We start from the raw sequence: 52,807 nt of genomic DNA, 5'->3' as shown, positions 1-52,807 counted from the left end.
TATCTCAACCTCCCCAAGATAATAGGGACGGTTACCACCCTAAAGATATGGCACTACACCAACGGTGGTTATTGGCTCGCCTCCATAAATACCCTGACACTCCTTCAGGTATCCCTAAGTCCAATACTCTCTAAGACCTGCTTACACTCTTGCTAACTTAGGCATCGGAGTGTCTTTGCAGGTACCACCCCCCATTCTCACGCGAGCACAAGTCGGACGGAGCCTCCCGAGTCGCGGACCTACCCGGAGTCCTCCTCCATCACACACTTGGGCCGCCTAACGCCATCCGCGTTATTAATCTCCGGTTACCCACCGTAACATAGCCCATATAAGATATAACTATAAACATCAGATAATAAAGCCACGGTTATACATAGCCATGTATTAATAATTCCATAATAACTAATAAGCATATCCCAAAATTCTATTTGTTTGGCACTTATGATGCTACCACAAAGGTTCTAATATTCTATGATGCTCGTGAACTTTTCTTTTTATTAACAACGGAGTTAAAGAAGCTCAAACGAAAGACAAAACTAAGAAGTAATTATCTTCGAATGGTACGTGCCAATTAGGCATGGCAATTTTTCTTTAACGAAGTGGATATTTGCAGGAAATTATCTGTCGAGAGACAAATTTGGAGGGCAAAATCCATTCGCGGGTGACGGGGACGGGAACCGTTTATTATACGGGATAGGGACGAGGATAAAGGTTCCTGCTCCGTGGAGATCTGCATATTTTTTGTTATGAGAAATTACTAAAATATCCTTCATATATATATGTATTAGTTTCATTCCACTTACATTAACCCTAGCCTCTATTTCATTTCTGCAGACATGAATTCTAACATCTTCTCTTTGAAATTCCACTAGACCACCATAATCTACAGCCACTACTCTAATCCACTGTCCACCTCTCTTCTTCCATTTCTCACTGCTGGCCACCGCCCCCAAATCCCCTCACCGTCGCACTCCCCCAGTCCCCCTAAACTCCCTCACCTTCGCAGATTCCCTCCCTCAAAACAAAGAACGTCGTTGCCGTCTTCACGCGTCAGGAGCGTCGCACCATCGCCTTCGTCGTCTCATCAAGAGAGTCGCGCCGTCGCCTTCTTCGTTGCGTCAGAAGCGTCGCACCGTCACCGCCTTTGTCGCAGCAGGAGCGAGCATCGCGCTGTCATCGTTCTTGTCACAGCAGGAGTGACACGCCGTCGCTGTCTTTGTGGCAGCAGGAGCAACGCCCCATCGATGTTTAGTGAGCATCGCCATTCTTCTTCGCTGTTTCTGCTATTCTTTTTTTTCTATTCATATGATTTTCGGTGAATTTTTTTCAATTTCTGTGTTCTACCTTAGAGTATTTGTTAATTTGATTTATGTGATATTTGTGATTTTCTGTCATTTCTGTAAATATTATTTCATATATGTGCCTCTGTCAGTGATTAATAGGAAAGATTTGGCATAATACTTTAGATTTTTGCAATTTTCATGAATACCTTCAATTTGATTTACCAATAATCAATTAATGTTATTTACTAATTTTGACTTAACACTGGCTCTATGATTTACCTTCAATTTCTGCTATGGTATTTGGTTTTATCAATTTTTTTCCTTTTTTATAAAAATTCACGAATATCTGTGGATACCCAAGTTCCCGGCAGATACAGGGTCCCCATTACCCGTCGTGGGGATGGGGCGGGAACGGGGACAGATAATAGAGGCGGAGGACGAGGGACGGGGGGCATGTCCTCGCCCCCATAGAGACCCGTTGCCATCCCTAGTGCCAATCGCATCAGAATGAAACAAAGCAAAATACATGAAGGTAAGGTAAAGAAAACATGACAACCAATCATCAAGCTATGCCCAAAGTTAGCAAGTCCATCCGCACACGAATTCGCCTCATAGTATTAGTGATTCAAATTTCAATTACATAATTTGTCACACCTATCCTTGATAGCCAAGACAATGGCCTTTAAAAAATGACATTCAATCCCTTCCTGAGAACACAGTTTCGTTGCAGCCAAAGAATCCACCTTAATATGAAGACTTTCTAATCCAAGACTTAAAGCTAGGTGAATACCCAGGAAGACACCCTAAAGCTCCACTGCTGTAATAGTTCCATAATCCAAATTGGCACTAAGACAAGTAATAAAATTTCCATTACTGTCCTTAATAATGCCTCCACAAGCAGCTCTCCCAATCTGCAGGACAGATCCATCAGTGTTTAATTTAAAGAAAGCCGGATTAGGCGGTATTCACTTAACCTGCTTATCAATGAAAGTATCCACTTTCTTCTTCACATTGCCGAAAACCAAGACTCCCTTGGTTCTTTGGGAGGCATAGTTTATCCCAACTAAGAAAATGTGGCTTTCGCTCCAAATCAGTACCACCCCACACAGTTTTTTACAAATACTATCAATTTTATCACAAATACTCATAGGAAGCTTCATTGTTTGCATAACATAAGAGGGAATAGTCGCTAAAACAGATTGGGCTAGCGTTAATCTACCAGACAGAGAAAGGCTCCGAGTTTTCCAAGAGTTCAATCAATTCGACATTCTATCAATGATAAATTGAAAATCTTCCTTCCGAGCTCTAGCATGAAGAAGAGGAACACCCAAATACATACCCAAGTTATTCATAAGTCTCATACCAAGAGCATCACTTAACCTACGTTTTCTTTTGAAACTCATATTTTTTGAAAAGAAAACACAAGACTTAGCAAAATTCACCTTTTGACCTGAACATCGGCAAAAAAGATCAAACATACCTCGCACGACTTCTACTTGATCCATAGTTGCTTTTCCAAAAAGAACAATGTCATCAGCAAAACAGAGATGAGAGAGTTTCGGACCTCCCATGCTAAGCTTAATAGGCTCCCAATTTCTATTATTCACTGCTACTGAGGTTATTTGAGACAGGCATTCTATGCATAAAACGAAAAGATATGGAGAAATTGGATCGCCCTGGTGGATTCCTCTACTCAGAGTGAAGGAGACTGAAAGTGACCCATTTCAAAGAACCTGCATATCCACTCACGAGTAACAGTGAAAGATCAAATCAGCTGAATTGTTGGGAATGTTGGCCTCCAGCAGAATATCTCTGATAAATTGCCATTTCAACCGATTGTATGCTTTTTCAAGATCGATTTTAATGGCCATGAATCCGCCCTCACCCTTTTTATTTCTCATAGTGTAGAGGACCTCTTGTGCCACCAAAATATTGTCCGCACTCTGTCTGCCTGGAACGAAACTGCATTGAGCAGGGCTAATAAGCTTGGGCATGAGTTCCTTCAGTTGTTGAGACACAATCTTGGTAATGAGTTTGTATGATACATTGCACAAACCAATTGGCCTGAAATGCCCTATGGTCTCAGGATTATCAATCTTTGGGATATGAAAAATATAAGTATTATTCACTACTTTAATTTGTTGATGATCTTGGAAGATCCTTTTAACCCAACTAATTAGAGAATCTTTAACAGAAGACCAATTACTTTAGTAAAACATTGGAGGCAAACCATCAAGACATGGAGCTTTCCAGGCCCCCATTGCAAAGAGGGAAGTTCTAATATCATCAACTGTCACCTTCTTAGTCAATATTGCTATATCCTCCTTAGAAATCGTTGGAAACAATGCCGGAACTTCTAATCTCTCATACCCGGAATCTTCCGTATAGAGGTTCTGAAAAAAATTAAGGCTATGATCTTGCAACTGTTGATCCTGCTCAATCCAGACTCCTGCTTGGTCTTTCATCATACTTACTCTATTTCGTCTCTTTCTTGAAGTGGCTGCACCATGAAAATAGGAGGTGTTCATGTCTTTATAATTTAACCACTTACATCATGAACATTTCTTCTAGTATATTTCTTCTTGAATGAGCAAATCTTCTAATTCCTTCCATAAACACGATTGAAGATCCTCAAGGAAAGGATTTGGCTCAAAAGAAAGATTTGCAGAAATACAATAAAGCCCGGCTAAAATGAAAGATTTTCCCTTTGCAATATTACCAAATACTTCATTATTCCAAATTATTGCAGCGGACATGAAAGATGAAATATTATCCTCTAGCAGGTTATCAGTACGCCAATTATTAATCAATAGTGCATGAAAATCCTTATGAACAAGCCAAGGAGCTAAGAAATAAAGGTTTAACAAAAGAATTACCATGATAATCCAAGTTAAGTGGGCAGGTGCTTCACCAGAGCCTGCGATAACCACAGAGACCATGAGTTATTTGCCACATACCTATCCAGTCTCCTCCGAATAGTCCCCCGCTGCCAAGTAAAGGGTTGCCCTTGGAACCCAATATCGTGCAACCCGGAATCAAGAAGACAAGCGGCAAAACGATGATGATCTCTGGATAAGTTGAAACCCCCAAATGTATGCACTCGTAAGCACACAATTAAAGTTGCCACCCACACACCAATCGCCCTGAATGAGACCTGCCAATCTTCGAATATTATACCAAAGATCAGCTCACAGAGCAATATAGGGAGATTCGTAGACAACAGTTAGAAACTAAGGAAGCTCGTTTTGACAAGCTACCCTCAGGTGGACAAATTGCCTATGCGATTCCAGAACCTCAATACACCAAAATGTATCATTCCACAACACCCAAATACCTCCAGAGAAGCCAACACCTTCCACTAGATGCCAAGAAGAGAAACCAAACTTTCGAGCAATGTTCGTTACCTTTGTTCCAGAGATATGAGTCTCCAGTAAATAGAGTATATTAGAGTGATAACGACCACATAAATCCTTAACCAACCTGGAAAAACATTTATATCCTACACCTTTGCAGTTCTACATTATTATATTCATAATAAACAACAACAACGGAAGAAGACAGGAAACACAATAAGAAAAGACTGAAACCAGCTATTACACAGGAGTGGGATCATCCACCCCCATACCTGCTGAAGCTTGCTCCACCAGGGAGAAACCGAAATAGAAACCACAGGAGAGTGTGCATCAACCATTGCTCCGGGGTCCGGTGGATTTGATGTTGTACCCATGTCTCCCATATTGCGATTTACTTTATTTGCAGGCCTGATATCCTCCTTCGAAGGAAGATATGCTTGAACATAGGGAAGCCCTTCCAAGCCCAGCTTGTCACCTCCAGTCATGAATTGTGCTTTGTGCCTTTTTAATCAAATTAATTGAGTGCCAGTAATCATCTTCCTTCCGATTTTTTGCCACAGGACTAGGAGAGGAGTCTACTTCTTTCCCCTTATTCACCATTGCTTCAAAACTTCGACTCCCTACTTTCTTCCTTTCCATTCGCGTTTTTTACACCCCCTTTGCTCTGGACAACAAACAGATTAGACTTTAGAATGGAAGGAGTCTTTCCAGTTTGGGTTTTCTTACTTCTTCCCTCCTGAGACGAAAGTTTCAATTTCTCCTCATTTCCTTCAAAATGTTTGGGCGTGTGAGTTGAGGCTATGTTGCTCAAATCAGGAGTTATTGAGTCTTTGGGTTCCTCATTGCCCAACAAGTTGAAACGTGAGCCTAGTTGAACTTGCACTTTGGGCCCTGGCCCACTTCCTTGCTTAGTGCGAGCTCCTCTACGTTGGTTCTTGCTCACAAGCATCCAAGGCTCAAAGAAGTGGTTTGATTTCTAACATTCTCATCAACCCTTACTGTGGACTTCGTTTGCACCTCTGTCACAATCCCCATTTCTTCGGGAACCACTTCTGAATTATCCGGAGCCATATTAGCTGCATCTAAACCTTTCCCATTTGCTTTAACCATCGGAACAGTCTCAGTCATTGCCGCTTGCGGCTGCATCTTGGTGTTTGTGACTCCTCCATCAGGACATTCCTCCTATGACCATGCCTTCCACACCCAAAACATATCAAATGCAAGCCCTTATACTATATCCTGAACTCTCGGCCTAATACTTCAATGACCGGAACAAGTTTACGCCGTAAGTCAATCTCAACACATAGCCGCACAAATTTTTTTCTCGAGTGAATTGACGTGGTTTGGTCAATTTTGAGCATAGAACCTATCTTTTCCCCTACTCTCCATAAGAACGGTTGAGTGCACAATTCCACAGGTAAATCTGGAATCCGCACCCACAATGCAATTATTTGAAAATCATTAGCACAAGGGTTAAAGAATGGCCTCTATCTTTGTACCAAGAGATAATGGCCAGTAGCTTGCCAAGGGACTTCGAACAGAGCGTGTCGATAATCTTCCTCGTCTAGGAACCGAACTAGGAAAAAAATTCCCAGTTAAGTCAATGATTTTGACTTCACCCTTCATGGCCCATACCCGTGGAATCCAGGCATCCATAGCGTGGAACCCCAAGCTTTTTCACAGAAGTTTGACAATTAAGGAAAACTTCCAAAGCTTGCACCGTGTGTCGTATTCTTCCAAGGACACTTCAACTACTGATTTTGGATTGAAGGGGGCTGCTTCCTCCTTGGTTAATTCCACAACCTCATCCAGAGAATAATCCTCAGCCACCAATTGAACAATCTCTACCGGAAATAAATCCATCTCGGCTCCCCCTAACATCAGACTATCCTTATAAGAACAGCTTCTTGTCGTTCCTGATGCTACCTCACCCGTCGGTACAAAATTCGATTGACTCCTCAGTGCAGGAGGGGGTTGGCTCTGCCGTTCACCAACATTATCCATCACCATCGTAGTGACACCTTTTTTGTTGCGTGGAACCTCCTCTGCATCTGGCAGGATTTCATCCCCATTGGGTTTAGCTTTCTTGACACTTCTCTATAGTTGGTCCTTTTCTTGAGAAGATTTTTCCTCTGCTGTCGCCTTAGGGTTTAGAGAGCATTCTATTTCTTCCAATCATGAACAACTTTTTCAAATAATTCGTCACACTGTTTTTCTTGTAATGTGTTTGAATATTATTTACTTGTGCTCGTGAACTATTCCTTCAGAAGCAGCTTTAAACTTATTTGTGTTGGTTGAATACCTATTTTGGCCTCTCATCATTTTTTTAAGGATTACAAGATTTTTAATTAAAAAAAATATTTTTTTAAGTTTTTAATATTTAATTTTATGAGATTGATTAATCTTTTGTCAACAATCTATCTTTTAAAATATACTTATGTGATACGTTATTCACTAATATATTCTCTATTTAATTTATATAAGTAAAATCAATTTAAAAATCATTAACATTTCTTAGTTTTACATAATAAATTTATGTAATATATTTGAAAAAGGTAAAAAAAAAACTAAATTACTTTTATAATTATTCTTAAAAGACAATAAAACTCCCAACAAAAAATAATTTATCAATCCTAATTGACTCTTAATAGATAAATCAACAGTTAACATATTATATAAATTTATTCTATTAATACAGAGCGAAAATATTAACAAAACAAATAATAATCTCATAAAAATAAAGATGAAAAACCATAAAACAAAAATTTATTAAACATACAGTCTTTTGAAATAATTATCAAGCCATTTAATTTTTTTTCTCCTTAATTGTATATTTAGCTTCAACCCAAAACAGGTTCCATTGCAAATAGGTGGAAATTAGAAATCTTCTTTCTAGTTATTAACACCCTAAAAAGAATGATCATTTTCAGATACATGCATCAAAGCATATTCACAAAAGACAAATTTTATGGTTTCTTTTGAGTTTGGTATCTTATGTGCCTGTTTTTTAAAAATAATTACTAAATATTTAAAAATTATTTATTTTTATATTTTTAAATTAAATATTAATTTTTAATTTTTTAATAAATTAAGCAATTACATGCAAGTATCATGGTAATTAACTCCAAAAAATATCTCTCGAATCTATAGCATTATTCTAAAATACGATATATTATTGAAATTGAAATGAAATATAAAATTTCGTGTATATAAGTATATTACTTAATTTCTCATCACTAAACAACTTTTAATAAGTTAAGAGTAAATTTTTTTATCAGATTACTTATTCAAAAAATTTAAATTAACAAAAAATACATAAATAATTATATATTTTAAATATCTTTTATGAAAAAATCTTTTTTAAATTTGTATGAATTTGTTTTTATAGATTTTTTTCTACTTTTACCTGCTTTATGTTTAATTTTTTTTTTGAATTAACAAAAATTAAACTCCATAGTTTAGGTTATAAAAATTTTGATATTATGGCATTTTTAAATCTTAAATTGATAATATTTTAACAGAAAAATATTCTTAAAAAATTAATAAGTTGCTAGTTTACCACAAGATATTAGAAGTAGAAACAAAAAATGAGAAAAAAAATGAGAAAAAAAAGAAATCAACAACCATTTTAAATATATACTAAAATCAATTATTAATATTAGTGATTAATATAAAATTACATTAAAATATAAAATATATATTAAAAATAAATTAAATTATTATATATATTTATATACAAATATATAATAACTAATTTTTTATGTGTAGATAACGTTTTTAAAAAATCAATTTTTTTACCAAACTCTTAGTAGATTATTATTGTATCATATACTTATACGTGGGGGTAAAAATAAAGTAATATTGGTATATTTTCAAAAACAAGACAATATCAATACAAATGTTTATTATAACTACCTATTATGAAATGAAATATAGTTATATCAATTTTCAAGTTCTTGCATTGATTTTGATGCAAAGTTACACTAATTAACAAGAAATGATGATATAATTGACATAATGGTCTTCATATTGGGACAAAGTATCCAATGCAAAATGTTTTTGTTGTTTTTTAGAAGTATTGGCACTAGATTTCAAAAGCTAGATTATTTTGGACAGAGAGTTGGTAAGAACAAGATTAGTAGAGCCAAGCTGTAAACCAATTTAGCCACAACCTGGCCTTTGTCACAGACACCCCCTTAAATTAGTGCGGCCCACCAAACAAATCCCTAGATTATTTAGCTCTAAAGCTAAGCATTAGTGGATTCCTAATCACTATCAATACTCATTTTTTTAATAATAAACTTTATTTTTCTCTCATTTTAATATGTGTTAATGACAATGGAGCTCATGTCTACTAAATTATAACCATGTAACCAAATTTAGGGGTATGATTATTGCTATCTCCAAGAAATAGATTATTTTAATTTTTTTTAATTGTTTAGTAAAGTATTTTTTTATTTTACATTTTTTAAGTAGGACAAAAAAATCATATAAAAAAATATTAAATAATAAAAAATCACACTTTATCAAATAATTTAAAAAAAAATTAAAAAATTCTACTTCCCTTCTCTCTCTAATGTCAACAATAATCCTTCCCCTCTTTAAGACTAACTTTATGTTTAGATTAGTCAAAAACAGGATTGCTATGTTAGGTGGTAAAAACAACTTTCTTTTACTTTTTTATTTTATTTTATCTTTGTTTTTAATATTTATCAAATTTAAAAATTATCTTATTATTATTTTGTCCTGTATATTGAGTCAATATATATTTCTTTATTGTTAGGTAAAATGTAAATTTCACATCTTATCTAATAATAAATAAAATAACGTGTCTGCTAACAAGCTATAATTCAAATAATAATCTCTTCATACTCATCTAAAAATCGTGGGTTCGAGTCTTATTTATATCTTTGAAATTTTAATATGGAAGAAAAGTTTAAATAGTAATAACTGAATTATATAAAATTATCATCTAACAAAATCAAAATTAAGATTTGGAAAAATATCTACACCCATCCACAAAATTTGTAGATAAAGAAAGGAACAACATGTTACATTACAAGTTGAGTATGTGACACAATTTGACAATTTCCCAAGTCTGTTTACATACAGAGAATGATGCATTACCGATGCCAAAACTTCACCAAACTGATTTAATAATATACACAGAAAACAGGAATAACTAAATGTATTCCAAAAAATGCCAAAAAAAAGGAATATTAAAAATACACATGAAGATGATAAGCTAAAAAATACTGGCATATATTAATTATGTTTTGTCTCTAGTAAAAAAATATGAAAAGAAGCAAAAAATATAATTATATATTTACTATGAGATTTTATCTTGATGATGATGATGAATGGGGTCATGAATTTGGTCGTCCATGGAAGAAACTGAAGTTCTCTTAATAAACTCCAAGCAATCAGCAATGGCTTCTGCATAGAAAGAATTGTTCCTCACATAAGATGGTGCCACGTGTCCCTTCATAACCACCAAGCTATCTCTGCTGCTATTACTGTTGTTCCTCTTGAATCCACCACTCCTTCTTCTTTGGAACACTTTCTTGAGAATCTTTAGAGCCTCAGAATATGAGAGTTTTGTCAACTTATCAAAGATTCTAAGGAAGAAGTTGAACCTCTTCCTTAGTCTTAGATAGTAAACTCTTCTTAGATTCAACCTAAACACTCTGCATTTTCCGTGGCATGATGACGTGGATGATGCTGACGACGAAGAAGAGGAGGAGGAAGAGGAAGATCCTCCTCTACCACTACTAACTCTGTTGTAATAACTCATGTGATGATGATGATGATCCATATGTTTTGGACTAATAATTATTATTAAGCACCAAAACTTGATGAGTTTATGTACAAATATATAGGGTTGAAGGGTGACTTTTTTTGAAGGAAGAAGCTTGGAAAGTTTGTGAATTTTGGACGGTTTGGTATGGTGTGATTATTTATATATATTGATATATGTCACCGGGATTAAACTTGAGAAACTTAGGTTTGTTATTTAAATAAATATATATACAAGGCACTAATATGAACATCAAGGTGTTGAATCATTGATTGGTGTGGTAGGGCCATTGTATGGGGACAAGGGGGAAAAATTAAAATAAATAAAAATTAAAAAGACCAAAATGCCATCTATTCTTTTTCAAAGTAGGTGACTAAAGCAAAGCAACATACATGAATATCATAATCAGGATCAAATTGGTGAGATTCCGGAATTGAGCTGCTAATTAAAAGAATATGTTATAATAATAATAATAATATGAGACTATTTACTTTAGCTTTTGTTAGTCTAACAAAGTTTGACTTTGGAATTGGCTTTTTATGATTGAAGGGCTGGCTTTTTTACATTATAGGAAAGATAACTGGCAAAAATATTATTTTGTTATTTTATAGATTTTTTTTAATTGTCCTGTTAAATTTATGCGTTTAGATAATTTTTTAAATAAAATAATTTAAAATATATCAATAGATAATTAATTATTTGTGTATAAATTTTTTTTATATTGATAATGCCATATATATATATATATAAAGTTGTTAATGAACATGTACGTGTGCTTTTAAATTTATAAATATAAATAAATATTATGAGTACTTTAGAAAATGTATGTGAGACTTGTGATGAGTTTCATTCTCTCTCTTTCTTTCTGCTTTCCATGAAGAAAATTTGTCTGATTACGGCTCAACTTTAATGATAGTAACGAACTTTGAGGACTAATGCTCACTAGGATTTATGATCTCTTTAATTACTACAGTTGTCTGTCTAAAAAATCCACTAATCTGCCAAAGGAGTAGCTGATCCACACAGTTTTCATTGAAAATTAGTGTTATCTTTATCACCCACCTTATAAATTATTGATTATACTTTGGAGCCCATGATTTTTAAGACACTATGACAACCAAAAATAAATAAATTAAATTGTGTATTGGCACTAAAGATTAATAACATATGTACTTCTATTGTTAGATAAATTGTAAAATTTATTTATATATATCTCAAATGGGTCGAAACACTCTACTATACAAATTGATATTGTATGGAGAGAGAATTAAATTTTTTTTATAATTATTTTTTTATTATTTTATTAATGTTCAAAATATGGGTCATAGTATTTTGAATTTCTCTTTCATCATATAAAAGAAAAGATATATAAACTTACATTTTTATCATATAATTCACCATCAAAAAATATATATCATCACTAGTTTCATAAATAAAAAATAATGGTATAAGTATAAATAATCCTTAATGAAAAAATATAATGGTCTATATATAGATTTCCCACAAGATGAGCTCGTCTAGTCTCTCTAATTCAGCGTTTTTAATTAGTTTAATTTTCTAGATGTAGCCGATTGTTGTCTTAACAAGTCAAACGGGTGACATAAACCAACATTATTGGTAAATGTTTCGACAAAATCATTAACATGTATCTTATCGCTCAGCCATATACATCGGTCGGATTTAAACTCTCGATATTTGATTAAACAAATAAATATTGATTTTGACCAATCTAATTTAATTAAATAAATATTTACGTGCAGTTATTTTTACCTAAAATTAATACTTAAAAATTCTTAAATAGTGATTTAATTAAATTTATCAAATCATCTGATAATTTTTAAATATCAATTTCATACGAAAATAACTGTTTGTAAGTTTTTATCATTTAATTATTGTTACTCCACTTTATCTGAACATCAACCAACCAATTATTAAACGGGAAACAAATAAGGAACCCTAATTAAACTTGTACAAGTTCATGAAACAGGGAAAGTAAACTAACTAAACTAAAAATTATGGAGGAGAGGTAGATGAACCAAAGTTATTGTGTGAGCATTGGTCATCAAATTTATGCATAAAAAGTGCCACATGTTTCGGACAAAAAATATTTTTGGTTGATGAATGTATATGCCGTTTATGGCAATGAAGAATACTTGGGCTCTCACCTGTCCTAACAACCTTAGCTTTGTGTAAAGTTGAATTTATGAATGAAATCAAATACTTCCACTTTTAGCCGCCAAAAGAAGTTGTTTCAAGTTTGTGTTATAACGGTTACCCATTAAACATCACATATTTTAATTCAAATTGACATGCAAACGTTTCAATATAGTGCCGACTTTTGAACTACCACCGGGCCTTGTATTTAATTTGTAACTTCAAACAATTAAACCTTAGAAGGTAAGAAATTAAGAATCACATATGTTCCATTAATGTGACGTGTATGTTTGATAGTTGATAACACTTGTTTGACACATTCATTTCTTGGAGCAAGTTGTGTTTTAACTAACAAACTAAAAAAGATAAAGATTTGGTGAAAACTCAGGTGAATTCGACTTCACGTGAAGTTGATATCTAATAACCATTAGATGAAAATTTACTCAAATTAGTCAAATCATCTAACGGCTCTCAGATATCAACTTCTCGTGAAGTCGACTGCACCTGAGTTTTTACCTAAAGATTTATCTATCATGAGTCTTAAAGACACATGTTAAAATTATAAAATAAAAAAGTTTTTATTAAAAATATAAAAAATTTAAATTTTTAATATATTTTATTTTATTAAATAAAAATATTTAAAATTTTTCATTGATAATAAATTTATTATATACCCTTAAAACATATATTAGTTAAACTCAAAAAATAAAACCACGATTTAAACATATTAAAAGACAATTATCTAATAATGTTTTTTAGAATTTGTAAAAAGAATCTAAATAAGAGTAATTAACCTATTATATATAGTTGATATTCAGATGCTATTATAATGGGCAACAATAAGTATCTATTTACAATTAAGTAAAAACTGTAATTTAATCATAATAATAAAATTAATTTAATATTAAACTAAATAAACATATAAGATTACAATTAAATATTATATATTAATCTATAATATCCTAAATATATTGTAACATATACTATATTGAATTTCAAATATTTAACTTATATGTTTTTATAAATGGCTTAAAAATAGCTCGTATATATCAACTATCAACTATTAACGTAAGAAATTATCTAAAATATTTGACATATTTTGAACTAAAAAGGAAAATATGTTTTTGAGGATAATACACTTCCTTTTCAGCTCTTCAGAATAGATATCATTTTCTTCGTCTTCTAAGTGACCATTAACGTCATCATCCTTGTCTTCTTCTTCATCTTTTTTATTTTTTTATATGTTTAAAAAAATTAAAACATATAAATTTTAATTTACAATACAAAAATTTTGATATACAATATAAAAAAATTTTAAATAACTATATATTTAAAATATTAACACTCAACTAATAAAATATACATAACACATAAAATTTAGTATATAATACAAATTTAATGCATAATATAAAAATTTTTGTTAAGGACTATATATCCAAAATGACATCTAATCAACAATATATATATATTACAGAAATTTTAGTATACATTCTGCACAAAAAAAAAAATCACATATTTAAAATATTGACTAACTCAATTAATAAATTATATTCACAATAAAAATTTATATATTATGTGCAAAAAATTTTATATTATAAATAAAATTTCTATGCTTTGTGTAAAATTTATGTGCTATATTAATAAATTTTTATAATGTGTAAATTTTTTTATATTATGTGTAAATATTTATGTGTTATGTCAATAAATTTATTTACTTTTTGATAAAAATTGGTGTGTTGAAAAAATTCGAAAAAAAAAAGAAGTAGTAATGCATGTACGCATTACTATTATTGGGTGTGCTTAGTTATGGATAATTATTATTATTGGGTCCAAAACACTAAAATGATTATTGTTGCATAGTTCCATTAAGTGCCAAAACACACGTATTTGTACTGTATGGAACACGAAAATAAACTACGTGAGTGCGGTGTTTTGACATTCTTAATAGCTAGTACTACTTAACTCTCGTGAAAGGAAAAAAAAAAAACCAAGAGAATTTGTTTTTCTTTTAAATAAATATTGGAGGTTATCTTGCTGACTAATGTAATTGTACTAGGCTTGTCCTATTATCTTATAAAACACGAAAGTATCACCATTATAATAGTTTAAATCCATTTAATAACAATAAACTTTTATTTAAGTACTTGTAAGAAATCCAACATATGAGTTTATTTCACGCACCGACGTTATCCCTTGTGTTTTGTTCAAATTATTATCATATTACGGATAAATAATAAACAATAACGTGGTAATCAGTGTAGGCATTAATTTATTTCACACATTATGATTGTAATATTCTTAATGGATAACATCACCATCAGTGAAGCTTCAAGAAAATAAAAAATAAATAAATAAAAGAATACTAAAAAACTATTAGAATTTATTGTTTCAGTGATTAGTTAGTCATGAATATTTAAAAATATGTAATAAAATATATTGTTGAATTATTAAATTAAAAAAATTGAGTTGATAGTTAAGTGATAGCTAAAAATAATAAATTTTGATAAAAATTATATATTGACCCCTAAATGAAAGTCAAGCAAATATTTGATGGAGTCATGGAGGCATAAAAAAGTCAATAAATAATAAGTGGCCGATTATTAGATTTCTAAAAACAAAATGAAAAACTGAAATTTGATGAGATAGCACTGGCCACAGAGCAAGCTCCCTTCTTTTTCTTCTTTCGATCTCCCCCACGATAAAAACTTTGACTAAACAACACTAAAACCTACTCTCATTTATCACAAGGTGACTGAAAAAGAAGAACCAGCATAATAACCATTTCAATATTTATATATGTGCGTGTGTAGCTTGATTTTAGTCATGTGTTCAACGATGATACTAAATGTTCAAGTCAAAAAGTAAACATAAATTCAAAATATGCACGCTTCAATGGTGACCATCAAAAGTACATTGATTTGTAAACATAATATATTTCTTTCATAAACAAAGTTCCTTTTGGGGAGGAAAATGGTATTTACATAGAACTATGGTATTAAATTTACTAGGAAAAAGCTAACTATGGTATTTAATTTACTAGGAAAAAGCTACTAAATTTCTCGTGAACTTTGATACAGTCAACAAGAAAATAGAAAACAAATAAAAAAGGAAAGTCAATGGGATAAAAGTGTGATTAATATAAACCTCTTAGATATAGAACCTTCCAATACATTTTGATGAAAATTTATTTTTATTTTAAAAAATGAAAACTAAAATCAAATTCTAAACTTTTTATGATTAAAAACCGGACACCATATCAAGATGTCATGAACTATTAGGTAAAGACACACTAAAGGCATCGTGTTTAAAACGAAAAAAGAAATGAACACAGACCCCAACCAAAAGTTGAACCAAACACACTGGTCTACTGATCTATGATTTTATTTCTATTACATTTCAGAAAAATTGCCAAATGATCAGTGCGGAAAGCAACTAAGCAAATGCAGTATATTCATCCCAAATGTTAAAATTAAATATCAACAGCTTAATTTACTCTCATCACCCAAGTTGCCAATATAATGACATGTTCTTCAGCAATTAGAGAATCCTAACTAACTAAACTCGTATTAACATGGTCGAACTGGAATTGCTAGAGAAGAATCATTAACAAGGACTTTTAAATATCCCAAACATAAATAAATATAAATATTATATGCTAAGCTAAGCTACAAATTGGGGTAAGTCTGAAGAGGCTGACCCTGAAGCCATTGCTCTAAATGGTTTCCCTGCAACTATCTAAGTAAATCAATGGTAAAGGAACCACTATTCTGATTGCTCAAATGGGACCCGAACAAACAACTGTCCATGCAGAGTTACCACCGCTGATGTCTGATGAGGATCAATTCTTGAGGGCAAACTTACAACCTGAATTCATTAAAATTCTTTAAACATGGATGACATAATGAAAAATTATTAAACCATAGAATCGCAAGACCCTCAGTAGGATGTATGTAGCAGAAAACTTTTTACTACAACAATTACAAAGCATCCAGTGGTACTTGTGTAAGAAATACTAAAAGAAAATGAGCATGGACCATTAATATAAATAATTTAATATTTTAAGCTTGAAAATATTAAACACCACCAGTAATAGATATCAATAAAATTACCAAGCCAAATACATCCTTATTGTTGAAAAAGGTGGAGAAATCTACCTTTTTGAAAGGTGTTACACCCCAAGGATTATTGAGATGCTCAGGCTCACCACTAATAACTAAGCGTCCTGCTGGGTCTGATTGAACACGCACCTGATAGCAGAATGTATATATGATTATCCTCACCATAGTTGGACTAGTGTAATTTATCATTTTATTTTTAAAATTAAAATTCCTAGTATATGCTATTACCTCTTCTCGAAGTAGACCAGGAACTAAAGCATATACCTCAAAGCAATCCTTCTGCCCACAAAAGTTTCCATTGCAATGAGGAAATTGCATATAAAAATTATATTCTACTTGAACACAAGATAAGCAACTTACAGTTTTTTGCACATTGATTTTTACCCAATCAGCAGGAGGTCCAATATCAATCACAGCTGTATCCAATCTACCAGCCACATATATCAACACAGGCAGGCAAGTCAGCGAGTGAACTAAAGTGCCAAGCATAGGCTGGCAGCATACTTCAACCATTAACCATACAAACAGATAAGTAGCAAGCCTAACACAAAGGATAAACAGAGCTGTAGAAAATGAAGTAAATGTGTCTTACTGTGGTTTAGACGGTTTACTACGTGCAGCTTTGACTGCATTGTCCATATACGATGGTTTCTTACGTTTAAGTAAATCTGAGCCAAAGTGAAGGGAATCAAATACTGAGAGAATCATTTAACAACTACAATCCTGTTAGGAATGGTAGCAATAGGATGAAGGGCCATACTGATGCTTTTAAGCTGCTCCTTTTCACGTTTTTGCATAGACACAGAATTCCTATCCTAAGAAAAACAAAAGTATTAAACAATTATACGGTGTAAAAAGTAAAAACAAGGACAAAGAGAAAATGCCAATTAATCACAACTTCAGAATTGTACCAGACCTTAATAATGGGATCACCGACTTCACCATTGCCTAGTAGACGTTGTGAGTGCCAACCCCGCATAGCGCGTGCTGCAGCATCTCTACGTGCTCTACCTGATGCTGAAGTCTGCATAGAATCATCATTGAAACATAGCACACAAATAACAACAGGGATAACAGATAATGATAGAGCGGCAGTTTAATTCCTCCCGCAAAGCAGCTTCTACATTACAATAAGGTAGAAATCAAACCATTTTAAACTATTGTTCAAACTTAATCACCATGACAGGGCACAATGGCATAGTTTGATCCATGTAGCCGACCCACCCTAGTGGGATAAGGCTTTGTTGTTGTTGTTGTTGTTCAAACTTAATCAAGTATTCACATTTAACAATGCTTGATGCCTTAAAATCCACGTGTAGGCATTACTTTCCTAGGGATGGGGAAGGGAGGTAAATATGTAGAAAACCATAGAGATGCAAAGTCGCACAGATGAAATATTCTTCTTGCTGGAAACATAATAGCCTTCTGAAATTGTGAGGAACCAGGGGGAGTTTAAGCTTGAACTGATAATTAGGTCAAACTTTCTCTTAGGAAAAGTAATTTTGAGAAAATCTAAATTAGAATTGCACCATGTTAAAGCCCCTAAAATTTCAGCAATATAATTTTCCAATAGTTCCCCCCCATCTTATGACAGCAAACTTGATGAAAAAGGTGCCATCAATCATCTATTGAAGTCAACAAAGCAAAAATTTCCATCAATAAATGTTCCTTGTACTAGTGGTGGAGCAGGAACAGAGCTTTAACATTTTGGAAGTTACTTTTTGAAAGAAAAACTGCATAATTACTTGGTATGGGAGTTAAGGGTTAAATCGGGAAAAAAAGTGGACACTAACTTCCCCATTCCTTTTATATTATAGTAGATATTATTGCTTATGCTATTAAATCAAACACAGAAATTACATCTTACCTGATTTTCGATATTCATAGGCTCTGGTTGTGAAGGAATTGGAACACTCAGCTCACCACCTTTTATCTTATGTCTTTCATAATCAAGAAGTGCCTGCAGTAGTACATCAGAAATATTAAAAACGAATAACACATTTGAAAAAGAGCATGCCTACATTTATATGCACAATATCTGGTAAATTTTTCAGAAATCTTGAAAATGGAATAGCTAATAACAAAATAAGCATATATGTCTAAGGTATTAAATAGATTATATAGAAATTCGGACAATGCCACTACTTAAGAGCCAAAATTTTCTCTAATAAGGCCATAACTTGAACACTTATCATCTTGACATCTTACAGATCATAAGGTATGCTAACATGAAAATTTCCAGGTAAGTGACATTATCTAAAATAAACCAAATGTTAATAATAGTAATGTCCACACAAATAGCCTAAACAGAAGCTTCAAAGAAACACTAAGCATGCATAGATATTTCAACAATTTGAAAACTGAATTTATTTCATAAAAGAAATTTTTTTTTTCAAAAGATGAAGTCTAACATTAATCTAAAACCACCTTCTCATAAAACCCACGGAAAGTCCATGAAACTGTGGTACATGTCCTGCATGTGTTAAAAACAGAACATTATAATCAGTCATAAGCAATCAATTCATCCAAAAAGCTGTCAGAATTTGGCAGCCCTTCTCCCCACACATATCCTCCAACCCCCTAAAACAACCAAAAAGATACCACTTATTATATAATGAAAATAATAGCTTGAAAAGTATACTTTCCCATGCATAAGGAAATCAAGCAACCATTCATAATACATGGAAACACTTAATTGGTCTCATCATCATAACCAATACACACTACCATTACCATGGCATTACTTAGAAAATTAGAAAGAATGCATATCACAGATTTGAAATCTAATAACACAAAGAGATACAAAGTACTATAACGTGTTCATTTGAGGAGACTCTTCAATGAGCCATGAACACAATCAAGACAAGATAGGGGATGTTGGCTCTTACTTAGGAGGTTTGAAAGATTCTCCCACTTGCCGCCATAGCTTACACGAGGTTACCTATTCATAAATATAAGCCTGTTAGGGGTATGTCCTGGCAGCAATGAAAACAACTGATCCAAAACAAAACCTGTTAGCTAGAGTGTAATGAATTTGCCTCGAGGAACAACCACTTAACTCATACCAAAGCCTATTTTCAAATACACTCAATTTTCATAATGCGCATATAACTTCATAGGTGAAATAGCAGCCATATTTGCACCATGGCCAATTGTTCATCCAGTTAATTAATTATTCGACAGCAGATTTCACAATCATTGATGGAGAATTCAGCAGGTTAGCAATTTCATTTGTCTTCAGTTTGCAACATGAACATCATAAGAATTAGCATATCTGTGGAATCATAGACATTTACAATCTTGCATGTTCCATGTATAATTTGAATTGTGTAAATTTTCATAGTACTCAAGCAATCTTAAACACCTAGGTATTTGATTACAGAGTATCTGAGAATAAACATATACCAGATTACTCATAGACGTTTAAATATCTAGATAGTCTCTCCCACTGGTTTGTATATGTACGAGTTTATATGCAATGAAACGTCTTCAACTTTTACCGGCAGTCAAAAATTGGTCTTACCACTGATCACACATTACAGACAACAAAAGTGATCGGCAAAGTCAAACTACTATCCTACAAACACGGATCAGATGGAGTGTGCCAACATGTTTAACCAGAAGACCCTACTGTTAATGTGGATATCTAACATATGTTCATTCATCCAAAGTCAGCTACATAAAATTATATAAATCCTCTGCCATACCCCTCAAAAAAAAGGGAAAGACAGGAGGAGGAGGGAGAGGGGGGGGGGGGGTGAAGAATACCTTGTCATAACCACCCAATCTTGTTACAGCTCTCCACAACCTTATAAACCACCAAATATGGATCAGGCCAAAGTGATCATATTTCAGAATTTGGTCAATTCATAACATAACATAACAGTGAAAAGCTAAACTGAACAGCTAAAACTTACTTAAGGCAATTAAGTCCTTCTCCATAAAACTTGGGAGGTTTGAATTCCATGCTCCTCTCCTTAAAGAAATTTTCAAGCTCCTTCATGAATGCTGATTGCTCTTCCTCCGTCCCTGACTCATTCCCATCATAACAATGGTCTGCGTCCAAGAAAAGCATGTGACTTGAGTTTTCATTCCCATTGTCTGCAGTTGCAGCAGCTTGATTTTCATCAGTCTTATTCTCAACTTCTAATATATTCTTGATTTCAACATTTGTATCAGCAGGAACAGCTTGCAGCATAGAAGGCTCATCATGCCCGGATGGTATGGGTTCAACATGGTTGCAACTTTTACCATTAGCCACTTCACCATCTTCAGGCTTCACTTCTGCTGTTGTTTCAGCAACATTGGCATTATTTGTACAAACATTCACATCATCCTCTGTACCATTATTGCTCTGAGGAATTTCATTAGCTTCCTCCATCGGGTCAGAAGCTTCCTCACGATCAGTTCTATTTACATCAAGCTCTACTGTGACTGACTGAAGAGTATTTTCACTACTTTGAATATCTTGCTGTTGAATACCCTCAGGAACCACCTCTTGATCCTCACTTTTGTCCTCAAGTGGTGGCTCAGCCTTGTCCGCAGAATCTGGTGCTGACATAGCTTCAGCAGGTAGCACAGATTTAGTCTCAGAAGGTTGCTCAGACTTATCCTCAGAAGGAGGATCTGCCTCAGCTTCCGCAGGTGGTACTGCCGTAGCCTGGGCAGGTAACTTTGACTTAGCCTCAGCAGATGGCTCTGACACAGCTCTAAGAGGTTGCTCAGCCTTGACCTCAGGAGATGGCTCTGCCTTGGCCTCTGGAGGTGGTTCTGCCTTTGCCACAGGATGCAGCTCTGCCATAACCTCAGCAGGTGGTTCAGCCGTAGACTCAGCAGGTGGCTCTGTCTTAGACTCAGCAGATGCCTCCGCCTTAGACTCAACAGGCGGCTCCTTCGATATGTTTTTGACGTGATTTGGACTTTCCTCTACTGGAGCAGGAGTAGAAGAAGCATCAGGTTGAATTTGAAAATTGGCATCATCTAAGTGTTGGTTTTCTTCCATAGCCGAGGGCACGCCCTGGCCAACTTCCTCATTTTCTTTCGCATCACTCATTTCCGAAATTCTAACCACGCATTAGAACAGGACAACCTCCTACACCAAACCACTACAGGAGTTCAACAGAAGAAAACAGAGATGAGGGAAAAAAATTTCATCCTTAAAACTAAACCGGATCAACACCGAGGATTTCTAAAGTTAGGAAGTTGGTATAAGGTGAGAATATGAGGGCAACTAAACCCTAACCTGACATCTATAATTTAGTCCCAAAAACCAAATCGTACCATGTGTTTGTGAAATTCACAAAGCACAAAAAGCTTTGAGTTCTTAGTCTTCTTTGCAGAGATTGAATAAATAAATCTAAATTGAACAATGAATGATAACCGTACTTTTTTAAAAAATAAAATAAAATAAAAAAAGGAAGAAACAGCAGTGCCAATTTAGCATTACCTGTATGAAATCGAAGATGAACGAGAATTTGAAAAAACCCTAATTGGTTGTGATGCTCTATGCGGGTTTACTTGCAAGAAAATTTTTACCACCACAACGTTTTCAGCTTCAAGCGGCAGATCCAGAATTTGATGCGAGCTTGATATTGGAACACGCGCCACGCGCCGCGCTAGCCACGACCTCCGAAACGTCAAAAGGTCAAGAACTGCAATCTTACTCATACGACGTCGTTTGATTTGGGCCCTGACTAGTAAATCCAGTAAGAATAGGAGCCCAAAATATTTGGGCCTAAACTGATGTTCAAAATAACTAGTCCAAAACATATAGTATTCCATCATTTCCATGTTAGGTATTCTGATACTAAACCAAAGCAGAAGTGATATTTACAGATTCGAACTTGAGTATGTCAATGACAAACAACATTGGTCCACATGCTTGTGGGCTAGAGAAAAATCCCATACATGTGAATTTACCAAATTTCTCCATTTCTCTATGAAATTTGTCATTTGAAAATCAGCGGTGCTGCTCCTCTTTAATTTTTAACGTACATGAATCATTTGAGAACAATTTTTATTTTCATAATTTCAGGGTAGACCGAACATTCATTTTTCCTTATTATGCAATCACTGTATTAGCACAATATATATGCCTTATGGCCCCTTCTCCATGTGCCCAATTGCTGAGGTGTGCAGCAAGGGTTTTTTTTGTTTCCCTAAATTTTCTTTACAATCTGTTTTTTAGCCATTAACACTTAACGGTCACTGTCACTGTTAGTTTATCTTCGTCAATTATAAGAACTTGTATATGTAAAGTTATATTGTTGGAAGAAAAATACTATAAATCAGAATTTATTAATTTTAATTTTAGTATTTAAAAGTGTGTGTTAGAATATAAATTAAAAGAATTAAATTGATGACTAAAAATGATAATAAAAAATAATAAATATAACGATTTTTGAGAAGACTGTCTAATTCTCTAAAAAGAATTAATTTAAACTCTCTAATTATTTTTGCTAGACCTATATATTTTTCTGCGAACCAATAAATATTTTTATTACGAAGAAAATTGTGATAAGTCTATATATATATTTTTGTATACCCTTTTGAGAATTTTATTTGTACAAAAAGATTTTTTTCCTCACGCAAAAAAAAAGGGTCGTCAACCCCATTTGTTAGAACAACTTTCATCTACCGGTCTATTAAGATGCCTCAACTGCATACATCACTGCACTTTTACTTGACATCTATTGTTAACGAGAAACGGCTCGTCTCGTCGTGATCTTCTCTTCAATTCTCAAAATTTCTTTCGTTCTATTTCCATAGAGATAGACTTATGAAATCGAAGAGATTCGAATATTTTTTTTAGAGCGTATTGATTTGATTTTATAAGCAGACATCGTGTATTATTTAAATTATTAATTTCAACTAAAAAAAATAATTTTTTGATCCTGTAAAATTATTGAGCAAATGATACAAAATAAATCAAATTAATTTTTCGAAATCTTCGATTTTTTCTTTTCACTTTTTCTAACATTTCTCTTGTTAGAATTATTGTCTCCTATAGCACTTGCATTTAATTATTCAAAATTACAATCATATCCTTGTGATTAGTGATCAGACGGACAAAGGCCGAAAAGAAAAAGTACAATGTTGTCGGAACCCTTCAGCAAAAATTTCAAGGAGTTGAGAGTGTACTTTGCAACTGTTGACACAGTAATTATGCAAACACTTATGTTAGATGTATTTTTTGTAAAGTATTGGCAGAGAATTACTAACAAATGTTAAGTCAATTGCATAAAGAGAATAAAATACTTGAAGTTTTTTGGAAAAAAAAAACGTGAAGTAATAATAGACAGGTGTTATCTGTCCTTATCAACTCTGCTTGCTACCAACCTGTCCAAAAGGGGCCCTTAGTTGTTCAAAGCAAAAGAAAAAAAAAATTAGTGGTTAATTTTATGGTTATTCATGCGTTTCATGCGTTTATTTTAAAATTAGTGGTTGCATGATTGAAATAAGGTAAATGAATCATGATTAGATATGTTCAAATTTAATTCTCTATATTTATCTATATTGTAATTACAGTATTTATTCTTTGATTTTTCACTTATATTTTTTCTAAAAAAATCTTAGAATTTAATTCCAAAATAACTGACTACAAAATTAAAAGATTTGTTATCTTAACCAATCTTACATCAATTATTTTTTCATATAGTATACTTGTAATATATTTTTACTCTAGCAAACCTAGAATGACATGAACGAATATATTTATTGTGAAATGATGAAAATACGTGTGTTAATAATTTAAGGAGAATAATTATTGAACATAAATATCTAACATCATGACATCAATAATGTTTGAATGTCTGCAACTCTTTGCAAATGTCAGTCTTTAAAACCCTTCAAGGCTTGTATACGTAGCAAAGTCTCTTCTTTTATTTTTTTGAGAGGCTGAGACGACTTAAATTTTAATAACCTTTTATAAAAATATTCTATAATTAAGTAATTTATCCAATTAAAATTAATTAAGTTGTATAATTATTTTTATATTCATACGCTTTTTTTCCGTGTACACTATTACTGTTTGTTTGTTTTTTTTTTTCTTTTTAGTTTGTTATCATCGTTATTATCACCATCATCAATATTATTGTTGTTGCTACCTCTTTTTTTTTTTCATTTAAATTTTTTTCTCTTCCTTTCTTTTTTTTCTTTATCATCATCATTGTTATCGTAAAAAAATTATAAAAAAATAAAAAAAGAAATCACAACAACAAAAAATAAAAAAGAGGAAAAGAAAGAGAACGAGTTTTGAATTATATATAATTTATTAAAAAAATAACACCAAAATTTTTTAATAATAACATATAGATATATTATTTTTGATACCGAACTTTCGGTGTCACCTTGAATAAATTTTGGTGTTATTTTTGTTTCCAGTAAAAATTTAACCTAATAAGTGTGAATACATTCATCAACTAAATAAAATTGTAATATATATTCATTCAAATCTAATATGAGAAAAATACTCCTAAAAGAAGATGTAAGAGCAAAAGAAAAGAAAGAAAAAAATACAGCATTAAAGAAGAGATTTATACATTTTGTAACAAAATTTTGATGTTAAAATTATGAAATTTCGGTACTATTTTTGTTTATCGCAAGAATTCAATCCAATACGTGTAGCTCAAAAAATTTATGTGCCACGGTAAAAAGATTACAGTGTTATTGTCTGATAAATTCAGTATAATTCAAAATTTTTCATTTCCATCTTTTTCTTCGTTATCATCATCATCTTTTTTTTTATTTCAACTTCTTGTAATTTTTTTATTTTACTCTCATAACAAGAATAAAAACAAGAAAACAAAGGAGGAGAAAAAGAACACAAAGAAAAAGAAAAACGCAAAGAAGCGTAACGTGTTTACGCGCGCTAATGATAAAGTTAGTTTTTGTTGAATTTAAACTAATTTAATTAATTTTAGTTATAAAAAAAATTTGGATGTATAGCATCATTTAACTTTTTAATGGTTATTTTTTTCTTTGTGTGATATATTGTTTTTTTTAATGGTGTAATAGCTTTTTTTATGGGCATTTTAAAATTGATAGGCTAGTTTTTTTTATATTTGAAAAGAATATCTTGAAAAATATTTGATGTTTATGAATTTTTTTTTGTAAATTTTGAAAGAATTATATCTACTTAAAAAAGAAAATAAGATATCTCAATGTCTTGCAGTTTGTGTAATTTTAGAAGTAAAAAATTTGTCTTTATTTTTATTCTTTAAAATTTTCTATAATCAAATATTGCACATTCTTTTATTGTATAACATAAAAATATAAATTTATTTTTATAAAATTTGTTTTATGTAAGTATCGTTTAATTATTTTTATGAACGAAGTGTATTAGTTAGATGTTTTAAAAAAAAAAACATCTAATTATAAAAAAATAATCTACAATTTTTTTGAAAATAAATTTAGTGTGATTTAATTTTTTTTATGTGATTTAAATATTTTTTTATATTCTGAATTTTTTTATGAACTATATAGTATAACTTAAAAAAGATAGAATTGGGTAAAGTTAATTACACCCCTTATTATTACCTAGCGTAACTATATTTCCATCTATATACTTTGTAATTAATAAAGGAAGAGAACATGTATACATTAACGTGGAAATCTTGGAATGGATATCTATTGAGTATGGACTATGATTAGCAAGTTGAGTGCCTAAACTAACAACGTAATCAAGTAATCATCCATTTCATCCGTTCCACAATTTAATTTAATTGAAGATCTTGAATTCAAATTGTAAAATAGAAGCCAAATTAAAGGATCTCCATCAATTAAGTTGTGGCAAATTGGTTCAATGTTTTTTTTCGTAATATTTTTTAATTCGATAAATTTGTAACACTTATTCAATCAGATAAATAAATTGGTTATTCGACCAATTTAAATGAATTAATTGATTCAATATTTAGTAATAACATTTGAATACAACATCTCCCATTAAAGATAAAGATGAACTACTCTTTTTTTTTTTTCTACTATCTTTTTGTTTCTAATTTTCTATCTTCCTTTAATTTGTTCCTCAAAATCAGAATACACAATCATCTCATCTTACATCTTACATACATATAAAAATAATGTAGCAACGATTGTTTTGTCTTTAAAGATTTTATTCATTAATTTTATATAAACCAAGGAGAATAACTTTATATATTCGGTTATGCTACGTTACCAACAGCATATCTGCCAACTTCTGCCAACTCTTATATAATTGTGTTTCATGAAAGTGTGTTCATGGATGTGTCTAATAAAAATGTCTTTTTTATAATTGTGTTTAATAGAAGTGTCTTTATAGATATATTTTCTGGATGTGTCTCTTTATATATGTATTTAAAATATATTAATTATTAGACACATCTACGAACACACTTTCATGAAACACAAATATAAATAAGAGTTGGCAGAAGTTAGCAGATAATATATTGGTACCCTATACTTTTCCATTACCTACATATATAAACATATATCATCACTCGCTATAAGGCAGAATATACTAATGGAGTATATATATATTCAAATCTAGTGTACCGACTTCATTATTCACGTATTATTAAAAACATTTTATTTAAAGCTTCTTATTGTTATCGATTATGTCACACCTAAAATTAAAAAAAAAAACAAATAAGTTTCTATTTTTTATTACGAAAATAAATAAATTTTTTATTAAAATTAAATTATAAATAAATTTTTTATTTTTGTAAATAAAAAACATATAAATCTCTCTTACAATAATTTGAATTTGATACAAAGAGATTTACGTATCTCTAATTAGGACAAATCACATAAAAAAATAAATTAAAAAATAAAATTACATGAATCTCCTAAAATAAAATAATAAAATATATTATGTACATGTGCTAATTCTATGTAAATCGAAATAAGTTATTTCGATTTGTCTTCACTTTATGTAAATCGAAACAATTTAATTCGATTTACTAGAATATTGTACAATTTAAATCAATATGATTCGATCTATATTAAAAAAATTAATAATATATATAACGTTGGATGTTCAAGTATATAATTCGAATTTATATGATTCGATTTACATAAGTACTAGATCGTGGTAAATCGAAGTTACTAGCTATATTATTATTATTATTAAATGTTTTGATAATATTGCTTGTTCAGCAGCCAGGTGCGTGGATCGTATTCCTTTTAAGCTCTAATTTATTGCTTTATATCCTCATCGCATCATCAATCACGATCACTGAATTATGAACAATCCATTTGGAAAGGGAAAGAAGACTCAAGAGAACTGAATTTAGTTTGTTTTCCAATCAAAAGCTATAAAATGAAGAAAATATGATATAGTTAGTCTTGCAAAAATTAAAGGCCGAGAGTAAATCATCCAAATCTATATGGTTCTGCGATATACCTATGAGAAATCTTTTGCTTATGTCTTATTTAAGTTAATATATATCTTATACATATTAAAATTGAGTTTAATTTTAATATATTAATAGTATAAATAATTTTCCATGATTATACAATAATTAAATTCATATATATTTAAAAATTAATTAATTTTAATGATATAATTAAATATTTATGTAAATTTTTTTATACATAAGTGTATGTAAATTAAACTTATTTACATATTCTCTTTTAATTTATAACTAGTATAACATAGTTTTTTTTATACAAAATAAAAAATCAGAAAACAAATAAGCTTAGATAAATTTTTGATCCAATAAGGGATTTATGTTTTTAGTGTTATTCTTTTATATATATGTATATATACACTAAAAGTTAAAAAATATTTATTTTGATTATTTTGACTAATCTACTCTATTAAGTGATGCATTGCAGGTTAATATTTACTTAGCTTAACATATTTTACCACATCAATATTTAATTATTAATTACTTTAGCATTTAATCTTTCATATCATTTAAGAAATCAAATAATCAAACTAAAATTAAAAAAAATCATTTAGCATGTCTTATTTTTGTACTTTTAATCTAACCTGATATAATAGACTTAGAATTAGTTAGTTAATTGCTACTGTTAGTATTGATTAGTTAGAGTTGCCGGCTAGTAAAGTTAGTTAGATAGATTAAGTTAATTAATTTTTGTGTAATTATATAAAGATAAGCATGTAATGCAAAAACAGATGATGAATGAACACAACTTTTATCTTTGCCAAAATTTCTCTTTCTCATCTTCTCCAATTCTCTCCTTCTGCGGATTCCAATTCTCCAAATTCTAATTCACTAATAGCTTTTTCTTCACTTGCACCTTCCTCTTCTGTTCATCTCTCTCTCTCACTCCCTTTTGCAAGTTCTTCACCCTTCACCTTTGGATTCACCTGATAGAGATTGATGAGAGCCCAAATCTCTCCAACCACGAAATTTCACATGGTGCAGTGAGCATGGAGGAGAGATCGCAGCTCCGATCAACGAGACCGAGGGTGAAAGATCTGAACCTGAAACCAAACCAAATTCAACGATTACCTTCCTCTTTTTCTTGTTGTTCGTTTTGAAGTTGTTAGACCTAATTCTTTTCAATTTCTCAATTTCTTGAATCCATATCAATTCCTCAATCGACAATGATAACTAATCAATCGAATCCAGCCTTTCTTATGGACGAACAATCAATTGCAAATTTTCTGAGTCAGATCTCTGCGATTCAAGCTCATGTGGCAAGAACTACTATGAATCTGATGCAAGATCCAGTGAGCCTCTATTTCATCCATCCAAGTGAAAGTCCGGGTAATCCTCTCATACCTATTAAATTGAATGCAAACAATTACAGTTCGTGGAGCCGAAGCATGCTTTTAGCTCTGAAATCAAAGAACAAGTTAAAATTTATCGATGGATCCATTGTGAAACCGGACGAACTCGATCCACTATTTGAAGCTTGGGAGAAGTGCAACACCAATCTAGTGTCATGGATAACTGTGTCCCTTAGCCCAGAAATATCAGAAAGTATAATTTGGAATAACAACGCCTCAGACTTGTGGAAAGAATTGAAACGGAGGTACTATCAGGGTGACAAGTTCAGAGTTGCTGAATTACAAGAAGAGCTCTTCTAACTCAGGCAAGGAGATGCCACTATAACTGCGTACTACACGTGTAACACCCTAATGCTTTTAAACTGGGTTAAGCTTTATTTGGATTATATTTAGTAACTGATATTTAAAACCATGCGAAATTTTTCTTTTAAAACAAATAAAATATGAACTCTTTTTATAAAATAATTTACATTTGTAAAAATATTGAATAACTAGTTTTTATTAGAATAGTTACTAGTTGAAATATATAAGTAGATCTGAAAATTCTAACATGAAAAAACGGGCGTGCTAAACTATGAAGACACAACAATGACAAGTTTTACTCATGCCAAATAATCATAACAAGAAACATGATAGCTACAATTGTAATCACTCAATAAGACAAGACACACAAAAGTCCTAACTTTCTTAATTTGTATAATTATGGCTAAAACAATCGCATATTCTTCCTTCTTAAGGTAAACGCTTAATGTTTTGTATCTACGTTCTCGATAGCTTGCTCCCACTAGTGCACTTGTCTTTTCACCTCAACTGAGCAATGTATTGCTTTGTACTGCATCGTTCCTGAAGATGGTACGGAGAGAGGGGTGAGAAACAAAAGTTTCTCAGTAGCTTATCTATATGGTGTCGTCGTATCCATCCCCAGCCACTCCGAGTTTTAAAATAAAAACAGTGATAATGCAATGTTATTCAATTATTATTTTCAAAAGTCTTTGTTAGTCGGAGTGGTGTGACTTTTAGATGCTTCTCATTTACTTATGCTATGACATGTCTGATGCATACAAAATGCCTATAGCGTTAAAACATATAAATGTAAACTCGTGAACCTTGGTATGATGTTCTCATAGACCATAAAGCAAGGCAAAATAAATAATAAATAAGAAAAAAATAGTAACATTCTCATATATAAGTCAAACAGAATATATCTGAATAAAATAAAGATCTTAAACAATATCATACATCATACAAAAAGGAACTTTGGATAAAGAAGGATCTTTGGATGAAATAATAAATATAATCATAAATTAAAAAAAGGATAAAAGAAGAACAATCTTGATCACACTTTTCATTGCACTTTTCATTACTTTTTTTCGTAGCTTTTCTGGAAGGTATTGAGTTCAAACCGGTATAAAAAGTGGGAGTCCCCTTCCCTTACCGAAGGTTCTTATCCTAAACGTTTTGTCGATCACCTTCCCTTACCGAAGGATCATCTCGACCGATTACCTTCCCTTACCGAAGGATCATATCGATATCTTGTCTTTAGGGGTCATCTTCCCTTACCGAAGGATCATTTTCTCAGTTCAATTTACAATCAAGGTTATTTAGACATACACAAGAAAACAGTTATATCAACAAAGATATCTTATTATATAAAATTGATGGGAGTCACCTTCCCTTACCGAAGGTTCCCAAAAGTTTGCCGATCACCTTCCCTTATCGAAGGATCATCTCGATTCGATCGCCTTCCCTTACCGAAGGATCATCTCGATTATCTTGTTTTTGGGGGTCACCTTCCCTTACCGAAGGATCATTCCCTCAGTCCTTTAATGCACATAAGATTGTTATTATAATGCATAATGCGTATGAAGGAAAGAGACATTATATCATGACATGAAATGCTAACATCTATATCCAAAATAATTAACATATGACATATAAAAATTAGCATAAAATCCCCTACCTCGAGTAAAGTTTCGATAGGTGTTCTGATGCAAATAGATGCGATTTGTTAGTGAAGATAGACTTGTTTCATAGCTAGACTTTGTGTATACTAGAATGTTTTTTATAGAAAAAGGGAATAGAATGAGAAAGGAAGGATCAAATACCTCTCAGGTTTGTGCAGATTATGTTAGGAGGCATTTAGGTGAAATCTTCAATCTGAATTGTCACTTTGTGAGCTCTATAACTTTTTCTATGTTTAAAATTTGGAAATAGCTATTAGAGACAAATTTATAGAGAATTGAATTAGTTTTAAAACGAATCTTAAACAAAGTCAATCGAATAATCACAACTTGAGATATTCTCGAAATACTGTTAATATATCAGACTGGCTGATAAGAGTGCGATTTTCTACTATGAACTTGTAACCAATTTATCTACCTAATTTAATTTGAATTTGATTTTATACTGGACTTAAGGAATAGAGCTAGTATTCTTATCTTTTCATATAACAAAATATCATTCAAATATAATAAATGTAGAATTAGTTATGACTATGTTTTAAAAGGTTGTTTACTGTCGGTTAGAGATTTACTACCACTAGTGCTTTCATATATTTAAATTTTAAATTCAAATATTAAATCATTACCATTTTAATTAATTAATTAGTTATTAAAAAAATGACTTGATTCAAAAAGTTGGATGTTACAACACGAAGCTACAATCAATTTGGAAAGACTTGGACAATTTTCAGGCCAATTCCAGAGTGCACTCATTATGAACAATCGTGCACATGTGGACTGAATGTGATGCGAGAATTTAGAATAGAGGATTACACAACAAGATTTTTAAGAGGTCTCAATGACTAGTATACTGCTGTTAGATCACAACTAATGTTGATGATTCCCATGCCTGATATAGACACTGCCTCTCCATGTTAACACAACAGAAAAGACAATTTAATGATTGTCAAGATTCAAAGATCTTATTCAACAAAGCAATATCTCCTTATCAACCAACTGATGACATAAATAGAGGGAGAGACAGAGACTGAGGAAGATGCCAAGGCAATGGTAGAGGTAAAGGCACCAAAATACAATGCACATTTTGTGACAAATCAGGTCATACCATTGATACATGCTACAAAAAGCATCGCTTGCCACCCCATCTAAGGCAACAACAAACTAGCAGCATCAATTTCACCACTGCTAAACCACATGCTGATAAGATAAATGATGATCTCAACCAAGTTAGTCTAGGCAATTGCCATAAGAAAGCTAGTGAGGAGCCAAGTTATGATCTCAATTCACTCCAAAAGTAAACAATTATCAAATTTCTCAAAGGACAAGAAACTCAACAGCAACCTCAAGTCACAACCTAGGTTCAACACCCTCCAAATGCTACTCCCATGAATCAAAGTAAAATTGTTGTTTTAAAATACAGTAGTAATATTTCATCCTTTGTTACTGCAAAATTCCTCCTCTAGGTCATAGACACAGGAGCCACTGATGATGTCACTTTTGACATAAATGATTATTATTCACACTACTAAGTAAAACCTATAATTGTTAGAATGCGTGATGGCAGCCACACGACAAGTAGCATCATTGGCACCATTAGATTTTCTAATCAATTATTTGTTTCAAATGTGCTATTCATTCCAACTTTTGAATTCAAATTGATTTCTGTTTCAAAATTGACTCATGGATTGAAGTGTCAAATATTAATTGATGATTAAATTTGTGAGATTCAGGACCAAGCTACTTTGAAGAGGATTGGAGTAGCTAAATGTGCTGACGGTCTCTATACAATGAATAGACAACCTTTTAATTATGTTTCTGAAACACACAATAATCATAGCCTGCATAATTCAGCAAAACTGTCGCTCACTTTCACAGCAGCACTTTCCACCAATAATAGCACTGCAACTTGCACTGCATTATCCGTTCAAATAAATGCACTTTGACATTCTAGATTAGGTCATATCCCTCAGAATAGATTGCATGTAATGCACAAAACTCATCCCTTCATTGATTGTAATAAGTAAATAAACCCATGTAACTCATGTCATTTAGCAAAACAAAAATGCTTACCTTTCTCTTATAGCAATTCTGAATCTAATGCTTGTTTTGATTTGCTGCATTTTGATATCTGGGGACCAATTTCAGTCCCCTCTATTAATACTCACAAATATTTTTTTACTATAGTTAATGATAAAAGTAAATACACCTGAATTTTTTGTATGAAAGCAAAGTCAGAAATCTCAGATTTGGTTAAAACCTTTATAAAATTTGTTCAAACTCAATTCAATCACACTGTCAAGTGCCTAAGAACTGACAATGGTCCTGAGTTTACTATACAATCATTTTATGCATCCCAAGGCATTATGCACCACACTTCATGTGTTAAAACTTCACAACAAAATGAGATAGTGGAGAGAAAATACTAACACATTTTGGGGTGGCTAGAGCATTGCTATTCCACTCATCTATGCCTAAATATTTTTGGAATTTTACTGTAAAGCATGCTGTGCATATCATCAATATATTGCCAAGCCAATTTCTCAACGACAAATCACCTTTTGAACTTTTTTTCAACCAAATACCTAATCTGTCCAATTTAAAGGTTTTTTGGTGTCTCGCCTATACATCAACTCTTACAAATGGAAGAACTAAATTGGACGCGAGAGCACACAAATGTGCTTTTCTCGATTTTAAAGAAGGAACAAAAGGATTCACACTTATTGATGTGAAAACCAAAAGAATTTTCACATCTAGAGATGTCATTTTCTATGAAAATCACTTTTCATATTGTGCCTATGATGATTCTGATCTGCACAATTATAATAAAATTTCACAGCAAAATTATAATTTTGATCCATTCTCACTACACTGACTCATTTGCTCCTAGTTTGCATCAACCACACATGCCTCAAACTCATGTTCCACTTACACATCATCAAAACTATCAAAATCTTCACATCAAATTTGTATTCCAAATTTTTTGATGACACCATAAATGAACCTGTACATTCAGCACACACTGTTGGACAAACAGAAAATCTTACATCACATACATCACATCAAAATCCACAGCCACTTGAACTTAGAAAATCTACCAGAATTAAAAGGTTACCAGCCTATCTCAAAGACTATCATTGTAAAGTGAACAATTCAGTTTCTAGTTCCACTCATCCTCTTTGCAGGTACCCTATTTCGCAGCATATTTCCTATGATGCACTCAATCCAAAACACAAGGTTTTTTCTTTGGCTGTTTCTGCAAACGTTGTACCTAGTAACTATGAGAAAGATGCTACTCATCGTTGCTGGAAAGAAGCTATACAAAGCGAACTTGAGGCTTTGAAAAAAAATCAAACTTGGCAAATCACAACACTCCCTCATGGCAAGAAAGCTATAGGATGCAAGTGGGTGTTCAGGATTAAATTCCTCCCTGACGGAACCATCGAAAGATACAAAGCCAGGTTGGTTGCAAAGGGTTTCACACAAATTGAAGGTGTTGACTTCATTGATACATTCAGTCAAGTGGTTCGAATGTCAACTTTGAGAGTGGTTTTGGCCTTGGCGGCTGCAAAACAATGGCATATCAAGTAGCTAGATGTGAATACTGCTTTCTTGCACGGTGACCTACATGAAGAGGTCTATATGAGGCTTCCGCCAGGGGTTCAACAATCTGAACTGGCAGCAAACTCAGTGTGTAAATTGCGAAAATTGCTCTACAGCCTGCGACAAGCTAGTAGACAGTGGAATTTGAAATTGACTGAAATATTGAGCTCGATTGATTTCTCCAAATCAAAATCAGATCATTCTTTGTACACCAAAATTACAGTTCAGGGGGTTACAATCATCATGGTTTACGTGGATGACTTGGTCTTGACAGACAATGACCTTGCTGAGATTGATTCAATCAAGCAGCTACCAGATCAAAAATTCAAAATCAAAGATTTGGGGGACTTGAAGTACTTCCTAGGCATGGAAGTGGCCCACTCGTCAAAAGGGATCCATCTTTGTCAATGCAAGTATGCCTTAGACATCCTCAAAGACTTCGGCTTCTTAGAGTGCAAGACAGCTAGCACTCCAATAGATTATACTTCTGCATCAAAATTGTCAAGGGAAAGCGGTAATGCATTAGAGGATCGAGCCCCATACAGACAACTAGTTGGCAGGCTCTTGTACCTGACCAACACAAGGCCAGATTTAGCTTACACAATGGGAAGACTTAGTCAGTTTATTGATTGTCCCACAGATGTACACCTGCAAGCTGCTCACAGGGTGCTGCGGTACTTAAAAGGATGTCCCTCAGTTGGTCTGTTCTTCTTGGCTGCCAATGATCTTAAACTCATAAGGTTCTCGGATGCAGACTGGGCAACATGTGTAGATTCCAGAAAATTCATCACTGGACATTGCTTCTACATTGAAAAGTCACTCATTAGTTGGAAAAGCGAGAAACAGAACACTATTGCGATGTCGTCCTCAGAAGCTGAGTACAGAGCTCTGGCCTTGACAACATGCCAAGCTCAATGGCTATCTTACATCATGAATGATTTGGGAATGCCACTGACAGAGCCCATCACACTTTTCTGCGACAATAGATCAGCCATCCACATAGCCACTAATCCTATCTTCCACGAGAGAACTAAGCACATCGAAGTTGATTGCCACACTGCTCGAAACCAACATCTCTCAGGTCTCACACACCTCATGCCAGTTTTTTCATTGAACCAGTTGGCTGACTTCCTTACCAAGGCCTTAGCCCATGGTCCCTTCTCAAGCAACATTTCCAAACTAGGCCTTTTGGATATTCATAGTCCTAGTTTGAGGGAGGCTGTAACCTGATATAACAGACTTAGAATTAGTTAGTTAATTGCTGCTGTTAGTATTAGTCAGTTAGAGTTGCCAGCTAGCAAAGTTAGTTAGGCAGATTAAGTTAGTTAGCTCTTGTGTAACTATATAAAGATAAGCATGTAATGCAGAAACAGATGATGAATGAACACGACTTTCATCTTCGCCAAATCCCTTTCTCATCTTCTCCAATCTCTCCTTCTACAGATTCCAATTCTCCAAATTCCAATTCACTAATAGCTTCTTCTTCACTTGCACCTTTTTCCTCTGTTCATCTCTCTTTCTCACTCTCTTCTTCAAGTTCTTCAGCCTTCATCTTTAGACTCACCTGACAGAGATTGATGAGAGCCCAAATCTCTCCAACAACAAAATTTCACATTTAACAAAATAATTATGATTTTTTAGCAACTACTAATATTTAGTCTACTAAAATAAGAAATTTTAAAATAAAAAAATTGATAGAGTAATGAAATGAAATATTAGTTAATGTTGAATTTATAATTTTTATCGCGTTTGAATTTTATTATCTTTTTTTAAGATGGTTAAATTCTTATTTTTATTTTATCAAATTGTTCATTATAAAAAAAAAAATCCAACCAACTATTAAAATGGGTTGAAGAAACAAACTGGCTCAACTTAACAAGCTGCCTGTCACGTGCATTTCGAAAACAATCTCCAAGCCCCAGCAGTGGCATTAAATTTTATTTATACTAAGTGAAAGATCCATACTATTAATTATTATCAATTCAATCAATCATTTGTAATCATGTAACCAACTTGTTTCAATACCAAAAAAATCGTACTCATGGTAAAATAATTGTATAATATTAAGTGAACGAAATATAATCTATTATATAAAATTAAATTCAAATAATTCTGCCTACAATTTACATATTATCAATTCAATTCAATTCAATTCAGTACATCTCTGTCCATTTAATTCAATTCAAATTAGCAATTGCATTCCATTCAATTCGATTCAAAATTGAATAATCCAAACTTTGTCAGTTTGACTCGCTTCAGAAGAGTAATCCAAATCGCTCTCCTGATTTAAAGTTGAGTCATTTATTGTTTCGATTCAGAAGTGCAGATCGAAAAAGAAAATGAAGAAGAATAAGAAGAAGATAAATGCAACGTAATTAACCAGATCGAAATAAAAAAAACGAGAAGATGAGCGCGACCAGAGGAGAACGACGAAGACAATGCAGATCAATAAGGAAGAACGCGAGCAGAAAAGAAGAAGTTGCAGAAGAAGGTTTACGTTGAGCAAAGCTTTAGGTTGCAGCACGTTATATGTAGCGCGTGTATGGCAAACGAGTGAGGGGTGGGAGATGCACGTGTGGAGGAAATTACTTGGTTAACAACCATGTAAAAAATACATGGATGTATAATTTTTTCGTAATAAAAATTATTAAAATCTAAAATTAATTTATATATATGTTATAATTTAAAAAATATAAATAATATGACCATTAGATTACATAGATATATTATAATAATGTTATGTATTGATATCCAATTTTTTAAAATTTGATAAATTTGATTATCAAGATAATATAAAATGACTCAACGATGAATTAATGAAATGCGCACCGGATATAAAAAAATTATTCGAATCTAAGTTAATAAAATTTGTATCTGTCATAATCAGATTCTTCTATTAAGCCTTTAATATAACATTTAAAAAAATGAAAATATTATCCCCCAACACATGATCCTGCCTGGATTGGAACGAAGATGTACATTTGTGTGGTTGATATGAAAAAATCAGAAATACTATTTTATTAATGTAATGAATGCAAAATAAATAATCAACATAAATTATTTAATTTATTTCCTTCAAATATATATATATATATATATATATATATATATATATATATAAACATGTATTCCAAAATATAGATTTGAATGCAATTTTTTCTAATTTATTAATTGGTCTTGAATATTAGCAAACTACAAATCAATCGCATTCGAATTACTGAAAAAAAAAAAAAGAACTAGTAAGGCTACAAATAAATAGGATTACATGCATGTATCAAAATTATTGCAAGCGATGATGACGACTTGGTTGTGTCTTATTACTAAACCCTATAATAATAATAATAATAATAATAATAATAATAATAAAGAAAAATAACTATAGCTAGATAATAAAAATACTAAATAATATGAATAATAGATATATTAAATGTTTAATTTATTAGATGTGCAGATAATTATGTTAATATTAAAATTTAGGTCCTAAATTTAGAAATAAAGTATATTTTTATTTTATTAAACCAATTTTAAAATTTATTGTTCACATTATTCACAAAAATTATTATCTAGCTAACAAAATCCTAATAATAATATATCTATCAAATATCAATTATTGTCGTGTTTCAAAGGACTTTTGCATCCATTTAATTTGTCGTTTAATTATATATCTTCTCATTCATAATTATCCAACTAGGCTTTACCTGGTCCGGTTTCTTCTCCCTCTCATCATAAATATAAAAGTTTGAATTCAAGTTTATTTATTTAGTGTGATATCTATATTTGCACCATTCGCAACTTTACTTTCTGAAATTATTAAAGGTATTCATTTATAGTAACTCTTAACACACTACAACAAACGCATCAAATAGCGACATTTTATTTTGCCAATAGCCGCAGTTTTAAATCGCTACAAAATTACATTTCACGCGTAATTTAAGATGTAGGAATTAGTTTTTACGGCAAATTTCAATAATCGCTAGTATAATTGCCGTTAATCTAATATATTGTCCATATACAGGATTTACCTGTTCTTTTTTAAACGAGCATAAATTGTCATAATTTAAAACCGTTAAATTATTTTTTAATTTTTTTGCGACAGTTTAAAACCGCATAATTTTTTAATTTAATTTTTATTGTTTATAACCGTCGCTAAATTCAGTTTAAACTGCCACAATTTTTTATTGTGCAATCTTAAGGACCCAAATAATTAAAGAATAATGTTTAATTTGCAAATTTAGAAATCAAGATGAACATGTACTCAAAAACATGCCTAGCCTTTTTTTTCTCTTGACATGTGTGGCTCTAGATTTTCCACATTTTACTTTTTGAAGCTCATTTTTTATGGATTTATTCATTAATATTTAATGCACATATAATATATAAATAGTAAATTAATTTATGTTTAATTAATTAATTTTTTTAAGTGTGTATTTCTTCTAGTCCTGTCCCGATTGAGAGGAATTTCTCAACGGCTGTCTCTTTCAATACGTAATCCTATTTGACATAACTTTATTATTATTAGATTAGATAATTAGAATAAGAGTTTTGCTTTTTCTGGCGATATATATATATAGCGTTATAATCATGATAACAAATATGAAAATTCACTAATAATTAACAATAAACTTAATATAGATACACCAATAATTATTTCAAGTCATAAGAATGCATAAACCCTAAACCGTACTATGTGTATACTAACTAATTGGGTTTAATTGGAAGCTTAGATGAAAGAGGTGTTCGTGTTCATATTATTTAATTTTTGACTAATTCTTAAAAGAAAAAAAATAATTAAGGTGCTAATTAAGGTTTAACCGTTTAACCCTATTATAAAAGCCAAAATCCTCTTACTATTAAACAACTAATTAAGGTGCTAATACTATTTATTACTTTATTTTATTATATGAAACACAACTATATTTCATTTCACTATTTAAAAGATAATCTGAAACAATGAATAAATAATACTCTGTTAGTTTCTCTCTCTTCTAAAGTTACAATAAAGTTCACCTAATAATGGCTTTATTTTCAACATACACAGTTAAAAACGTGTTTAACGATCCAATGCAAAACATAAACAAACAAATAAATAAATAAGTAGTCTCTAAGACTTTAACTAGAAAAAAACTTAAATGTCATATAATTTATTGTTTTGGTTAATATTTTTAATTATTAGTCTAAATTTTTTAATTTAATAGTTTAACAATATGTTTTGAGCCCACATTTTTTAATTTTACCGTGGTTCAAACATTCTTCGTTTTACAATAAATGAAGTGTGAATTTCAGCCACCACTTAATTTATCGTTTTGTCACCCTAGAGTATGACTTTATTTCTTAATAGAAAGATAATTACTATAATATCTAAAAGTGTTTATCTAATTTATTAAAAAAATAATATTTTATTTAAAAATATAAAAATAAATAATTATTAAATATTTAAAATTTATCATAAATAATAAATTAAAAAAATTAGACACCAAATTATAACCGCTTTTTAATTTGATTATGGAGGCAAAGCTGGTGCTGGACTTGGATATGGAGAGGAGTGGTGCTTAACATTGGTGTGGTGTTAGGCACAACTCGAACCCAGTGACTTCTTGAACTTAATTCAAAAAGCAAATTAACAGAGAAAACGGACCATCCGATTTTATGTAAATCATAAAAAAAATTTGATCACGAAAAAATTGCAGGATCTGATTTATTTTATGTGAATTTCATATTCTCTCTCCATGCAAAACGGACCCTCCGATTTGCTTTCAAAAACTTAAAAACAAAGAATTCAGAAAGTCTGATTTCTTAACACCAAATTTGAACAAAAAACTATCCCACAAATTAGTATAACACCTCCATCATCCATAACCTGACACAACACCATCACCTCTTCCATAACCAAAAAAATCAGCCAAATTATAACTACTATAAAATTTACCTAATAGAAATTTCAAATTTGACTGAGCAGCAATGATTGCTTCATTCACCAGTTCCTTTCTTGTTTGCCATAAACAATAATAATGGCAACAAGACACACAATAATCCTGTTCTGTCTCAATTTCTTTTTTTTTATTTTCTTTTTTTCCCTTCTTGGGTAGATACAACCAAACAAAAGTGAGAATAGACACCAAGAAACAGTGAGAATTATCAACTATATGTCTTGTGTACATTAATTTCATGATGTTATGTATGTGTGTACCACTTGGGGCCAACATCAAAGTAAGTTGAGAATTTTAATGCGACCTAACTTTGATCTTTAAAGAGAGCAACATTACTCTCCCTTATTATTACCATTGCTTAATTGGAAAAAGTAACATTAAACAACTTCTTTATGGTCCCTTCAAATCAATCATTCACAATATTCGCCATGTGCTTTACTAGTACAATTGCCACCACACCCTCATTCAAATTATTGCCACTCCACTGCTACGTTCTCCTAAAAAAGTCAATCACTAATTAGTTATCGTATATATATTTAATTATTTTAATTATTCATCTATTATAAATTTATTATTTTAATAATTGGTTATTTAATTAAAATAACATATATAAATATATAATAATTAATTTAATAGTTAATTTTTACTATATATATATATATATTTTAAATTACTAAAATATATATCCATTTATAGTGATTGTATGTAAATTAATTAATGGTTAATTTAGGACTATTAAAATAGAATAAATTTATCAGATTAGATCATTTATAAGTTTAAAAAGATAGGTTTTGTCTTTTAAATTAAGTGTTAGTTTGGATTGATTTTTTGAGTAAAAAATATCTTTTTTAAAAAATAAAATATTTTTATTCGATTTAAATTTATTTGGATACGTCTTTTTAAAAAATATTTTTATTAAAAAAATTAATTTTTTTAAAAGCTAATAATATCTTGCTTTAAAAAATAGAAACAAAAGATATTTTTAATATTTAAAAATTTTTTTTAAAAAGTCTATTCAAATATAAAATAATTTTTGTTGATTAATTTTTTTTTAAAAAAATAAAAAATAAATACTTTTTTTAAAAATTAATTTAAACTGATTTTAATTTTTTTTAAATTTTAAATTAAACGAATTAATTTTTAATTCTTTTAAAAAGAATTAGCTTTTTGTTAATATTTTTTATTTGATTAAAAAATTTGATCTATTTAACTAAAAAATATTTATTTAATGTTTTTACTTAAAAGTAATATTTTTATTAAAATATTTTAAAAAGTAAAATAAAATAATAAATGAGTCGACCATTTAATCTATTAGCGTGATAATAAATAATCTGGACTAAAATATTATGGCTCATAAATAAATAGAACTTAAATAAATTAACTCATTGAATTTATGAATTTAAGCAAGTTGAATCTAAATAGATCGGATTGATCCATTTGGAAGTGCTCAGGATTATTCATATAGCGTTTGTGCTTATCTAATACCTTCAAAGATTATGACACTTGTACAAAAAAAAAAAAAAAAGATTATAGCACTAATAAATTAATCAATAATAAAATACTCTTACAATACTTTAAAGGTCAACCACATTTTCTTCTCCCTAAATTGAGCGTACATATGTATGGTATATATTTTAGGAAAGTTTTTAAATATATTAGTCGACCAATATTTCATTGTTAATTTAATTATATATTATATATATTTTGTATAATTAAAAATTATTTAAATATTAATATATTAATACACTTTAAAATTTTTTTATATTTTATCAAGCGTTCATTTCTAGAAAGCTACATTTGTTTTTCTTTTTTATTTTAATTAAATTTCCAACGTCATATATAATTTTTATTTTTTAGTGATAAATTAGTAATTTTTTTTTTTGGTTTTATCTGTTTCTTTTCCCATTTCTCTATCACAGCATAGTATTGGATGCGGAGAAGTGTACAGTTTCAAGCTTTTATTTTTCCTCTTTTTTTATTATTTATTTTTTATTTTACTTTATACCCAATAATCATTGTTCGTATAAATGTTGGTTGGTGCAGTTGCCAATTAAGCCTCATCATCATATATGGGAAACTATTCAGTTACGTTTTTTCAATTTTTTTTCTTTTCTTAAATTAAGCTTTGTCTATGTTCAAACGACAGAGGTAGTAATCCATATTCTATTGTTTTCTTTTTTTCGTCTTCTTCTTTGTTTCTTCTTCTCTTTCACGTTGTGAACGTGTTCTTTGCTGCCAAAGTTCTAGTAATAAAATGAATCACTTCATTCTATTTGTATATATGTTTGTTTATTGAAGATTCGTGCTTTGTATGTAGGATTTAATAGTGTATAGCTGAATCATCAGGATGGGGCTTCTGGATCTTTTCTATGTTGCTTCTTTGCCAGTCATCAAAGTTTTGTTAATCACTGCAGTTGGATTGTTTCTTGCTCTTGAAAATGTCAACTTGTTAGGAAAAGATGCAAGGATTCAAGTCAATCATGTAAGTCACTTAACTTGTTACATATGTGTGTGTATATATATATATGTGTGTGTATGTATATGTTACTGATGTGAAGAGTGTTTATTAATTGGTAACAGCTTGTGCATTATGTGTTCAATCCTGCACTGGTTGGAGGAAATTTGGCAGATACTATAACATTTGAGAATTTTGTTACACTGTGAGTAGTAGTAGTTATGTTTATGTTGCTTTAAATTTGTTTCTTCTGATTCATGTGTTCTAACTTTGTTTCTTTTGTTAAAGGTGGTTTATGCCAGTGAACATTCTCATTACATTTATAATAGGGTCAATTTTGGGATGGATCCTAGTCAAAATCACAAGGGCTCCCAAAAACCTAGAAGGTTTGATAATTGGTGTCTGTTCTGCAGGTATAGTAATTACCAACCCTCTAAATTCTCTTAATTTGTATAATAATAAGTATTAGCACTAATGGATCTGAGAAAGCTTAAATTTTTCATTAATGTTTGAACAGGAAACTTAGGAAACTTGCCTATAATCATTATCCCTGCTATATGCAAAGATAAAGGTAGCCCTTTTGGAGATCCTGATGTCTGCTACAAATATGGGATGGCATATGCTTCACTATCTATGGCTGTATGTAGCTTCTTTATCTCTTCTTATTATGATGTTAATTTGGGGCTAATTCTTGTTTTGTTTTGTTTATAATCTCTAGATTGGAGCAGTTTATATATGGAGTTATGTTTATAACATAATGAGGGTTTCAGCAAGTAAATTCCACAGAGAAAGTACTGCAAGCATTCATTCCATTCATTCTATCCATGCTTCAGGGGAGTTATTAGGGCCGTTCCCTGACGAATGCTCGCCAGAGTCGCCGTCCAAGTATCCGGCGAAAGAGGATGATTCATACAACCAACTACTTTCTTCCACAGAAGCTGGAGAAAAATCTAAGGTTGTGACATAAACTTTCCCTCTTGAAAGAGACTTATTTCATAGGTTCAAAAAGAAAGATTATGATCTTAAGAAAGGTTATAAAGGTATTGGAAATGTTTCTGTATCAGCATCATATTAACTGTATACATGGACATTGGAGATTGGAGAGTGAATTCAAATCTGGAGTTCTGGACATGGATATAGGCTTTTGGAGATTTGAATGAATCTATGGTTTTCAATGAAACCTCTACAAACTGCATAACCCTTTAGTATAGTACTACTAATCACTGATTACATTATCTCAAACTTTCTGCTTTGCAGAACTCATGTTTTTAAAGGTCACAGAATTTCATTATGACAAGAATTGTACTGATTCCAAACATTTTTGGGTGCTTTATTGCAGGTATCAATGACAGATAAAATAAAGCAAAAATTCAAAGCAATTTTCTTCAACTCCAATATCAAAGCCGTATTTTCGCCTGCAACTCTTGGAGCGGTATGATACAGTGTTCATCTATCATCTGAGATCAATGGTCATGTCTCTAAAATCATTTCCATAATACATGGTTGATAATAAGAAGGAAAATCCTGCCTTTTGGTGAAATGATTTTAGAGACAAAGTATGACAATTGTCAAGGTATTATGATATCGTTTGATCCATATAACTGACACTTTAAAGTTCCGTAGATTGTTGGATTCATTGTTGGTGTAATTTCCCCGCTACGTAATCTCCTGATTGGAAGCAATGCTCCACTTCATGTGGTTGAAGATTCTGTTACTATGGTGGGGTATGCATCACAAACCTTCATCTTTTAAATTTTCAAGTTACTAAAAAACCAAAATTGTGTAGAGGGCACTTATTCTAGCTACTTAGCTTTTCTCACTGCATGATTTTATCTAATAAGTCTGCAGTCCTTCAAAACTTCATTGCTCAAAACAAACAGAATCAAAATCATCATATATTACTCATTTACATGGCTACAAGTACAAAAGAAACATTTTCTTAGGAAAGTTTTTATTTGCTTATGATACCTTATTATTATATGCAGTGAAGCAGCAATTCCAACCATCACCCTTATTATGGGTGCAAACCTCCTTAAAGGTAAAACTACATTGTATCACTCTTCTTAATTTGTAATCTCTTTTTATCTGTCACTGTCACATCCTTACCAAATACGTCAATTTAAAGATGTACTAAAACGTGACAGTAACAGATAAAAAGAAAGAACGTAAAGATGATTTTTTCTTTCGACTTTTCTCTTTGCGGATTATAAATGAATCTTTGTTTCTATTGATGATTGGCACAGGGTTGAAGGGAGCAAGAACTCCATTTTGGACGGTCATAGGAATTTTGGTAGTGAGATACATTTTGCTGCCAATTTTGGGTGTTCTGATTGTTAAATGGGCTACACAATTGGGTTTGGTGCCTGCAGATCCCTTATATCAGTTTATGCTGCTGCTTCAATATGCACTTCCACCAGCTATGGCTATAGGTATGTATAACCAATGTTCTAATCTCATACTTTTGATGTCTGTATAAATGTACAATAATGCTACGTGCACATAAAAAATCAGCCATCAAATAACCTATCCGTATAGAATATATATTAAAATATAAAATACACATTAAAATAAGTTAAACAACACATATATTTATATACAAATACATAATGAATGATTTTTCGTATAAACATAGTATTTTCCATTCATATTGATTTATGATGTTGGTATCTATTTATCAGAAAAATGCAAATTTACTTGTAACGTCATTTTTTGTGCCAAAACTAGGAATTGTGCATATAAATAATTTGACTACATATGACTTAATTTTAATTAGTTACGTTATTTTGGAATTTACTTTCATTATTTTTCAGCAACCATAGCACAGTTGTTCGGAGCTGGTGAAAGTGAATGTTCAATTATCATGTTATGGACATATATTTTGGCTTCAGTTGCAGTGACACTTTGGTCAACCTATTTCATGTGGCTTGTCGCTTAATTTTTGTGTTCATTGCTATGCCTCTTATTTAATTTTTTTACATGATTGGATTGGAGCTACTTCTATTATTATTTGTAATTTTTTATAAGCAAGGTTTGTTCAAATAGATAAAATATGTATCTTATTTTTTCCCCTTCAAAATGATACTATAGGTATGTTTGTAAGTGTGTTTGTAACAAACTATTATGTATCATTTCCGTTATGCACAATTATAGATTATAGATGAGGTTTAGTTTTTGTATATATCAATAAATCTTTCTTTCAATACCATCTTCTAAGCATATAGATGCGGAGCTAGACTAGTTTGAAAAGAGCAGAATTTTTTTTTCATTTTATTATTAAAATTTTAGTCACACACACAAGTCATCATAGTAATATGTTAAAAAGAAAAAATATACATATAAAATATTATAAGTTGCTAACTCAAAGACACGAATTGTTATAAAATAAAAATATCAAATATATTTATATAAAAATCTGTTTTTATTATTTAATTACAAGAGATGCTATTTAAGTATATAATAACTCATAATAAAACTATGGAGCTTGTGTGCCTGGTGTCATGGCTTTAAACACACTTTAATGTTACTGTGTTGTCACTCAAATTTATTCAACTTTTTAAGTTAAAGATCAAGTCAGCTTAACTCTGAGTATTTAGCAAAAAATTAAGAAGTAAGAACACAAGAGAAATGAAACTTTCATAAAAAGAATACTTTATTATTCAAGTGTTTGTTACAAATGACTCACACCCTAAAATTCTAACTCTCACCTTTTATTTATAACTATCCACCTCCTTAATGAATAATTGTTAGGATTAAATCTAATCAACGATTCAGATTAATCATTCAGAACCTTCATTACAAATATCTATCCTACAACAATTTTCTAAATACTTCTAGATTATTCTATACTACTCTTCATACTTCTATATACATCAAACTCTTATAGAATACTCTATGACCATCCAGAGTTTTCTAGAATTTTCTAAGGTCTTCTGAGACCTTTTAGGACATTATAGAATATTCTTGAACCATCTAGAGTATTATCAAACACTCCAAAAAACTATACAAATACCATGAAATCTAATCTTCTAAAATTTTCTGTGACATTCTCCCCCGCCTATTCCATAGACGTCCTCGTCGCGTTCTGTTTATGATAGTATTCTAAGTGTTCTTGAAATTGCCACAGATCTTCACGAGCTTCCCAGCTAGTTTCGATTATCGGGAGTCCTTTCCACTTGATCAATTATTGGATACTTGGTGTTACTCCTCTTCATTGCACGACACGATTAGCTAAGATCTCTTCGATTTGTTTATCAAAGAATCTAATCACCACACACGAAGCACGACTTGAATCACCTCTACATGGTTCATCTTGGATTCTTGGTCTTCATGATATGGTTTAAACATACTCACATGGAAGATCGGGTAGATCTTCATAGAAGGAGGGAATTGTACTTTGTAAACAATCTCTCCAATGTTGGGAATAAGTAGTATGACCATAATCCAATCAATCACGTGTTAAATAATTTGTTATTGTTATTATATTAAAATGTTAATATAATAAGGTCCTTGATTAAATTTAGAGATTTATCATTGTGATAGTGATCACAATATTGAGAGATAAATCTTTTATAATTTAATCTAAATTGTTCTTGGTCATAGAATTATTAAAAAGGACATTAATAATCCGAAAAGATCAATATATATATATATATATATATATATATATATATATATATATATATATAATGGTTTTCATTGGATGAAGATTAATAGATCTCATTTATTAAATTATATATATAGATGGTGCATATAGGAATATGACCATTGAATTGGCTCACTCTGAGAATTCCTAATGGTTATAATTACCGCATATTTGTCAATAGGATATTCTCAAGATAAACATAGTAATAGAGTTTCCTTTGACCTGCGACTATCATTGTAATTAACAACGTATTTATTATACTTTGATTCCGGACACCTAATACCCTAGGGTGCTAGTTGAATGGATATTGGGTATGATTTAAATACTTGTAGAATTAATGATTAGTCAATAAGGAATCCGTCAACTCTCGGTAAAGAGTTTGAACTCTATGATTATAATGATTGAGATGAATAAAACCTTGGCCAAGGGGATTGAATGAATGAAGAAATGCGTTTCTTAAATCATTCACAGTTCATTATAATAATGGTAACAAGTTAGAGTTTGACAATTAAACCATACTCTAAGGGTTAACCAAGAGCTGGAAAGATGGAAGGAATTATACTTTGTTCTTCTGAGGTTCTTAGTAAAAATATATTACTTCATACTATCGGGTCGTTGAGGAGTGTTGCTAGACACCAACCTTGATTAGTAAATTTAGTACGACTAATTTACTACCTGCTTAGTATTGAACCTATGGGGTCACACACTAACGAGTATTCTAACATTTGCTATAGAATTATTTAATTATTATTTTGATTTGATCAAATAAATAATTATATTAATTCAAATGGAATATTATTATATTCTTTGCTAGCACCAAGAATATAATAATAGTATGATAATTGAGAATATTAAATGAGATTTGAGAATAATTAGTTATTCTATTTCTGAATTTGGATGAGATCCTAACTGATTCTGTTTTCAAATTGAGTTATGATATGATTCATAAAATTTGAATGATTCAGATTTGGAATTTCAATATATGATTTAAATTTGAATTGAGAATCAAATTTAAAATCAGTAACAAATCTCATACTATATATATGTACGTCAAGAGTACAGAAAAGTCACGAGAGAATAACAAGAGTTTTATTCCTTTGCCTCTACACACATAAATGTATGTAAGCCTAATTCTTGGAGAAGAATTTTATGGCATGCAAAAAGTTGCAAGAGGTTTCTCAATTTAGATTAGATGTCCATTGGTCAAGGAGTTGACAGCAAAGGTTGGTCTCGGTGTGGATACGCATAGCACCTTCGCACCATCGAAGGAGAAAGTGATTTTCACTAAAACGTTTAAAGGTATTTAGATCTGATCTACTACATATTTATTATTGGAATAAAGTTTAAACACAAAAATAGATCTTTGGGATTACTTTCTTTTTCTTCCGCTGCGTGTTATGAACACATGGTAATCCATCATCCAACATGTCCAATGATCTCAAATGATCTTTCGTATTTGCGGATTAAACCCTTATGATCCTTGCGAAAGGCTTTGAATTGTTGTGGAAGAAGTTTAATCATTACCTTATATCCCACTTGATAGCTTGCATGTCTCCTTTTCTTATTTACCCATTTTTTCATCCTCTTTGCAGCTTTGTCGAGGTAAGAATGAGTAAATCTGTTTATCTTTTCTATGAATTAATCATATGATAAGCTCCAAGGCTCTTTCTTGGGTAAGAGGAAGAAAGAGAGTATGGTACAAATGGCTGTTGTCCGGTCACAATCTTGAATAGTCTCTTTCATGTGGACTTGCTCCTTTGCAAATTGTATGAAAACTGAGCAATATCTATGAATTTTGTCCAATCCTTTTGATTAGCGCTTACAAAATGCCTCAAGTAACACTTGAGTAAGGCATTCACTCTCTCAGATTAATTATCCAGAATCTTGATTACAAATATCTATCATATCACAACTTTCTAAATTCTTTTATATACGTTCAAATTCTTTTAAAATACTTTATGATCTTCCAAAGTCTTCTAGGACTTTTTAAGATTTTTCGAAACCTTTTAAAATATTTTAGAATGTTCTAGAATCATCTAAAACATTCTCAAACATTTCAAAAAACCTATATAAATACCGTGAAATTTAATCATCTAAAATTTTTTATGACACTGGAGTGGCCATGGCCCTCTTAGCTTGAGTATTATAATAAAAACTGCATATACTTTTATATTATTAAAAATATTAGCTTTTAAAAATAATTATTTCAAATCACTATAATATATCCAAACTATTATATCTTAATGTTTAATGAAAAAAATTAAAAATAAATAATTTTATTTTTTTTAAAATATATTAGGAAATATAATTTGTTAAATTGAATTATTTGAAGGCAATTATTCTTATATTTTTCAGAAATTAAAGAAAAAATTATTTTTTATTTATTATTTAAGTCTAATTATAAACATATTTAATATATAAAATATATCTTTTATATATTTTATTTAAATATAGAGTATTATATTTAAATTAAATTTTAGATAATTAATTTATCATATTATTTTATTCTCATTGAATTATAAAATTTGATAAATATTTATGTAATTTTAGAATATATTTAATACATATTTTAAGACTTAGTTTTATTCAAATATTAGATCGATTAAACATATAATTATTTCATGTAATTAAAACATAGGAAATAAATTTATTATACAATAATTTATAAAAAATAATTTATTCTTTAAATTTTAGGAGTTACGAAACAATTGTCATACATAAAAATTTAATGTAGTTAGATATATATAAAATTATTAATTAAAAATTATTAAATAATTTAATATATTTAATTAAATTATTATAAAACGACTTTCAACTATTAACTAAAATTTTCAGTTTGCCATATTCGAATTAGCAACAACATTATCATGAATATCAAAACCACCCATAAATGTTAAAATTAAATATATATATATATATATATATATATATATATATATATACCCCACCCACCTCTTAATGAGGTTTCTGTTTCCGTACGCTTCTTCCTGCGAGAAACTGCAAATTAAAAACGAAGTCGTCATCTTTTATCGAACACAGTTTTCCATTCTTCTTCTTACTCCATTCACTAATCATCCTCACTCACTCTCTGTTGGCCCCCTTTTCACCATTTTCCAACTCTTCTACTACTTTGAACCGAAAAGCTTCGTTCTACTAATTACTAATTGCTTATTACTCTCCTACCCAAAAAGAAAAAAAACCCAACTTTGCTTCCACCCATTATTAATTCCTCTCTTGGCATTCATCTTACTTCAACTACGCATCTCCTTTTTCTATTTCACAATCCGGGTTTGTTCGTTTCATCTTTTTCACCATTCAAATGTTCAATCTTCAGCATACTTCATTTGTAGCTATTCTAACAGTATATTTGATGGTATCTTAGAGCTGAAACTGCATCATCCATGCACATGAGTTATTGTAATTATTATTATTGTAGTCTTAATGATGATGGTGACCCTGATTTGAATTGCTGAATTTTTTGTGTTATCCGTTGCATTTGAGCATTTGAGCATTTAGGCCCTTTTGCTTTTTTCCCCTGTACTTGGTAATGTTTCAATAAAGTAGTTGTCTTTATGAGGCTTTGATGTTATTTGGGTTATTGGGGATTTCTAATGGAGTTTGAATCTCTGAGTCTGGCCAATGAGGTCATTGAATTTGATATGATTGGTTTGGGGGATGATGGTGCCATTGATATTGAACATCATGTTGAAGATGATGATGACTATATCAGTGTTGACAATGTTTTTGCTGCTACTGCCGCCACCAATATAGCTGCCACTGTTGGACCTCAAATTCCTATAGGGGACACAAATCTTGAACCTTATCAGGGCATGGAATTTGAATCAGAAGAGGCTGCTAAGGCGTTTTATAATTCCTATGCTCGCCGCATTGGATTTAGTACGAGGGTGAGTATGTCCCGTCGCTCCAGACGTGATGGTGCTATAATTCAGAGGTCTTTTGTGTGTGCCAAGGAAGGTTTTCGTATGGAGAAGGAGAAGAATTCTCTTGATGGCAGAGTCAAACGACCTCGTGCTGAAACTCGTGTTGGTTGCAAGGCCATGTTGGTTGTGAAAATTCAAGTGTCTGGCAGATGGGTTGTTTCTTCATTTGTCAAGGAGCACAACCATGAATTGGTTCCACCTGATAAGGTGCATTGCCTTCGCTCTCACCGCCATGTTTCGGGTCCAGCTAAATCATTGATTGATACCTTGCAGGGTGCTGGAATAGGGCCTAGTGGAATTATGTCTGCACTTATCAAAGAATATGGTGGAATTAGCAACATTGGGTTCACTGAGCGTGACTGTAGGAACTACATGAGGAGCAGCCGGCAAAGGACCCTTGGTGGTGACACTCAAATCCTCTTGGATTACTTGAAGAGTAAACAAGCTAAGAATCCTTTGTTTTTCTATGCCGTACAAGGTGATGAGGATCGCTACATGAGTAATATCTTCTGGGCTGATCCTAAGGCCAGGACTAACTACACTTATTTTGGTGACACTGTCACATTTGACACAACATATAGGTCAAACCGCTATAGATTGCCTTTTGCACCTTTCACTGGAGTAAATCATCACGGACAGCCTGTATTATTTGGTTGTGCTCTCTTGATAAATGAATCCGAAGCATCGTTTGTCTGGCTCTTCAAAATGTGGCTTGAAGCGATGTCAGGGCAATCTCCAGTCTCAATCACTACTGATCATGATCGGGTGATTCGCGTAGCCATTAACCGTGTCTTTCCTAATACCCGTCATCGGTTTTGCAAGTGGCACATTTTTAAA

General features: G+C 31.4%; 3 protein-coding genes and 1 long non-coding RNA gene across 10 annotated transcripts in view; 2 read left to right on the top strand and 2 right to left on the bottom strand.

Moving 5' to 3' along the window:
• Positions 1-840: 840 nt before the first annotated feature.
• Positions 841-6,916, bottom strand: LOC112747622 (uncharacterized). Of its 2 annotated transcripts, none has more exons than XR_011872693.1 (2): positions 4,160-6,916; positions 841-3,882 (listed from the first exon to the last, which is right to left on the bottom strand). It is a non-coding gene; the product is annotated as an uncharacterized lncRNA (long non-coding RNA). The 2 variants fall into 2 exon arrangements; XR_003814257.2 differs by having other exon boundaries at positions 841-3,783.
• A 9,016-nt stretch (positions 6,917-15,932) lies between these two features.
• LOC112747621 (uncharacterized) lies at positions 15,933-22,348 on the bottom strand. 4 transcript variants are annotated; one of them, XM_025795736.3, is made up of 13 exons: positions 22,152-22,348; positions 20,623-21,810; positions 20,474-20,513; positions 19,594-19,646; positions 19,133-19,178; positions 18,573-18,665; positions 17,622-17,729; positions 17,466-17,520; positions 17,298-17,373; positions 17,066-17,132; positions 16,934-16,984; positions 16,742-16,834; positions 15,933-16,451 (listed from the first exon to the last, which is right to left on the bottom strand). In XM_025795736.3, the coding sequence occupies exons 2-13, from the start codon at positions 21,756-21,758 to the stop codon at positions 16,350-16,352; spliced, it is 1,920 nt and encodes a 639-aa protein (XP_025651521.1). In that variant the 5' UTR covers positions 21,759-21,810; positions 22,152-22,348; the 3' UTR covers positions 15,933-16,349. The 4 variants fall into 4 exon arrangements, with proteins under 4 accessions (XP_025651521.1, XP_072073602.1, XP_025651520.1 ...); XM_072217501.1 differs by having other exon boundaries at positions 16,934-16,981; XM_025795735.3 differs by having other exon boundaries at positions 20,623-21,797; positions 22,152-22,344.
• A 20,192-nt stretch (positions 22,349-42,540) lies between these two features.
• LOC112747620 (protein PIN-LIKES 3-like) lies at positions 42,541-46,587 on the top strand. 2 transcript variants are annotated; one of them, XM_025795734.3, is made up of 11 exons: positions 42,541-43,016; positions 43,250-43,414; positions 43,513-43,592; positions 43,676-43,800; positions 43,905-44,026; positions 44,106-44,342; positions 44,727-44,819; positions 45,011-45,111; positions 45,373-45,425; positions 45,631-45,816; positions 46,198-46,587. In XM_025795734.3, the coding sequence occupies exons 2-11, from the start codon at positions 43,280-43,282 to the stop codon at positions 46,320-46,322; spliced, it is 1,257 nt and encodes a 418-aa protein (XP_025651519.1). In that variant the 5' UTR covers positions 42,541-43,016; positions 43,250-43,279; the 3' UTR covers positions 46,323-46,587. The 2 variants fall into 2 exon arrangements, with proteins under 2 accessions (XP_025651519.1, XP_025651517.1); XM_025795732.3 differs by having other exon boundaries at positions 42,850-43,080.
• Positions 46,588-50,970: 4,383 nt separating this feature from the next.
• Positions 50,971-52,807, top strand: part of LOC112747619 (protein FAR1-RELATED SEQUENCE 5-like) — a 3,954-nt gene continuing 2,117 nt past the window's right edge. Inside the window, exons 1-2 of one of the 2 annotated variants that reach the window (XM_025795731.3) lie at positions 50,987-52,177; positions 52,244-52,807. The exon at positions 52,244-52,807 is cut by the window's right edge and continues 1,035 nt beyond it. In XM_025795731.3, coding sequence (XP_025651516.2) covers positions 51,641-52,177; positions 52,244-52,807 — 1,101 coding nt within the window. In that variant the 5' untranslated portion in view covers positions 50,987-51,640. The other variant, XM_025795729.3, reaches the window with a different exon arrangement.

This window comes from Arachis hypogaea, chromosome 15 (genome assembly GCF_003086295.3).
Source record: "Arachis hypogaea cultivar Tifrunner chromosome 15, arahy.Tifrunner.gnm2.J5K5, whole genome shotgun sequence".
In the NCBI taxonomy this organism is placed as follows: domain Eukaryota; kingdom Viridiplantae; phylum Streptophyta; class Magnoliopsida; order Fabales; family Fabaceae; genus Arachis; species Arachis hypogaea.
The sequence above is the reverse complement of the archived record's forward strand: the minus strand, read 5'-3'. Positions and strand labels throughout refer to the sequence as shown.

What these genes read in the sequence shown, in the direction of transcription:
- LOC112747621 (XM_025795736.3), bottom strand. Translation starts at nt 21,758, where the DNA reads ATGAGTGATGCGAAAGAAAATGAGGAAGTTGGCCAGGGCGTGCCCTCG. An exon ending in AGTAAACCGTCTAAACCACA is followed by an intron (nt 17,133 to 17,297) that starts GTAAGACACATT and finishes TGTGGCTGGTAG; the next exon opens with ATTGGATACAGCTGTGATTG. An exon ending in CTGGTCTACTTCGAGAAGAG is followed by an intron (nt 16,835 to 16,933) that starts GTAATAGCATAT and finishes TTCTGCTATCAG; the next exon opens with GTGCGTGTTCAATCAGACCC.
- LOC112747620 (XM_025795734.3), top strand. Translation starts at nt 43,280, where the DNA reads ATGGGGCTTCTGGATCTTTTCTATGTTGCTTCTTTGCCAGTCATCAAA. An exon ending in ATGCTTCACTATCTATGGCT is followed by an intron (nt 44,027 to 44,105) that starts GTATGTAGCTTC and finishes TATAATCTCTAG; the next exon opens with ATTGGAGCAGTTTATATATG. An exon ending in GATTCTGTTACTATGGTGGG is followed by an intron (nt 45,112 to 45,372) that starts GTATGCATCACA and finishes TATTATATGCAG; the next exon opens with TGAAGCAGCAATTCCAACCA.